General features: G+C 37.1%; 2 protein-coding genes across 7 annotated transcripts; one reads left to right on the forward strand and one right to left on the reverse strand.

Annotated features, from left to right (window-relative positions):
- Window positions 1–3,345: 3,345 nt before the first annotated feature.
- Window positions 3,346–39,866, forward strand: LOC111374370 (phospholipase SGR2-like). Of its 6 annotated transcripts, none has more exons than XM_022997032.1 (22): window positions 3,347–4,006; window positions 4,758–4,858; window positions 5,042–5,236; window positions 6,254–6,409; window positions 6,750–6,821; window positions 6,908–7,060; window positions 23,379–23,447; window positions 29,254–29,424; window positions 31,137–31,286; window positions 31,838–31,903; window positions 31,991–32,530; window positions 32,605–32,659; window positions 32,776–32,888; window positions 33,370–33,442; window positions 36,647–36,749; window positions 36,835–36,928; window positions 37,009–37,071; window positions 37,194–37,242; window positions 37,394–37,491; window positions 37,608–37,654; window positions 37,779–37,910; window positions 39,513–39,866. In XM_022997032.1, exons 1-22 carry the CDS (start codon window positions 3,799–3,801, stop codon window positions 39,616–39,618), a joined length of 2,814 nt encoding a protein of 937 aa, XP_022852800.1. In that variant the 5' UTR covers window positions 3,347–3,798; the 3' UTR covers window positions 39,619–39,866. The 6 variants fall into 6 exon arrangements, with proteins under 6 accessions (XP_022852802.1, XP_022852800.1, XP_022852799.1 ...); XM_022997031.1 differs by having other exon boundaries at window positions 37,779–37,906; window positions 39,509–39,866; XM_022997033.1 differs by having other exon boundaries at window positions 23,397–23,447; window positions 37,779–37,906; window positions 39,509–39,866.
- A 4,763-nt stretch (window positions 39,867–44,629) lies between these two features.
- LOC111374338 (flowering-promoting factor 1-like) lies at window positions 44,630–44,962 on the reverse strand. The gene has a single exon (XM_022996993.1). The coding sequence runs from the start codon at window positions 44,960–44,962 to the stop codon at window positions 44,630–44,632; it is 333 nt and encodes a 110-aa protein (XP_022852761.1).
- Between the last annotated feature and the right edge of the window lie 27,127 nt (window positions 44,963–72,089).

A 72,089-nucleotide genomic window follows, 5' to 3' on the forward strand; every position in this document is an offset into this window, starting at 1 on the left:
GCTATGTAAGAAGCACAGTACCCTATCCCTCGAAGTAAGCGTCATGAAGCCTATTTCTTATCTGAGTCCCATCACAAGCTGCTTCATCGCCCGTAATCTTTAATCCCGTGATCAGAGCAAACTCGAACATAGAAAAACTGGCAATTTTACCCCCGATTGCAAAGTGGAGGGCATCGCTGTCAACTGGACTTAGCAATCGAAGTGCATCATTAATCTGACCCGAGTACTGCAGATCTCTCAAGGGGTACAAGGGCCACAAGAAGGATTGGCGCAGCATATCAGCATGTTGATCATCAAACAACTCTAACACATCTGTGAAACTATCAAAACTACTATTCCACGTAGCTTTGCCTGTCATCTGTCTCAACTCTGCGTCAAGATGATAATCCATCCCGTACAAATTCAAAATGTTAGAACATTGTACAAGTCATAATAGTAATAATAGAAAATTTAGCGAACGAAATTATAACTACAATACGCAAAACGCAGATTCATAATAATTAAAATCAACAATAATGTTAATTTTCTTATCCTATTATCAATATTGTCAATTTTTCCCAATTATCCTAATATCAAATTTTTCCCAATTATCACAAAATCAAAATAAATATTAAATTTCAAATTAAATTTTCAACAATTATTTCAAATTAAAATTAAAAATTTCCCAAAAATTATTTCAAATTATTATTTACCAAAAATGAAAAAATAAAAATAAATATTAAAACAAAAATTAAATGTAAAAATTTTATTTAAATTTAGTCGTAACAATTTTATCTAAATTCGACAAACTAAATCATTTATTCTTTATTAAAACCAAATAATACAAAAAATTTTAACATTAAATTATTATATTATTTGTGAAAAAAAAATTTGGGCAAATTTTTTTTTTAATTTTAATTTCCAACAATTATTTCAAATTACAATTAAAAATTTTCCAACAATTATTTCAAATTACAATTACAAATTTCCCAACAATTATTTCAAATTATTATTTACCAAAAATGAAAAAATCAAAATAAATATTAAAACAAAAATTAAATATAAAAATAATTTATTATTTATTTTACCAAATAATAAAAATATTTTAAAATTAAATTTCCAATAATTATTTCAAATTACAATTAAAAATTTCCCAACAATTATTTCAAATTATTATTTACCAAAAATGAAAAAATAAAAATAAATATTAAAACAAAAATTAAATGTAAAAAATTTATTTAAATTTAGTCGTAACAATTTTATCTAAATTCGATAAACTAAATAATTTATTATTTATTAAAACTAAATAATAAAAAAATTTTAAAATTAAATTATTAAATTATTTGTGAAAAATAATTATGCAAAAAAAAATATATAAAAAAATAATATTATTTATCAAAAGCTAATAATAAAAATAAAAATAAAAATTAAATTTTAAATTAAATTTCCAACAATTATTTCAAATTACAATTAAAAATTCCCCAACAATTATTTCAAATTATTATTTACCAAAAATGAAAAAATAAAAATAAATATTAAAACAAAAATTAAATGTAAAAATAATTTATTATATATTTTACCAATTAATGAAAAAAATTTAAAATTAAATTAGTAAATTATTTGTGAAAAACATATATTGGAAAAAAAATAAAAAAATAAAAAGTGGGCCGACTGTTAACAGTCGTCCCACTATTTATTGGCTGATTGTTAACAGTCGGCCCACTACTTTGGGCGACTGTTTAACAATTGGCCAAACCGACTGAAACACCGCCTGTGGGCCGACTGTTAAGCTGGCCCTGCCCGACTGTTAATCCGCTTGTTAAGAGTCGGTTCTTATTTAAAGTCACCATTTTCGGCTGTCTTCACGCTTTCTCATAGGAAAATCACAATTTTTGGCAAGGAAAGTTTCGAAATTCCACCAATCAATAATTTCTTAGACTACATAAACCCTATTTTACCAATATAAACAAATAAATATTGAAAAAATATCCAAAATCTAAATATTAAATCAACCAACCGAATCTTACCTTTACAAGATGTCGCCGGCGATAGATGAATCTTGCTCCGACCGCTTTTGTGATTTTCAGTTTTGTGTGACAGTCGGTTTTGTGAGAGTCGATTTTGTGAGGGGTATTTTGAGATTTTAAGCTTTAAATTCGATTTTTTTTAATTACAAACAGTGGTCAAGGGTCACTTTGGAAATAGCACCGATTTATTCGATCATTTCCTATAATTTCCTCAGTACTTTCCCTAGCACCAGTTGTGAGCAGGGACGGATTTGGGCTGGGGAAAGGGGGGGAGGGGGCGGGGCAGGGCAGGGCTGTAGTCCCCCGTCTCAGGCCCAACAAATTTTTTCTAAAGGTATTTTTTTTTGGTAAAAAATCAGTTTTTTTATGTGTAAATTTTTTTTCCACGTAGTAGCCCGATTTGTGAGGATCCGATCCTGGATCTGTCCCTGATTGTGAGGAGATATACAGCCTGGTTAACACGCCTTAAAGGTTAAATATCAACTGCTTGACGTCTCACAACACTGGTAGAACCAATCCTTGTTGCATCTTCTCTTGGTTTACTACCAAAAAAGGGGGAAAAAAGGCAATTTATAGTGTCGTGCTTAGAACAAAGAATCTATGGATATGACAAAGATTCATAATTCCCAAATCTCTCAAGTTAGTACAAAATTTTATCCCTTTAATTGACAATTTTCATGTAAAATAAAGTCAAACGAAAATCAAAAAACACTTTTATTTCAACATTTTTTATATGGAAAATTATACCAATCAAACACAATAATTTTCAATTCCAAGAAAAATAATTTCTAGATAATTTAATTCCATGTAATTCGTTTTCTTTTCACCTAAATTTCATTTTTGCAATCAAATGGACTCAAGTCTAAGTCAACAACTAATTTAAATAACACATTCTATATAATTTTTCAACTACACATTTCATCAATTCTTATCGAAATTGACTAAACATCTAATTTTTATCCGCACCACAAGGGGGTTTAATCTTAACTATAAATCCATTAAATTGAAATGAAATCACATTTTGAAAATTGTCCGATTTAAATTTCAACATTTCAAATGTTGAACCAGTCTATTTAAAAATGATTCAATTTAAATTTCAATTATAAATCACTTGAAATGAATTGTCCATTCGATTGCCAAGAAAATTAGCCGAATGAGGCTTTCTGTATTGCTGGTTTGAAGGCCAAACTTGGCAATTGATAACTAGAAAATAGACTTAAAGTGCTCTATAAAATAGAAAATAATAATTGTAATAGTGCTTCTTATATTTATGTTAGTAATACCGTTTTCTCAAACTTCTTCAGCTACAGATACTATCCGTATGTCTTTGTTTCGTGTTTACTTGGGTTTCGCCAGAATATTCCCTTCAATTCCTTTCTTCTAAACATTTGACTATCTTTCGATAGTTCAGAACAAAAACGTAAATTTTTCTTTCTTATCTTGCAGAAAAATCAACATGCTTATTTGCTTTTTAGTTCACTCCAAGTGTACATCTTTTCTTTTCTTTTCTTTCTTTCTTTTTTCTTTTTTCTTTTTTGGACATCAAATAGTACCCGCCTAATAATTTCTTCGGCTGTGCCCATTACAGCTTACTGGTTTCCTCAAATTTTATTGGACTGATGCAAGACATGAAATTTCGATTGTGATTATTTCTTGGTTTTTGTGAAATTCGGCTAGCAAATATATTATATTTGAGAAGAAAAAAAAAGCCCATTCCCAGATTTTGTTGATATTATTACTGAAAGTCCCGTTTTATAGTTTGATTTGATTTTAAGGTAAAAAAGAGGCAATAATGCAATTGAATACCGTAGCTAGTAATGCTGGTGAGGTTGAGCAAATCTCACCAGACCTGTTGAAGAATACAGATTCAAACATAAGGAGGTTGGCTGATGAGATTCAGCAGTCAGAGGGCAGACAGAAGTATCTTGCTCAAACCAGGAGTCCGTCAGATGGTGGTGATGTTCGGTGGTACTTCAGCAAAATTCCTTTGGGAGTAAATGGTGAGTGCCTATGAGAAACCAAAATTTTCTTCTCACTTTCAATGCGATTATGTTACAACTATTGCTTAGTTTTTTTTTTTTATTTTTTATTTTATTTTTTTTCGTCTCGTGTTTGTTTGTTGGTTTATTGGTGGCCATAAGCCTGAAATGTTAACAGGAGGAATTTGAATCTGCCCATTATAAACTTAATTGGCTTCCATCCCTTAAAAACAAATCTATACCATACCTTAGACATTTAAAAACATCTACTCAAAAAATTTATCAATACTAGTCGGGGATGGAATGTTTAAATCATTAGTTGAAATATTATTTCTCTATTTCCTGTTGAACGAGTAGTGTTCGATTGACTGCTCCAGGACCTTCCTCTTGAATTCATCTTTATGCATTATGTATAAACCTCCTTAAATGTGGCTTTTCCTGGGTTTGTAGAGTTAGCTGCATCAGTCCCTCAAACGGAAATTGTGGGAAAAAGTTAACAGGAGGAATTTGAATCTGCCCATTATAAACTTAATCTGCATCCGTCCCTTAAAAACTAATCTGTACCATATCTTAGAGATTTAAATACATCTACTCAGAAAATTTATCAATACTAGTTGGGGAAGGAATGTTTAAATCAGTAGTTGAAATATTATTTCTCTATTTCCTGTTGAATGAGTAGTGGTTGGTTGACTGCTCCAGGACCTTCCTCTTGAATTCATCTTTCTGCATAATGTATAAACCTCCTTAAATGCTGCTTTTCCTGGTTTTGTAGAGTTAGCTGCTTCAGTCCCTCAAACAGAAATTGTGGGAAAAAGTGATTATTTTCGATTTGGCATGAGAGATTCTCTTGCGGTAGAGGCAACTTTCTTGCAGGTCATGCTGTTGAACTACTTTTCCAATTCTTTACAATCAAAATATGTTTTGTTGATCAGTTTTCTTTTGTAACTGGAAAGAAAACATTGTGTGGTACAAAAATCATTCTTATTGTTTCATGAAACTCTCTCCCTTTTGATTACTACTGTAAAACTTCTGAAGCATTATTGGAACTATTCACAGAGAGAGGAAGAGTTACTTTCTAGTTGGTGGAAAGAGTTTGCAGAGTGCAGTGTAGGTCCAAGAGGGCAGCTCAGCATCGATACAAAATCAGGACTACAGACTAGAAACTCATCTCCTGAGAGTGCTTCATCGGGTGAATTATATGAAACTGAAAAAGAGAGAGTCGGTGTCCCTGTAAAGGGTGGGTTGTATGAGGTACCAATTTATTCTTCCTAGTTAATTTTTGGACTGCAGAGCGTTTGGGAGCTGACAACTCCTAGGTTTCACTGGAGTAGGAAGGGAGTTTGTAGCTGTTGTCTCTCTCTTTCTATCTCTTTTTAATTTGTTAGGGGGATGCTGTAATCAACCATAGAAAAAAATAAATACTGCTATTTCTTAGTCAAATATGAAACTAAAACATATAACTAAGCCTATGTTTAAGCCCCATTTTTGTTGAAAATGAGTTTTGTAATAGTGGATTTTTGGAGAATGTGCTGTTAAAAATTAGGAAAATTTTTTTGGATTTACGTGGAAAAATATTTTATTATGAGAATGTGTGGTTGAAATTAAGTTTAAGAAAAAAAGTTTTTAGATAATGGCGATCAAACAGGGGCAAAGTCTTTCTCAATAAATTTGGGAACTGAATCTTTCTTTGTCATCCAGTCCTATATGTTGCTAGATCTAATGGGAGATACAAAGCAACTAGATTATTGGCAATTACCACATAGTCACAGACTCATTTAATTTGTTCTATACTTTACTCTCTAGCTTTACAGATATCACATCACTCTATCAAAATCTTTGGCAACTGCCTGGCATAATTGGTTATGCTATTACAACACTGACTATATCATGAAGCTAAATCTAATTCCTAATAATCTTGAGGTTCACCGCAGGAATACTTTTCACCATTCAATTTGATGTAGAGCTCTCTTTATGAAGGTCCAAAGAAACTAAGTTCGTTATTCCTGCCTCTTGCCTGTTGCCTGTTTTCAGGATCTCATCTCCCCCATTAATTAGTGGCATCTATAGGTTTATCCATAATGGCTGGATTAATATCCATCTTATAGACCTATGTCTTTTTCGTGTAACTATATTTTTGGTAGAGGATAAACATGATTGCATTGTGTTTTTTGAACTATCAGTAGCAATTTGGATTTCTATAGTAGAAAAGAAGATATAAGGTTAAATCTGGCAGAATTCTTCGAGTAGCCAATGACATTATTGTTGCAGGTAGATTTAGTAAAGAGACATTGTTTTCCTGTTTATTGGAATGGAGAGAATCGGCGTGTACTCCGAGGTCATTGGTTTGCTCGTAAAGGTGGTCTTGATTGCCTCCCACTACGCGAGGATGTTGCAGAACAATTGGAGTATGCATATCGCAGCCAGGTGCTCTACAAAACTACCATTTGGTGCTTTCACTTAGCTGATTTAGGACAATTCTAAGGAGTTAGCGAGTTCCATGTTTCTCAGTGTTTTGCGCTTAGAAGATGTTGATTTGTTAAGAGGTGCTTGACCTTCTTTCTTTACACGAGTGTGCGCATTTTGTTCTTTCTTCTAAGGGTGGTTGATGTAGTAAACTTTTGATAAATTGGGTGCTTTTTTCTTAATGCTTTGCAAATGAGAAAAGTTGATTGGCTTGTTAAGTGGGTCTTGTCTATGTGTTACCTTAAGTTTTTGGCTGACAAGTTGAGAGATGATTGACATGGCAAGGGTGCGTACTTTTCAGGTTTGGCATCGAAGATCCTTTCAACCATCAGGACTCTTCGCAGCTCGAGTTGATTTACAAGGCTCAACCACAGTATTGCACAATTTTCTTAAACTAGACATTACACTATTGTGGTTATTGAGTTGAGCATGTAGTCATGATTCATTTTCTGATTGTAGGGACTGCATGCTCTTTTTACTGGTGAAGATGATACATGGGAAGCATGGCTTGGTGTGGATGCTTCTGGCTTTTTAAATGTTGTAGGTTTTGGAAGGAATGGCATCAAGTTAAGACGTGGATATGCTGCATCTCAATCCCCAAAACCAACAAAGGTATTCTTTTTCACTCTTAAACTGATTCTTAACTCACCTATTTCATCACATTGAATACTTCTTTCTGTCCGTCTTTTCTCTTGCATTCAAGTTGAATTTGACCTTTTCTTCTTCTTTTGCCCTGGGTTACAAAAATGAAAATATAAATGACCCAGAAGTTCATAATGCAGGGACGGTTCTAGATTCACCATACCAATATTAAGAAACCATCTGTTCATGTAATTTAATTATGTAGGCTGAAATATGAAGTTTTTGAATAATCTTTGTAAATTGATTTGGCAGAATAATTGATTTTCCACTTTATTCATAAACGGGTTACACACACATATACATACAGAGGATATTTCTTAGAAGTAAATAATCCTATCTAATCAGGAAAGCAATTCTAGACTTATGCACCTACCATATATACATCTGTCGTATATGTAAAGATTATATTTAAGTCTAAATTAATGCATATAGCTCATAAACCTCCCCCAAGCTAGAGCATAGATGTCAATCATGCCCAGCTTGTTACAAATATAGTTTATTCGATTCCCAGCCAAGGCCTTAATAAACACATCACCTAATTGATCCCCTATCCTGACATGTTTAGTTGAAATCAATCCTTGCTTTAACTTTTCACGAACAAAATGATAATCTGCCTCTATGTGCTTTGTTCTCTCATGAAATACAGGATTAGTGGCAATGTAAATAGCTGCTTCATTATCACACTACAAGCTTATAGAGTGGGACTTATCTATGCCAATCTCCCCAAGTAAGTGATGTAGCCACATAAGTTCACAAGTTACTTGTGCTATAGCCCGATATTTAGATTTTGTACTTGATCGAGGTACAACACTTTATTCTTACTTTTTCAAGAGGCTGAATTACCTCCAATGAAAACACAATACCCTATAATAAAGCGCCTATCTACAGGAGAACCTACCCCGTTAGCATTTGAGAAACCCTCAACTCTACAATGACCATGGTCCCTGTAAAGGATCCCACGTCCTAGAGCTCCTTTGAGGTACTTTAATATATGAGTTAGAGCATTCCAATGTGAAGTTCTAGAAGATGATATAAACTGACTAACAACACTTACTGGAAATGCAATATCTTTTTTTTTGAAAGATAATCAAATATTTTATTAATCAATGCATAATACACGATAAGTGTATTATTAATTTAAAGCAGAAAGGAACAACATAAAATTGGGCAGCCTATCTATATGCCTAGTAGTTGCAGCATTAAACCACATATACAATGTGAAATAAAATATTTCTCTAATTTGCTCTGCTGTTCGTGTTTGATCATCAAAGCAACGACTATTTATTTCTCTCCACATACACCTTACAATGCAACCCGGAATAAGGTCCCATGCAAGCTTGCAATCCTTGTCGCGAAATTTTCTCCTCCATGCCTTTAACACGTCTTCAATACGCCTCGGCATCACCTAATCCATGTGTTGTGATGCCAAAATATTGTGCCACAGTAAATGAGCAGCATCACAATGGAGAAACAAGTGATTAGTCGTCTCCCCATCCCTCCGACACATATAACACCACTCTGTAATATAAAAACCTCTTGTTCGTAGATTATCCATCGTTAACACCTGTCCCCTGACCACCGTCCAAAGTAAGAATGCAACCTGTGGAGGCAATTTTCATTTCCACACCGATTTCCAGGGGAATGAACTTTGCATAGGACCCAATAAAGATCTAAAATAAGTGCCGATTGAGAAAATCCCATCCCGTGTCAATCTCCGCCTACTACAGTCTGCCTCTTCTGTCCTAATGTGGACCTCGTACAAAGAAGTCAAAAACAGCGCATAATCGTCCAATTCCCAATCCTGTAATCCCCGACCAAAAACAATATTCCAACTAATCCTCCCATTATGTATATCTAAGACATACTCATCGTAGCAGACGGTGTCAACACAATGCCCCCGTTTGGCCCCCATTAATTTTCATTTCATTACATTTCATTTTTCTCTCTTGTATTTTTAATCACAGAATCTTCTATAAAATAATATTATACGTAAATCAAAATCTTTTCATTCATTTTCAACCACTCATTTTTCAAAAAAAACTATTCCACCCATTTTAATTCCCCCAAAATGGGGTCCAAACGGGGGCAATACGAGATAAAAGAGGGAAATTTCACATTCAGCAGTTGTTCTCCACACCAACAATCATCCCAAAAACTAATGATAGTACCATTCCCCACTGCAAAAGTCAATCTATCCTGAAAATCGCTCCACCCTCGCCGGATATATTGTCATAAGCTCACCTCGTAAGAATCACGATTCTCGATTGAGCACCATCCTCCCTCCATGACACCATATTTTGCCCCTATTATTTCTCTCCAAAAACTCTCCCTCTTCACATCGAATCGCCACAACCACTTGCCCAACAAGGCCTTATTGAACAGTACGATGCTCCTCAATCTAAGACCCCCTAACCTTATGGGAGAACAAACTACACTCCAATTAACCAAATGTAATTTCCTCTCCTCCCCTAAATCTCCTCAAAGAAACTCCCTTTGGATCGTCTCTAACTTTTTTGTCACTACAACAGGGATAGGACAAAATGATAAGAAATAAGTAAGGAGATTCGACAATGTGGACTTTATAAGAGTAAGACGACCGCCCTTTGAGAGATACATAAGCTTCCAACCCGCTAGCCTTCTCTCCATCTTTTCTATAATACTGTTCCAAATATGTTTACTCTTAAACCGTGCTCCCAAAGGAAGACCAAGATACGTCATAGGCGGTTCTGCAACTTTGCAACCCAAAATAGCAGCCAACTCCTCCACATTATCGACCTCTCCCACTTTGATAGCCTCAGATTTTCCCAAATTTATTTTCAATCCAGATACGGCTTCAAAGCACGAGCACACGACGTAGGTTCTTGAATTGCTGAACATCTACATCACAGAAGATCAATGTATTGTCTGCAAATAGCAAATGAGATACTTGCAGCTGATCAACCATAAAGCCCCTTAACAAACCTTCTCCCATAATCTTCTCAAGCATCCCGCTGAAAGCCTCCATTACAATGGCAAATAGTAATGGAGACAAAGGATCCCCTTGCCTCAATCCCCTGCTGCTACGAAAATAACCCTCTGGAGTGCCGTTCACCATAACTGAAAAAGAAACTGTAGATATACAAAACTGAATCCATTGACACCACTTATCCCCGAAGCCACATTGCCTAAGCTTATACAAGAGAAATCCCCAATTTACATGATCATAAGCCTCTTGAATGTCAAGCTTACATAGCATTCCTGGGACTCGCAGGCGTAATCTTGAGTCAATACATTCATTTGCTATAAGTACGGAATCTAAGATCTGGCGCCCTTTGATAAAGGCATTCTGAAACTTAGACAACACTTTCCCCAGTACCTCGTTTAATTGATTTGCCAAAATCTTCGCAATAATTTTGTACACCCCACTCACTAAGCTAATAGGACGAAAGTCCTTAATATCCGTTGCTCCCAGTTTCTTAGGAATCAGCACAATAAAAGTGGCATTGGTGCTTCTCAAGAACTTTCCGCGCTGGAAAAAATAAGTAAGAACCTCCACAATATCTGATTGCACCACTTTCCAAAAGACCTTATAGAAGGAGAAAGAGAATCCGTCTATCCTAGGGTCTTATCGTCATTCATGCTGTATACCACCTCCTTAATTTCATCCTCCCCAAATGGTCTTTCTAACCAATTGGCATTGTCCTCAGTAATAGTAGAAAAATGTAGCCCTTCCAACTTTGGTCTCCAATCAAACTGCTCCCGATAGAAATTCTGATAAAATCTTACCATCTGGGTCTCGATAGCCTGTGGATCCTCATAAGTAACCCCATCTACCTCCAACGTAGTGATAAGAGCTGTTGTGCTTGTTGGAATTAGCAACCCTATGGAAAAATTAGGTGCATTTGTCTCCCTCTTTCAACCACCTCACCTTCGATTTCTGACGCCAAGCAAACTCCTCTATCTCTACTTCCTTTGAGATAAAAAATTCCTTTACCACTTCGAAAGACCTCTATTCCTATGAAATATTTCAAAGGACCTAACTCCTGGGTCTGAAACCTTGTGCTTAGGAGAGCTTTCAGTATACTGATGCCACTGCTATCACTACCTGTAATCACAATATCATCAACATATACCACTAACAAAGTACACCCTATTTTAGACTGTTTAAAAAATAGTGAGTGATGATATGCACTTCTTTGCAAGTCAAATTCAATCACAACTTCACTAAATCTCCCAAATTAGGCACGGGGTGATTGTTTCAAACCGTACAATGACTTTTGTAGTTTGTATACATTTCCTAACCCCCCTGAGCAATAAACATCGGTGGTTTCTCCATATAAATTTCTTCTTGCAAATCACCATGGAAGAATGCACTTTTAACGTCCAGTTGGTGCATTGGCTAATGATAGGTAGTTGCAAGAGAAATGAATAACCGAACAGAAGCAAGCTTAGCAATAGGAGAGAACGTCTCAGAGTAATCCATACCATAAGTTTGAGCATACCCCGTAGCAACCAATCGAACGACAGATCCATTAGGATTCATCTTGACTTGCGAAGCACGGACACGTTGCCAGTGTCAACGTATCGGTGTCTGAACACGTATCGGACACCGGTACTTCTTCGACACGTGTCGGAGTTCCTTGCTACGTGTTGGATATGAAGAATTACAAATTTTGTACTAAAGATGGTGACTGGTGCTGTGAAGAAGACCCAGGAAAAAGAAAGAAGAAAAACGCAGAATGAAGAAGACGACTGTGAAATGAAGAGACTTAAGGGTGAATGAAACGTCGGTGGATGTAATAGATTACTTGTTGGCCCAATAACATTAAATGCAATATAAAGGGAAATAAGTAAATGAGAAGTTAGTGGATGTGAATGAATTATTTGTTGGGCCCAATAACATTAAATGCAATATAAATTTCTATATATTTAATTTATTTTTTTCCATCTTTTCGGCAAACAATGCAATAGGTAATGAATTAATTTTTTTTACCATTTTATCCTCCATTAAAAAATTAAACATACAAAAGAAGTCAAATCCCTTTCTTCCTCAATGTATATCCTAAGGAAATTGCTAGAGGAATTAAAATAAGTATTAAAAATTTATTACTTTGGATTATTAAATTAAAATAAGTAAAAAAAAAATATTTTAATCAATGTGTCGATGACTTATCGTGTCGGAACTTTTTCAAAAAATCACGTGTCAGCGTGTCCGAGACACTTGTCTCTGTGTCGGTGCTTCTTAGATCTTGACAGTAAACACCCATTTACATTCGATTGTCTTTTTATTGAGGGATAAAGGAACTAACTCCCAAGTGTGATTATGTTCCATTGCCATCATCTCTTCTTGCACTATCGCTTGCCAGCCACTATGAGACAAAGTCTCAGAAACAGATTTTAGCACTGACACACACTCTAAGGGGGCAATGAAGGACATGGAAGGTAGTGACAGCATATGTTAAGAAACAAAAAAAGAGATAGGATACGTGCATGACCATTTACCTTTTTCGGAGGACAATGGGAAGATCAAGACTAGGATTAAGAGGGGGTAACGAATCCGGATGCGAAGCAGCAGGTAGAGGTGATAAGTCATGGCCGGTAGTCGGTGCCATCGACGGTTGCTACACACAACGAGTGTAAACATTTCTTATAGAAGGATGAGAAGTTATTGGTAATGTAACAAACCCAATCCAAAAGAAACTCACAATCGTTGATGTTGACCCGCATAGAGAGCCCAATCAACCTTAGTCGACGACTGCACGTTGACCTCACTTCAGCAGATGACTGCGACTCCGCTGCACGATGTAAGCGTTGTAGAGCGAAGAAACTTACTACCTAAAGCCTCCATCACCAACCGAATATTAGAGGCGTGTGATTCACAATCAATTGAAAGGTTTCCTAATATAATTAGTTTCCTCGTTTAGATTATTTTTTCCTTTGTATAGTTAGGGTTTCCTTGTATATAATACAAAAAATCTCTATACATATATAAGAAAGACACGAGGATTTTATCGAGGTAAATTGATAAGGTATCAGAGCTCTAGAATTACTTACTTGTGCGTGTGAATTGTGGGGTGGTTCTCTGTTCTTAGTCACTGGAGGTCGTGTCTCAAGCCGTCATTTGGCAGGCTGCAAATTGTCTCTTGGTTCATAGTAACCTCCGGTCGGAGTTCGCATCTCAAGCATCGTTGATTTTCGGTTCTTCTCGTCGGCATCATCTTCGTGTTGTTATTTTAGGAGATTGTGTTTTCTGGGTTCGTGTATAAGGCATCACTGATTCTCGGTTCTTCTTGTCGGCCTCATCAGGCAGGCGCCTCGCTCAGTTCTGGTCAAAGCACATCCGTTTCCTCTCCTTTCCATCTTGCATCGTCGTTGTTTGTAGGTTGTGTGGTTGGGTTTTTCTTTTTAGGCTGTGATTAGTTTAAAAAAAAATAGTGGGCTGTGAGTGATTGGGAGTGACTTATTTGGGCTTTTGGTGCTGGGCTTTGTTTTATTGTTTTGATAGAATTGTTAATTGGGTTGTGATTGTGGGCTTATTTTTTCCTATTTGAAAAATTTATTTGGATTATGAGTAATTTTCTACATGGTATCATCATGTCAATTGAGAAGAGTGACAACATTTGCATTCGTTTTACTGAAAAAATTACTCTTCATGGGCTTTTCATTTTCAACTATTAGTTGAGGGTAAAGGCGACCTATGCGAACATATTGATGGAAGTATTCCACCTCCTGATAAAGAGAGAGAGGGAGAAATATCTTGCCTGGAAAACAAAGGATTCTCGACTTATGGCTTGGATTATTGGATCTGTTGATGCTCAAATTGTTCTTAATTTGAGGCCTTATAAGTCATCACGTGATATGTGGGAGTTCCTGAAGAAAGTATATACTCAAAGCAACAATGCTAGGAGGCTTCAGTTGGAGTTTGAATTTGCAAATTCTCAAGACTCGCGCTCCATTGAAGAATATTATTTTGCTTTTTCCAATCTTTGGATTGAATATACAGATATTATTTATGCATCGGTTTCACCTGACAGTGTGGCAGCTGTCCAAGCTGTACATGAGGTCACCAAGAGGGATTAGTTTCTCATGAAATTGTGAACTGAATTTGAATCCATCAGGTCCACTCTTATGAATCGCGAATCTATCTGATGCGGACATCCATTTATTATTTATTTTCTATTTGGACTATTAGTTATATTTTATTTGGACTATTGTTTATGTTTTCGTTATTGGACTTGTTTAGTGGGTTTGGCCCAAGCCCTTCTCTTTAGGGTTTTTGTTCTGTTATTTATTTCTGTTTTGTTTCTCATTTGAGACAGTTGATGATGAATTAGAATTGAAAGTTGGTTTTGGCTTGCAGCCGGCCGTTTCCCCCCTTGCTTCTCCCTTTTTGTCCCCTGGTCTCCCCTCATTCCCCTTGTTTCTCTCCGGTTCCTCCCCCTTTCTTACTGCTTCCGCCTTCTTCTTCTTCTTCTTCTTCTGGTTATGCTATATTCTGCCTGTTCTAACTATTTTGCAGGAATTCATTTTCATCCTGCATCAAATTGGTATCAGAGCCGAATCTTGGTAATTTCTCGTCCTCAACCGACAATTTCTTCGTATCTTCTTCCCATAAATCTGTTGGAACAGCACAAACTAAAAGTATTTTGGTAAAGGCAGCAATTTTACCCTTCAATTTTCAGGCTTAGTTTAAAAAAAAAAAAAAATTATTACTGTTCACGCCCGAAGTTCCAAATTTTAGATTTTTTTCTGCAGTCTATTACAAAAAAAAAAAAAAAGAAAAAATTTCGTATTTTATTTGTGGCTGCTGCTAGTAATATTGCTGTTCCAACAATTTCAACCTACTTACAATTTTCCGAAAAGCCCACCTCATATCCCCATTTCCCAGCCCAATTACAGTAGCCCATTGATTCATTATTCCAACTCTATTTATACTCCAAGCCCATAAGACCCAATTATCATACAAACCAATTATCTAGCCCACACCCACATTAGCCTATTACACCAATCGCCGGCCCATCTCACAATACCTGGCCCAACCCAACTCCTATCTCACTACCCAAATCAATTTCCCAACCCGAGCCCTAACTCATCCCGGCACTCCCCACGACCAGCAACTCACCCCGTCAATACCCACGATGTCCAGTCGCCCGTTCCCTCCTACCCGTCACCGTTGCCGACTTGCACCCCAGTCGGACTTCACCACTTAGTCGGCCGACCATCAATCGGCCGGCCATTGCTCATTATTCCAGAAGCCGGCCACTTCTCGCCATTTGTTAACTGCCATTGCTCATTATTTCCATAAGCCAGCGTCTACAGTTTTAGTCTTTGACATTCCACCAACGTCGAAGCACCACTCATCTTTCATTCACATATCGCCGCCGCAACAACTATCAATTTGGACATCTTTCATTTACATATCATCCTACAGCTTCAGTCATCTTTCATTCACAATAATATTCCACTATTAAGATGCTGTCTTCCCACTCCTCACAACTCACAGCAATATTACAGAGTCCACCATCCACAACACCCACGCCGGCTTCATTTTCTTTCTCCTCTGACCCTGCTGACAGCAGCATCATCGCGAGTGACCCACCACTGGCCCAATTGTTCAACAACTTTCTTCGAGGATTGCAGCCAGCCACTGACTTCATTGATCAAGCAGTTTACTGTCTCTACTACCAAGCAACCCATTCAGTTACACAGGTTTCTATTTCAGCATCTGTCCAATTTCAGTGAAGCCAACAATTTAGAATATGCAATGACCGTGAGTTCAGGAGCTGGAGACATTTGACACAGGCAGATCAAAGGCCCAATCGTTAGCAATTCAAGCAACTAGATTACAGGGAGTTGCTATCTCCTAATTCTCATTGGTTTATACTGCTGTTTTATTTTAAAAGTGCATCATTTAGATTCTTTGTGTTGCTGTTACTATCACAACTTTGGCCTCAAACTTCACTTGACTGGAATCACTCATTTAATTGACTTGCCATTGTTGCCCTATTTATCTCACTGAATTGACGTGCCATTGTTACCTCTTTTATCTACCTGATTGGAAATCTTGACAATACCATTTGATCTTGACAAGCATTGGACCCTTGCTTTATTATTTACAAGTATCAACACTATTAACTTGCATTTTTGGAAGGGAAGAAAAGAGAGAGAATTTCAAATTGATGTTTTAATCGTTGGTCCTTGATGCATATTGGTCTCTCTATTGCATTTCATTTAGGTAGTATTGCTTTGCGTACAATTACATAGTGGTCGTCTTGTCACTTTACTACTTTAAACATGAACCCTCACAATTTGATGCACTCACCCGACAAATAGCGGCTATCCAAACTCAGGTGATTACTACTCTTGAAGAAAGTAAGGCTTTATCTGCTAATTTGAACAACTTTAAGAAAATCCCTTATTCAACCGACGTTCATAAATCCAAAGTGTCCCATAATAGACATTATCATCATCATCATGGTGATCAAAAATGCTTTAGACACGATCGTAGGTATAGGGATCAGATTCGTGAGCGAGAACAAGATAATTTGGAAATTCTTACTCAATGGAATGCCCTTAAACAAGGAAATCAACTAGTAACTGAGTATATCGCACAATTGAGGAATTTCGAATCAAATGTCATTTAATTGAGGACGAGACTACGACTTTGAGTAGGTTTAGCCAAGGTATGAGAGATGATCTTAGGCGTGAGCTTTTTCTTCGAGGTGTCACTACTCTTGATCACGCTTACTCGTTAACTCGAGATTATGAGTTGATTATTAGTACTCCATATGAAAGGCGTGGTCATCGTCGTTCACCCATCCCATTAGCGTCGCCTCGTCATAAGTCTATCATAAAGTCTTCTCCGTCTAATGTTCCTCCTATTTGGAAAAATAATTGTAAATGTCGTGATAGTCTAAGATCTTCTTCTCCATGTAGAAAACATATTGACAAACATCCTTCGATTTCATTGGCTCCACCTCCTCCCGTTAAGTCCCTTCTAAAACCTTCCCCGTCTAATCTTTATACAATCTTGGAAAATAAGGGTACAATTTTTGAAACTTCAAGGACTTCTTCTCACTTGTTGTGCGTCAGCTGTAAGGACTTTGGCCACATTTCTTCCAAATGTACTAATCGAACCTTAGTCATGGAAGAACGAAAGAATGTAATAGATATGCCATTAGAAGATCTAGTCTATGAACCTAAACTTGAAGATTTTGATGACTTGGATGATAGTGAGGACACTTCTTTAGGTGGACTCCAGACTCTTCCCGAGACTTTAGATAGTATACCCCTTGTTTCTGACAACTCTCGGTCATATGTTATGTGTCATACCCTTACACAACTCAAAGAGCTTGATGATTTCACTGGTCACCCTTGGAGAATCTAGTCGCCTGTGGTTAGCATTAAATCAACATTCCCCACTACTGACCAACTTCAAACTGATGGTTAAAATGAAGTTGTTAACCAAAGTCCTGGCAATTTATTCAAGTCTCTAGTCCAGAAAAAATCTTAGAAATTGGGACTTGATTCCCCCAACTGTTGAAATTGCGTATAACAATTCTGTAAATCGGTCTCTAGGTTTGAATCCATTTGAAGCTGTTCATAGTTATGAGTTTTGGCGACCGTTAGACCTTATTTCCATGTCCCCACATGCTAGTGTGTCGATATCAGTTGACGCATTTGTGCATCATCTTCATGACTTGCATATTAAGATCAATAACCAACTTCACGCAAGTAATGCATTATATAAATTTCAAACTGATTTGCATAAACAATATTTTCAATTTCATATTGGGGATTATGTTATATTACAAGCCGGTAGTGCTGGTCCTTTTAAAGTTTTAAAGCATGTTGCTCCATACGCACATGTCATTAATTTTTCATCACATTTTGACCACCACTCTACTTTACATATTGAAGACTTAGTTACTTACAAAGGCCTTTTTAATTTCCTTGATGATCATTTTCTACTTCCTTATGTGGATCCCCAACCTAAATATATTACCATTTTCACTCCAATAACACATGTCACAGCACACAAAAATGTAGTTGATGCTATTTTAGATAAACAGGTTGTGTTGACCAATGAGGAAGATTTTGGAGATGAGTGGCATGAATTTTTACTATTGGGAGTTCAGTATCGGTATGTGATTACAAAGAAAGATCGTCCTCCTTGGTTGGATCATATCCTTGAGGATAAGCTACAACTATCCTTGTTATTATTTGTGGAGTTTCGGTATTTGGTCATCGAGAAAGATCGTCCCCCGTGGCATGACTTGGAGCCTTTCACATCAGACTTAGTGCAACATTCTGCTTTATCTACTCGACGGGGTCGAGTATTTCTCCCACCCCGGGAGAGTTGATGCGGACATCCATTTATTATTTTCTATTTGGACTATTAGTTATATTTTATTTGGACTATTGTTTATGTTTTCATTATTGGGCTTGTTTAGTGGGTTTGGCCCAAGCCCTTCTCTTTAGGGTTTGTGTTTTGCTATTTATTTCTGTTTTGTTTCTCATTTGAGACAGTTGATGATGAATTAGAATTGAAAGTTGGTTTTGGCTTGCAGTCGGCCGTTTTCCCCCTTGCTTCTCCCTTTCTGTCCCCTGGTCTCCCCTCGTTCCCCCTTGTTTCTCTCCGGTTCCTCCCCCTTTCTTACTGCTTCCGTCTTCTTCTTCATCTTCTGGTTATGCTATATTCTGCCTGTTCTAACTACTTTGCAGGAATTCATTTTCATCCTGCATCACTATCCCAACGCTGGATGGATGTTTGAGTGAGTTGTTGAGAGAGGAGCAGTGTCTTATCACTCATACCTCTTTGGAACAGCAACAAAATCAAATAGCACCGGTTTCAGTTGCATATGTGGCTCAAGGGAGATCTAAATCTCGGGATATGTCTAGTGTGCAGTGTTACAGTTGTAAAGGGTTTGGTTACATAGCTCTTCAGTGTCCTAAAAAATGTGCAATTATTGCAAGAAGTCTGGACTTGTTATTTAAGGAGTGTCCTATTCGTCCTCCTTATAAGACTGGAGCAGGTTATGTTGCTATCGCTACCTTAGCCTCCAATTCTGCTACGCCAGTTGCATCCTCTCAAGTTTCAGCCTCTCCCAGTTCTTCCCAAAATACCATCACTCCTGAAATGATCCAACAAATGGTTATCTCTGCTTTGTCGATCTTAGGGGTCTCAGGTAATTCATCAACAACCTCTTCGTCTTTGTTATTAGACTCAGGTGCTTCTAACCATATGACCCATAATTCTCGATTGCTTAATAATCTTAGACCATATATTGGACCTCTCCATTTACGTACAGCCGATGGTAATTCACTTCCTATCTTGGTCATGGGTGATATATCTCCAAATTTGTCAAATGTCTCAGTATCTCCTAGTCTATCAACTAACCTTATATGTATTGGTCAACTTGTTGATAACAATTGCATCGTGTCTTTTTCTTCTTCAAGCTGTCTTGTACAGGATCAGGTGTTCGGGAGGACGATCATGAGGGGGCCTAAGGAGGGACGTCTCTTTCCTATTTCACCAAAACCTGTTTCGCATTTTCCCATTGTTTGCAATTCCGCTACTTTTAATATCTTTGATTGGCATAAGAAATTGGGACATCCCAATAATAATGTATTGCAACATTTGTTAAACTCTGGTTTGGTTGGTAATAAAACTTCTGCTTCAGTTTCTTCTATTTCACTTGATTGTGCTTCATGTAAACTTGCTAAGAGTAAAATTTTACCGTTTCCTTCTCATGGTTCCCATGCTTCACAAATTCACTTTTATTGATGACTATAGTCGTTTTACATGGGTTTATTTTCTTCGTGCGAAGAGTGAGGTTTTCTCGATATTTCAGGGTTTTCTTGCCCTCATTTACAATCAATTTTCCTTAATCAAAGTCCTACGCTCTGATTCGGGAGATGAATATATGTCTAATGCGTTTCAATCTTTCTTACATACCAAAGGTATTATTTCTCAACGAACTTGTCTTTCTACTCCTCGACAAAATGGGGTGGCAAAACGCAAGAGTCGTCATCTTCTTGACATGGTTAGAGCTCTTTTGATTGAATCTTCTGTTTTTTCTCGTTTTTGGTATGAAGCCTTGTCTACAGCTATTCACCTCATACATCGATTGCCTTCTTCCACCCTTGGTAATACTTCTCCATTTTATAAACTCTTTGGCCATTATCCCACATATTCTCATCTTCGTCCCTTTGGTTGTGTTTGTTTTGTTCATTTACCACCTCAATCTGCAAAGTGTGTTTTTTTGGGATGTGGTGGGAATCATAAGGGATATGTTTGGTAAGATCCCACGACACATTGCATTAGGATATCTCGTAATGTTGTATTCTTTGAAAAGCAATCTTTCTTCACCTCTGAGGTTGTTCTTTCTCCTCCCGTGTTCTCTATCTTGTCTGATTTTCCTACAGGTTCATCTCGATACAAGTCGGGTCTAGTTTACACTCGTAGGCATGTTACACTGGTCACAATTGATGAGTCTTCTTCTCAGACAGTTGACCCTCTAGAATCCCCTGATCCTCCGCTTACGATATTAGATTCTTCACCAGATGATCTTCCTCCTCTTGTCGCCCTTCCCGTGTTTTTCGGCCTCCAGATAGGTACGGTTACTCTTCTCATAGCTCTATATTTACTACCCTTAACTTTATTTCCATTCCCTCCTCCTATAGACAGGCTGTGGAACAAGAGTGTTGGCAATAGGCGATAAATGCAGAGCTTGGGGCTCTTCAGGCAAATCAAACCTGGGAGGTTGTGCCATGTCCCCAAATGTGAAGCCCATTGGGAGTAAATGAGTATATTCAGTAAAATTTCGATCTGATGGTTCTCTTGAGCGCTATAAGGCACGATTGGTTGCCTTGGGAAATCGTCAAGAGTATGGAATTGATTACGATGAGACATTTGCTCTTGTAGCAAAGATGATCACAGTTCGTCTCTTGTTATCAGTTGCCGCTTCCAAGTCTCGGTCTTTACATCAAATGGATGCGAAGAATGCATTCTTACATGGGGACCTCAAGGAAGACATTTATATGAAACTTCCATTTAGTATGCCTCTTCCCTTAGCTGACTCTATTTGTAAGCTAAAGCGCTCTTTGTATGGTCTTAAGCAGGTACTAAGAGCACGGTTTGACAAGTTTCGCCGCATTCTCTTGGATTTCTCATTTACTCAGAGTCAGTTTGATTCATCTCTGTTTCTTCATCAGAGTACTGCTCGCATCGTTTTCTTGTTGGTATATGTAGATGATATTATTTTTTCTGGATCGGATCACACTCTTATTCAAAAGCTTCAACAGCATCTTCACTCGACTTTTTCATATGAAATACCTTGGTCATCTCACTTACTTCTTAGGCTTAGAGGTTCATACTAACACCGCATGGTAATTTCTTGAATCAACATAAGTATATTCGAGATTTGATTATGTTGGTTGAGTTATCTGATGCCTCTTCCGTTGATACTCCGTTAGAGCTTAATGTTAAATATCGAAAAGACGAGGGTGATATTCTTCCGTCTCCTACTCTATATCGGAAATTGGTGGGTAGTCTCATTTATCTCACTATCAGACGTCCGGATATTTCCTTTGCAGTACATACTATCAGTAGATTTATGGATGCTCCTCGTCATCTTCATTTGGTAGCGGTTCGTTGCATTATTCGTTATCTTATTGGGACTCCTCATCGTGGTCTTTCTACCCTCGGGGAACACCTCTTGAGGTCACAGCTTATAGTGATACTGACTGGGCTGGTTGTCCTGACTCTCGTCGATCTACTACTGGGTGGTGTATTTTTTTGGGTGATGCTCCCATTTCTTGAAAATGTAAGAAACATAATTGTGCTTCTAAGTCCTCCACTAAGGCTGAATATCGCGCTATGTCCGTTGCTTGTTCTGAGATTGTGTGGCTGCGTGGTCTTCTTGCAGAACTTGGTATTTTCCAATCGCAACCGACTCCTCTACATAGTGACAATACTAGTGCTATTCAAATTGTAGCTAATCCGGTATACCATGAACGCACCAAATATATTCAAGTAGATTGTCATTATATGCGGGACGCCTATGACTCCAAGGTCATCGATCTACCACATGTTTCCACTAGTCAACAAATGGCGGGCATCTTAACAAAATCTCTAACTCGCCTTCGCCATAGTTTCTTTGTCAACAAATTGATGCTTGTGGACTCACCATCATCAATTTGACCCGGGGGGGGGGGGATTAGAGGCGTGTGATTTACAATGAATTGAAAGGTTTCCTTATATAATTAGTTTTCTTTTTTAGATTATTTTTTCCTTTGTATAGTTAAGGTTTCCTTGTATATAATACAAAAAATTTCTATATATATAAAAGAAAGACACGAAGAGGATTTTATCGAGGTAAATTGATACCGAAGACTCAAAGGGTTGGAGACCGTCGACACCAACCGGATGTCACAGCTGCACCTCGCCAAACGAAAAATCAGGTTAGAGGCATGTGATTTACAATAAATTGAAAGGTTTCCTTATATAATTAGTTTTCTTTTTTAGATTATTTTTTCCTTTGTATAGTTAAGGTTTCATTGTATATAATACAAAAAATTTCTATATATATAAAAGAAAGACACGAAGAGGATTTTATCGAGGTAAATTGATACCGAAGACTCAAAGGGTTGGAGACCGTCGACACCAACCGGATGTCACAGCTGCACCTCGCCAAACGAAAAATCAGGGAGCTTGACCCCCAGACAAAGAAAAAAAATTTAAGAGGTTTGCTCTGATACCATGTAAATTGATTTAGGAGAATAATTGATTTTTTCACTTTATTCATAAACGGGTTATGCATATATATACATACAGAGGATATTTTTGATGAGGAAATAATCCTATCTAATTAGGAAAACAATTCTAAACTTATGCACCTGTCATATATACATCTGTTGTATATGTAAAGATTGTATTTAAGCTTAAATTAATGCATATAGCTCATAACAATCTTGAAGCACCAAGTGTGTACAAATATTTGTAGATGCATAAAAATCATCATACGTACCTCTACTTTCATTGTTTACAAAGTGGAAACTGAAAGGATATGAGCAAAGGAATGGTGATCCTTCTCACAAGCATGATTAGGTTTTAGGGAAACTAGTTAGCGTTAGTGGACATCTATTCCTTTTATTCTTTGACTGCTTCAGAACTTGTATCATGTTCCAGTCTCCAAAACCAAGGTTTCTTTGTTCTTATAATTTCTTCAAGTAAACAATGGAATAGTACAGCTTTCCTGAACTATCTTGTTCTTCATTGTTGAACATGGATAACATGACTGCTTAGTGTCTTTCTATTTATCAGGAAGAATTACGTCAGCAGAAAGAGGAAGAAATGGATGATTATTGTTCACAGGTATGCCAAGTAACATCTTGAGTGTGGTCACATATTCTGATAATACATCATCAGTTAAAGTTTACGATACACTTTTATGATAAAACTTAAATGATAGTTGTATGTACAAAGATGGGATATTTTTCATAAGTGCTCAGCTGTCTGGAGTATGCATGCGAGATCGAAGAAATAACCCTGTTTTTGTATCCTGTTATAGCTCTCTTACTCCCAAAATTTCTTGTCTGTTTGATCACTGATTAGAATGCAACCCAATCATCTGTGTTCAATTAAATATAGATATTTATTATTTAAGTCATAAAATATATAGCCCCTGTTTGATAGGAATTAAAATCTAGATTTCAATTTAAGTCAAAGTCAACAATTAATTTTAATAACATTGCATGGACCCTGAACTTTTCAACCACAAATTTCATTAACTTTTAATAAAATATACTAAAAATCTGATTTTAATCCCCATCAAACAGGAGCATAGTGAATGAGGAAAGGGCCGAGCAAAGACTGATAAAGTGGATCTCAGACTTCTTTGGGATCGTACGAGTGTGACAAATATGAAAGCCAAAACTTGCTTCTCTTGGGGAAGTTAATGAGCAATGGGCAAAGGGTGCTATCTGTTTGTCGAGATTTTAGATTTTCTACAATTTATCCATTTGGGTTTAATTACTGAATGTTGGCCAGGAGATAGAAATAATGAAATTGCTACGTGAAAGTTATTAACTATGTTGTTAGAGATAAGGTTAAGTACCGAACAGTCGAAGAAGTGAGCAAGCAAGGGCTAACTTATGTCGGAGTTACAACAAATATGCAAGCCTCAACGAAATGCTGATTAGCGGGTACTGTTGCATGAGGAAAGGGAGATTAAGGATAGGAGTTACCCACGCGAGCAAATCTCGGAATATGCTAGCCCCGTGTATAGAGTTGATATGAGAGCTCGCATCTTGGCACTAAAAGGTGAACTCATGGAATTAATTAAGTTGATGGATAGCGAGTACGAAGTGGGCCTCAGGAAGATTTACTGTCACAAGTGTGGGGTGGACATGAATGAATGCCCGTCAAATGGTAAGAAGGTTGTATACTTGGATTCCAAGGAGTTGACATCGAACTGGACCGAGAATAAAGAGTTGCTGGTTGAGCCAAGTGGTGAATCTCTGAGACGAACTAGAGCGGTGGAAGTGGAACATTTGGCTGAGGAAGGGGAGCTGGATACATTAAATCAGGGGCTTATGGTACTGGATGCAACAAATGATAAGGGTCCCATTTACAACGATGCAGTGAACAAGAGGCCAATAGAGGGATTTGACTCAGTGATGGAGCAAGAGACTAGAGTTGTATTGGCAGAAAGCCCAGCTACAGGAGTTGAAGAACAGCAAGGGGCGACAGGATCAGCAGCTATGGTTGTGAACACTCACTGTAGGAAACATTCAAAGTCTATGAAAGAGAGGGACTTGGGGAATAATAAACCTTTGGTGGTATGGGTTGATGGTGTTGAAAAGGAAGATATGGATAGCGATGTAGTACTGGTGGAGGATGACCCTCTCCATGTCGGGGAGATAGTGGAAGTTAGCGCTGTTGACATTAGTCCCCCGCCATCTAGCTAGGTTATCCAAAAAATTCTGGATTTCAGCAAGATGATGGGTGTATCCTGTGAAGGATATGAAACTAGGCTAATGAAATTATTTGAGGAATTGGAGGCTAGTAGGGGACAAGGGATGGGCACACCAGGTGGGAAGACAAGAAGAAAAGGTGATAGTGAACTTAAGCGGCTCGAATGCTTAGTCAATTATGACGTTAAGGGTGGCGATTCAAGGAGAGGTTTGATGGGGAGGGATGGCAGAGTGTTAAGATGATCCCAAAAATAATCAGCTGGAATGTGAGGGGGCTGAACGAAGCTGGAAAAAGATTAGTATTCGAAATCTATTAAGAGGTTGGAGCGCTGTCCTTGTATGCTTTCAAGAAACAAAGTTGGAGGTTGTGTCAAGGGCTATTGTGAGCAGTCTATTGGGGGACAGCATGTCGGATATCAATATGTCCGGTCATCGGGGGTTTCAGGAGGTTTGTTAGTCATGTGGGATACGAGTGTTTTGGTTTGTTAGTCATGTGGGATACGAGTGTTTTTAATATGGAAGAGGTCAGTGAGGGGCTATTTCCTCTCTCTTTTTTGTTCAGAAATATTGGGGATAGTTTTCATTGGTTGTTTATAGGAGTTTATGGGCCTAATACTGATGAGAGTAGGTGTGGTTTGTGGGATGAGTTGGCTGGTATGATGTCTTGGTGGGACCTTCCAACGTGTATTGGGGGAGATTTCAATGTGGTTCGATTTCCTACTGAGAGGTCTAGTGATGGGAGATTAACAGGAGCTATGGAGTATTTCTCAGATTTTGTTAGGGATAATACGCTAGTAGACATTCCTTTGATTGGAGGAGACTTCACTTGTTCATCCAACCGAGATCATCCTGTCTCATCTCGATTAGATCGATTTCTGATTAGTGGGGAGTGGGAGGCCAAATATCCAGAGGTCACTCAGAGGAGATTGGGGAAGGTTTATTCTGATCATTTCCCTATTTTGTTATCGGGGAATGTGAGGTGTAGTGGAAGAATGCCTTTTAGATTTGAGAAGATGTGGCTTAAAGTAGATGGCTTTACGGAGCGAGTAGGGGATTGGTGGGCATCTTATGAATTCAGGAGGTCTTCCAGTTATGTGTTGGACCAGAAATTAAAAGCCTTGAAGAGGGATCTGAAGAAGTGGAATGAAAAGGTGGTGGGTGATGTTAATTAGCGTAAAAATCAATGTATTCTAGAATTAGAAGAATTGGATAGGCGAGAGGAGGGTCGAGGATTGGATGGGGTGGAGAGGGAGAGACGTGGAATGTTGAGGGGAGAGTTGAAGAGACTGGTGGAGATGGAGGAGATTGCCTGGCACCAGAAATCTAGGGTTACATGGTTGAAAGAGGGGGACAAATGCACTAAATTTTTCATAGGGTCGCCAATTCAAATAGGTGCAAGAAACTCTATCACCGTGTTGGAGGTTGATGGGATTACTTATGAGGATTCGCAGGATATTGGAAATTAGATGTTGAGATTCTATCAAAATCTATATCGAGAACAGTTTGATTGGAGACCAAAGGTTGATGGACTGGACTTTTCAACTATCACGGAGGAGGATGCTAGTTGGTTAGAGAGATCATTTGTAGAAGATGAAATCAAGGACGTGGTTTTCACTATGAATGATGATAAGACACCTAGACTAGATGGTTTCTCGTTCGCATTTTATAAGGCTTTTGGGAGGTGGTGGGACCGGACATTATAGATGTTCTTACTTATTTTTTTAAGTACGGCATGTTCCTGAGAAGTTCTAATGTTACATTTATTGTGCTGATTCCAAAGAAACCGGGAGCAGTTGACATTAAGGTTTCCGCCCTATTAGCTTAGTTAGTGGGGTATATAAGATTATCGCGAAGATCCTGTTGAACAAATTGAAGGAGGCACTTGGGAAAGTGGTAACTAAGAGTCAAAAATGCTTTTGTGAAAGGAAGTCAAAATTTGGATTCTGTGCTTATAGCGAATGAATGCGTTGACTCTAGATTGCGTTTGGGGGTGCCAGGAATGTTATGTAAACTCGATATTCAGAAGGCTTATGATCATGTGAAATGAGAGTTCCTTTTGTACATGCTCAGGCGATGTGGTTTTGGAAAAAAGTGGTATAAGTGGATTCAATTCTGTATCTCTACCGTTTCATTCTCAGTTTTGGTCAACGTCAACCCGGAGGGTTATTTTCGAAGCAGTAGAGGTTTGAGGCAAGGGGATCCCTTGTCTCTATTGCTGTTTGTGATCGTTATGGAGGCAATTAGTAGGATGCTTGAGAAAGCTGTGGAAGAAGGATTGATAAGGGGGTCTACGGTTGGACACTTATAGGTTTTCCATTTGCTATTTGCAGATGATACACTGAACCTTTGCGATGCTGATAATGAGCAATTAAGGAACTTGCGTTGGCTACTTCTATGCTTTGAAGTGGTGTCAGGATTGAAGATTAATTTAAGGAAATCCGAGGCCATTCCAGTTGCCTATGTCATATCTTGGGCTCCCGTTAGGGACAAGGTTTAAAAGTAAACATATTTGGAATGGAATAATCAAAAGCGTGGAGAAGAGGTTAGCGGGGTGGAAGCGTATGTACCTTTCGAAAGGAGGCCGCCTTACTCTCATTAAATCTACTCTATCTAATCTCCCAACTTATTTCTTGTTACTGTTTCCTATTCCTGTTACAGTGGCAAACAGATTAGAGAGGATTCAAAGGAAATTTCTTTGGGTAGGGTTAGGGGAAGAGAGGAAATTCCATTTGGTTAGTTGGGGTGTGGTTTGTTCTCCTGTAAAGACAGGGGCCTTGGATTGCGGAGCCTTGTTCTATTTAAAATGCTTTATTAGGCAAGTGGTTGTGGCGATTTGGAGTGGAGAAGGGGAGTTTTTGGAAACAAATCATCGGAGCGAAGAATGGCGTGATGAAGGGGGTTGGTGCTCGATCGATGGTCGTGAATCTTATGTGGTGAGTTTGTGGAAGTATATCTGACGAGGTTGGAATGACTTTCGTGAGAAATTAACTTATGTGGTGGGGAATGGCATTAGTATCAGATTTTGGGATGATTGTTGGTGTGGAGACTACCCGCTAAAGGCACGGTTTCCTTCTTTATATCGCATTGCTTTGGAGCCTTTCGTTATGGTGAATGATGTACTAGCCACATATTATCGAAGTTACAGTTGGAATATTGTATTTGAGAGGGGTTTGCAAGATTGGGAATCGGATGATTGTGCACTGTTTTTAACCTCCTTGCACGAGGCCCATATTTAGGTAGGAGAGGATGATCGGAGTATGTGGAATTTGGCACGGGATGGTATCTTTTCAATTGCACTTATTTTAGATCCATATTGGAACCGGCTGAGAGTTCATTTCCCTGAAAGATGGTGTGGCGATGTAAACTGCCTCCACGGGTGGCTTTCTTGTTGTGGACGGTTGTGAGGGGGTAGGCGTTAACGGTGGATATTTTCGAAGAAAAGGTTTTTATGTGACCAAATGGTGTTATATGTGCAAGAGAGATGGGAAGACGATTGACCATTTGTTCCTCCATTGTGACGGTGTTCGGTGGTGGTGGAACAATCTTTTAGCTTCTCAACATTTGGATTGGGTGTTCCCTAGGTGCATAGAAGACGTAGTGAGAGCATGAAGGAGAAAATTTCAAGATAAGGATAATATGTTTGCATGAAATCTCATTCCAGGATGCATTGTATTGTGTGTATGGATAGAAAAGAACAGCCGCTGTTTCGAAGACCAAACAAGAATAATAGAGCAAATTAGATAATTGTTCTATATGATTTTGTATACTTGGTTTAATGCTGCGGCCACCAATTACATAAAAGGGCTGTCAAATTTTATGTCGTTTCTTTCTTGTTTAACTTGATAATACACCTCCCATGTATTATCCATTGATTAATAAAATTATTTGATTACTTATCAAAATTTTTTTTTTTTTTTTAAATGGCCGTTTGAACCTAAAAAGACTAGGATTTAAAGCTTGGACTTGTTTATGTGTCCTGAGATATTTTATCATATTTTCATGAGCTTGTTCTGCTATTTGCATGCAGACTGTAGCAATCATGCCTTGTATTCAGGTTCAAATTCTAATATGTAGCAGTGCAGTAATCCTATGTCGTATTCACAGTTTCATTATACTATTTCTTCTACGTTTGTTTCATTAGTGAACTTTCATGAAGTAGAAGTTACTCTAAATTGCAAGTGATATATTGCTAATTTCTGGTGTAGGTTCCTGTACGGCATTTAGTATTCATGGTTCATGGTATTGGTCAAAGATTGGCGAATTCTAATTTGGTGGATGATGTTGCAAATTTTCGCCATGTAACAGCAAGTCTTGCTGAACGACACCTTACTTTGCACCAGCTTGGCACCCAAAGAGTTCTCTTCATTCCATGTCAGGTACAGTGCAGTTCCATAATTCATTAGCATTGTTATTCTCCATTTGCTATTTTTTATATAGTGCACTTTGGATTATGGAGTTCCTTGATGATGCTTATACGACTAGAATTACCCATGTGGTTCCTCCCGTTTTTTATGTTGTAAATGGATTTTGGTACTACTTTTAGCTGTATACTCTGTTACAAGGGTCATCACAAAATTTGGTTCCCATAGGCAAGGATGCTGAGAGGATGATCATTATAGACACACAATTGACCAACTTTACAATTAATAATAACATTTTATTATTATTCTAAACTGCAATCATTACTTGGTGAGATTTAGAGGAGCGACATCAGTATATGTATGTACATACAAGATTAACAAGGAGAAAAAGATCTTCTTTGTTTTATGTATGCTCTTTCTCCATCTCTCTCATCACTTTTCTTAAGTGAGAGGGGCTTTATGCATGGTGTGTCCAACCATTTAGTTCTGCAGCAGCATTAGCGATCTGGCAGGAACCAACACAGATTATGAAGCAAAGGTAGAAAATGTAAAATTGTATTGCTAAATGAAGATGAATTATAAAATGTTGAACTTTCGAGGGGTTCAACTCTCTCCTCTCCCTAGTTTCCCATTTTCTGAATATCCTCCTCCTATTTATATAATGTTGCCTTCCTATACTATTTATTCTCCTAAATCCCCATGATGCCCCAGTGCAAATGGCAATTGAACTAACTATTAATATGGGGTTCTATCACAATCCAGTGTCATTTGGGATTCAACTGGCACTTCAATAAAGTCATTCTGCCAACACCACCATATTTTGGATAGGCTGAGACGAGATTAGTTTTCAGCCATGGTGCAATGGGTTCTGATAGATAATAAGTCATTCTGCCTACATCACCATCTTTCAGGATTCCTGTACATAGCTTTTGTAGATACATATGTAGTAGTCCTTGATCATTTTGTCCAAGAAATGGATTTCCATCATTTCTGTGAAATTTTCTAGAATAGTCATTGCTTGAATATTATTCCTAAATGTTGGTAGCTTCTTTAGGAAGACTGCATTTTAGTTTAGATCCGGGCCATGTATTTTGCATGTGAAATGGCTTACGAAGTCTCACAGTTGTCCAAATTAATGGTTGAAAATAACTCCATAGAAATAATGGGATGCTTTTCTGTAAATTCTTTCACTGGGTTTGACTGAGTCATTGTATTCATCCTCTAGAAGGTCAGATCAAATGTCCATTTCAAATGTAATCTTTTCATCATTTTTATGAAAAATGTACCCTTGTGCTTATCATTAACCCTTCCGAAGTTGTTCCATCCAGACCCTTTATAGGTTTTATGATCTTTTGACATCAGTAAACTTTCTACATGTTAATTATCCATGCACAATGTGGAGATTCTTGCTAATCATTTAAACTATAGAGGAACTCTCCAATTGAATAACTATTTACTAATCAAAATATGAATGCTGTGATATGGAAAGGAAGGGGCTGCTCAAAAATTTATTGACTATGAATTTTGGTTGCTGAAGCTTTACTCATATTAGATTTTTACCTCTTATGACAAGTGTATCTCATCAGTGATATCAGATTGCTCTATAAGTAGCACTGGATTTGCTTTTAGATTTGTATATATGGGAAATATTATGTTCCCATTTCTGATTCTGTGATGATAGACGTCATGTTTCTAATTTTACTTGAATCTTTTTTTGGTTTATCCAGTGGAGGAAGGGTTTGATGCTTAGCGGTGAAGCTGCAGTTGAAAAAATCACTTTAGATGGTGTCCGAGGGCTGCGTACTACATTGAGTGCAACGGTTCATGATATCTTATACTATATGAGCCCCATATATTGCCAGGACATCATTGACTCGGTACTGGTTTAATCTTTTTTCTTCATATGTCTTCTACTCTTTTTGATCATTTTTGACATTCCCATTCATGTTTTTCTTCTGATCCTTCTCTCATAATTGTGCCTGCTTATCAGGGCTCTTTTAGCTGTAAATTTTGATGTAGAAGAGGCTCTTCAGTTTCCTCTGGTCTTGATTATGTAATTTATCATTTATAACTTATATAAAAGTTACTGGAGCATCTTAAAACACTAAATTGCTTATAGGTGTTAGTGCACTTCTCATGTAGAATAAGGATTATAATACAGGTGCCCAATCATGAATAGGAAGAAAGAAGCATAACAATATAGGAAAGAATATGGAAAATTCTTGTTTTCTTATAAATGGTTATAGAAAATACAGGATAGAATATGAAATTTTGTGTTCTCCATAGATTTGTCCTTTAATTCCCTTTAGTTTTGATTCTTATTTCTAGTGAAACTCTGAATAACTTCAATTCAATTCCTTTTTCATAAATGTTAATTAACTAGTCAGGAGTTTTTATGAAGTTTGGATTGAATTCATGTCTTTGTCAGGTGTCCAACCAACTTAATAGATTATATTTGAAGTTTCTTAAGAGGAATCCTGGTTATGAAGGAAAGGTACGTGGGAAACATGGATATATAATTTGAATAGTTGAACGTATTCTTTATGTGACCAAGTCATGCAATTGTTTTCTATTTTTATAGGTTTCCTTGTTTGGACACTCTCTAGGAAGTGTTCTATCTTATGATATACTTTGTCATCAAGAGACTTTGTCTTCCCCTTTCCCGATGGAGTGGATGTACAAAACTCACAGTAGAAGTGAGACGTCTTATCTTCACAGCAATGAGTTGACATCTATCTTAAATTTGGGAGACGAGAACTCTGTAGATATTAAATGTAAAAGCATGTTAGGTCCTGAAGAGAAAGAGAACACACAGGGAGAGGCACAGTATCAGGACTTTGTGGAAGAACCTCGGGAGGGATCTTATGATCCAGTGATTTCTCCAGCATCATCAGAGTCAGATGAATTGACTACAACAGATGGTGGTCCCCAGCAGACAAATGATGCCTCATCATCAGATAAAAATGTAGATGAACCTTCTGTTGATTGGAAACCCATTGCATCCTATAAATGTGAAATGATGAATGACCCAAATAGCATTAAGAGTTCACTATACAATAAAAATGATGACGCGCCATTCGACAGTAACAACGCTGAAACGATCAAATCATTGAGGGAAGAGGTGATATGTAATTAATCTCTGTCTTATTTCCTGATATTTTAATCTCTCTTTTTAGTGATGCACTTAAGTTTCAGATTGTTTTGCTGAAAGCCAAAGTCAAAGAATTTGAATCTGGATGTGCCAACAGTGGTATGGATTGGGATCAGTTAAAGTGTTGTTAGACTATATTTTTGTTTGGTATCTAAAATTGATAGTGTTCATAAATTGAGTGCCTGGTACTTAATGCTACATGCTACATATGAAAGGGGAGAAGACAACTGGAGTAAATCAACCTGATCCAGAGAGGGTTCTACCTAAGCCAAGTGATTCCTTGAAGACCAATACCCTTCAAATAAGATACACAAAATTAGAATTCAAGGTAATTTTCTTCCAGGATAATACCTTTAGGACTATCGCTTGGTTCATTCTAAGCATGAGAAGCATATCTTATGATGCTGGTTAGAATACGAGTACCTATTATTCATAAATAAGACTAAGCCTCCATTTGCAAAGATTTTATCAACGGTTTTACTACTCCAGGATCTATTGTAATATGTGATTCAAAATGAAGTTTGACAATTTATAAGTTGATTTATAAAGTTTGCCAACCTGTTACTAAATATATTGTTTGTACTCGCTCCATTCCTCCTTTTGATCCTTGCTGAACTCTCTTTATTCATTTTCTTTGAACTTCAGGTTTCCATTTGAACACATGACAACTTCTAGTCTAGACAAATTTGTATTTGTTAATACCTGCATACCTGCATACATGACTTCTCTTAATTCTCCCACCATTCTCTTTGCCCTGTGTTCCATGCTAAAGTTGGTATTCGTTTAATTCAGACGGTTCTTGATGTTAGGTTGACACATTCTTTGCTGTTGGATCTCCTCTTGGAGTGTTTCTCGCTCTTCGCAATGTTCGTATTGGGATAGGTAATGGTTAATTATTATTACTTTTATACATCTTTGTTCTTATCTTCTTTGTTTCTCCGATTCTGGAAGTGGTTTCCGGGATTCTTTAAGTTTGCTTTTTGAAGAAAATTATATTAAATCATGTCTTCACATTTTCATTTTTCCTTTTGACGCATTTCCTGCTTCGAGTAGCATTGATTTTCACTCCCCTCGCCTAATCAAGTTTTTGTGTAAATTGAAGTCAAATATGTCAACTGAAGCTTATATGACCTCAAGGCATATATATATTTTTTTGATCGGTAAATGTAAAATTTCATAGATCAAAATTCATTTACAAGTACGCCTGGCATACCCAGGAAATCAAAAGTGAAGTAACCAATACATATATACTGGGCATACCCAGGAAGTCAAAGGCAAAATAACCAAACATGTACACCGAGAATACCCGGGTAGATCAAAAGAAAAGATTGACCAACAACGAACTAAAGGGCCACTACTAAAGATTCAAAATGAATTAAAACATAATGATACAAAGTAAATATAACTTTGTATACATGTGCTTTAATCCGTCTAACAATAATGTCAACTTGCGGCTTAATACCTTAAAAAATACTTCTATTCCTTGCCATCCAAATGTAGTACACGGTGGTTGCAAGTGCAATAAGTTTTGCTCTACTTTGCCAACTCTTACCTCAAGCTTCCTTTTTCATCCATTTGACTGAGCTCAACAAGGTAGACATTCTTCGCTTAATACCCAACCAATCCTGAATATGGTCCCAAACATCCTTACAAATCGAGCATAAGAAGAAGAGATGTTGGGAAGTTTCCTCCGTAAGTCCACAAAAGGGGCAGTGTCGGTCCATTTCAAGGTGCTGCAATCTGTCTTTAGTTTGCTATTTTTCCCGAACAGCTAGCCACAGAATGAAGGCATGTTTAGGAGTAGTAGAACCATCCCAAACAGAGGTAGCCCAGGCGGCTTTCCTTCCTTTCGGTCTGAAGAAATCGTAAGCAGATTTGGTGCTGAATCTGCCAGCTTCTGTCAATTCAATTAATCTGTCCATTCCCAGCTTGGATTTCATGTTGTGGTTTCATGATGTTGTCCCGAATTTCCAACAACTTTTTTAGTAGTGGGGAATCATCTTTCTTCACTCTATACTTCCAAAAGTCCGTCCCTCGAAGGTGAACCTCATTTATCCATTTAATCCATAGACTATCCTTCTTACTGTGAATGTTCCAAAGTGTTTTGGAAGGGAGTGCAGCGTTCCAACTTTTAATGTCTGTAAATCCAAGCCCACCTTCATGCTTTGGTAGGCAAATTTGATTCCAAGCAACCAATGGTTTCTGGGATCCCCATAAGAAGCTTCGACAAAGACTAATGATTTTAGAAATTACCGTAGCCGGGATGGGAAAAATGGATAGCCAAAAACATTCCACTCATTGTAGAACGGCTCCCACAAATTCCGCTCTACCTGCATATGACAATGAAGAAGTCGATCATGCACCAATATATGCAGAAATTTTATTGGTAAAAGAATCATATGAGCTTACTTTCAATTTTTCAGCCGCAAGTGGGATGCCTAAATAGCGAAATGGCATGGTACCTTTTGGAAGATTTGTAAGTGCAAGGATATCCTCGAAGTCTTGACCATGAATACTCGCAGTGTAAAGACAAGATTTCCCAACATCTATATTGAGACCCGACATGGCACCAAAGTTGAAAGACACTTCATTAAAATATCCACCGATATCACATCCCCTTTAGCAAAAAGCATCAAGTCATCCGCAAAAGCCAAGTGTGTAATCTTTAGGTGTGCACATTTAGGATGAAAATTGAAATGACTATCATTTGTAGCCTCCTTTACCATTCTAGAGAAGTATTCAAGGCATAGAATAAATAAGGAAGGAGATAAAGGATCACCTTGACAAAGGCCTTTCTTCCCTTTGAAAAACCCATGCAGAGTGCCATTAAGAGTTATGGAATGAGATGGAGTTGTCACACACTCTATAACCCAATCAACAAATGTAGTGGGGAAACCCAATCCCTAAAAGACTTTCACAAGAAAATCCTAATTCACCGAGTCATAGGCCTTCCTTAGGTCAATTTTAAGAAGGCATCTAGGAGCGATCCTCTTGCGGTTGTATTGCCTCAATAGCTCTTGGGCCAAGTGGATATTCTCAATCATGCTCCTTCCCTTCACAAATGCGGCTTGTGCTTGATCAATAATGGAATCAAGCATAGGCTTCAACCGAGAAGCAAGAGTCTTTGTAATGATTTTATAAAAAACATTACAACAAGCAATGGGCCTATAGTCCCCAACCGACGTAGAATGATTTCCCTTTGGTACCAAAGCAATGCTTGTGTGATTGGTTTGCTTGAGTAGAGACCTCGATTAAAAAAATTCCTCAATTGCCTCCACAAAATCATTGCCAACAATATCCCATGATTTTTTGAAAAAACAAGATGTGTATCCATCTGGACCCGGTGATTTGTCGTCCCCAATACTAAAAAGGGCATCTTTGATCTCTTGTCTCGTGATGTCCCGGACAAGCAACATAGCATTTTCCTCCGATAAAGTAGGTCCGCTCCTTAAAATTTCAGCATTTACATGCTGTCCAAAACTGTTTTGTCCCAACAATTCACTATAAAAGTGAACAGATTCTGTCGCCACCTCTTCTTGGGAGGTAGAATAATTACCATCCCTCATGATTACAGCTGGAATGAAGTTCCTTTTGGCATTCCTCTTGACCAAAGAGTGGAAATACTTGGTGCATTTATCACTATTCTTCAAGTGCACACACTTTGCTTTTCTCGTGATGTTCCGGACAATCTCAGTGCATATTTTGTTACTGCTGATGCTTGCTAACTGTTACAAGTTCACTCTGATGAAGCTTTCTAGTCTAACATTTGACTGAATTGCACAGTCAAGAGAATATCCTCCTGTTCTTTTAATTTATTTCCATCTTGTACAAATTCTGTAAGACTTGAAAGCTTGATACAGTCTTAGTTTGCTTAGTTTTCCAAGTAGGGCGGGAATCATTTCATATTTGGTTTTGTCAATTCAAGTTCAGAACTTGAAATCTTGTTTAGGTTTTCCCATGATTATCCCACATGTTTAAGATGAGGATTTGATCAGTTGAGCAGGTCCTACATGTAAGACTTGTTACATTCAATTGTCTCCTGTTATATGTTGAACAAATTATTTTTCTTCTATTTTGGGTTGCTAGGGAAAGCAAAAGAATATTGGGAAGCAGAAAATATAAATGAAGAGATGCCAACATGTCAACAAATGTTTAACATCTTTCATCCTTTTGATCCTGTGGCATATAGGTCTGTCTTTACAATTTCTATCACAATTCTTTTGAACCATTTTGGTTTCTGACCTCATATGAAGTAGTATTTGTTTTCCTCACAGAATAGAGCCTCTTATCTGTAAAGAATTTATAGACCAACGTCCGATCATTATTCCTTATCACAGAGGTGGGAAACGGCTGTATATAGGATTTCAGGTAATGACAATATAATGTTAGATGATGCCTATGCTACTGTGCTTGCTCCTTTTATATTGTGTGCTCATCCTCTTGCACAGGAATTTAAGGAAGGGTTATCTTCAGGCTCTCAGGCTTTGATGAATCACTTAAACACAGCAAGGGTGGGTGCCTCAGTCGTTTTACTTTATTTTTTATTTTTCAATTTTATCAAATATTGGTCATTGTCACGCTCATCTATTGCAGTTTGATTAACAATGACTCTTGTTTTATGCTATTTAATTAGGTAAAAGTTCTCACATTCTGTGAATCAGGAGGCAAAAATGACTGTGATGGTAAGCGCTCTTCTTATGCTTTTTGTTTGCCTTACTTCCTATTATTTTGTGTCTCGTTTCTGACTGTATTCGTCTATTTTGGTACCAGGTCTCTTTGGTTGAGTCACACAATATTTTCTGTTTGTTGAAGTTATTGTCGTATTTCTTGCAGAGGAACTAGAAAATCCCAAAGAAGAGAGATCATATGGCTCAATTATGATGGAGAGACTGACTGGAAGTGAAGATGGGCGAATTGATCACATTTTACAAGTACGTACTTTTACCATCTTGGCTTCTTTCTCATCTGCTTGATATTATTCAACTGCATGCCAGCTATTCAAATCCGATGTTCCATTGGTTTTGACCTTCGGGTTTTACTAATGCAGGATAAGACTTTTCGCCATCCGTACTTATCAGTCCTTTCATCACATACGTAAGTGTCAATTTTCTCGTGAATATGCTGGTCTTGTTTTCTCTATCTTGAAAGGTTTTGTACCTTTTATATGTATTGTGGCAAAAAATAGAAGTCCTTTTGATGATCGTATATATCTTTACAGAAACTACTGGAGAGATCACGATACCGCTCTTTTTATATTAAAACACTTGTATCGAGATATACCGGAGGAACCCCTCTCACCAAGTGAGCATCTAGAAGGCAGCTCAAGAGATGGAAACAATTTTGAAGGCTGGTCCAATCCGAGTAACATTTGACTGAATTGCACAGTCAAGAGAATATCCTCCTGTTCTTTTAATTTATTTCCATCTTGTACAAATTCTGTAAGACTTGAAAGCTTGATACAGTCTTAGTTTGCTTAGTTTTCCAAGTAGGGCGGGAATCATTTCATATTTGGTTTTGTCAATTCAAGTTCAGAACTTGAAATCTTGTTTAGGTTTTCCCATGATTATCCCACATGTTTAAGATGAGGATTTGATCAGTTGAGCAGGTCCTACATGTAAGACTTGTTACATTCAATTGTCTCCTGTTATATGTTGAACAAATTATTTTTCTTCTATTTTGGGTTGCTAGGGAAAGCAAAAGAATATTGGGAAGCAGAAAATATAAATGAAGAGATGCCAACATGTCAACAAATGTTTAACATCTTTCATCCTTTTGATCCTGTGGCATATAGGTCTGTCTTTACAATTTCTATCACAATTCTTTTGAACCATTTTGGTTTCTGACCTCATATGAAGTAGTATTTGTTTTCCTCACAGAATAGAGCCTCTTATCTGTAAAGAATTTATAGACCAACGTCCGATCATTATTCCTTATCACAGAGGTGGGAAACGGCTGTATATAGGATTTCAGGTAATGACAATATAATGTTAGATGATGCCTATGCTACTGTGCTTGCTCCTTTTATATTGTGTGCTCATCCTCTTGCACAGGAATTTAAGGAAGGGTTATCTTCAGGCTCTCAGGCTTTGATGAATCACTTAAACACAGCAAGGGTGGGTGCCTCAGTCGTTTTACTTTATTTTTTATTTTTCAATTTTATCAAATATTGGTCATTGTCACGCTCATCTATTGCAGTTTGATTAACAATGACTCTTGTTTTATGCTATTTAATTAGGTAAAAGTTCTCACATTCTGTGAATCAGGAGGCAAAAATGACTGTGATGGTAAGCGCTCTTCTTATGCTTTTTGTTTGCCTTACTTCCTATTATTTTGTGTCTCGTTTCTGACTGTATTCGTCTATTTTGGTACCAGGTCTCTTTGGTTGAGTCACACAATATTTTCTGTTTGTTGAAGTTATTGTCGTATTTCTTGCAGAGGAACTAGAAAATCCCAAAGAAGAGAGATCATATGGCTCAATTATGATGGAGAGACTGACTGGAAGTGAAGATGGGCGAATTGATCACATTTTACAAGTACGTACTTTTACCATCTTGGCTTCTTTCTCATCTGCTTGATATTATTCAACTGCATGCCAGCTATTCAAATCCGATGTTCCATTGGTTTTGACCTTCGGGTTTTACTAATGCAGGATAAGACTTTTCGCCATCCGTACTTATCAGTCCTTTCATCACATACGTAAGTGTCAATTTTCTCGTGAATATGCTGGTCTTGTTTTCTCTATCTTGAAAGGTTTTGTACCTTTTATATGTATTGTGGCAAAAAATAGAAGTCCTTTTGATGATCGTATATATCTTTACAGAAACTACTGGAGAGATCACGATACCGCTCTTTTTATATTAAAACACTTGTATCGAGATATACCGGAGGAACCCCTCTCACCAAGTGAGCATCTAGAAGGCAGCTCAAGAGATGGAAACAATTTTGAAGGCTGGTCCAATCCGAGGGAATTGGCCGATGATGAACTCCCTTTGACATTTGCTGACAGCATCTTTATAAAAAGAATCTCCAGCAGGTTGAAGAAATCCATGAAACACTGAATGAGATGGCCTGTTTAGACGGGTCGGGTCTTTATAGTTACTTAATAGATGAAGTATTTGAGCAGCTAGCTAGGGTAAATTGTTTTGTACATAGAAAGCAAACTGGAATTGTATTTGTTTGGATATAGGTACAAAGAGGAGCATAGGTAGCATGAAAGCCTTTTCTGTTTTTTTCTCCCCTTGAAATATGTAATGACTATTTTGATATTCGTCTTTTAATTAATGCTCATGGATCATTCGCAATTCAAGAGACTAGCAAGAGGCATGTTTCGTATAATACAATGTTATATCCTCGAAGCCAGCTCAACATTAAGCGAGTTAGGCAGTTATTTAAGGCTCCCGGTTTTGCACGAGTCTCAATGTTTAAAATTTAATGTTTTAAACTTTATTTCTTCTTAAGAAGAATTTATTCATCAGTAATAATATTAAATAAATAAAAAAAGGTTATGAGATGTATTTTTAGTTAAATACTAATCGGAAATTCGAAAGTTCGATGATTTATTTATGGGAGAATTTTACGCAAATTATTGGGACTTTTGGGACTTCTTGGAGAGTACTATAAATATCGACTCTCAACACATAATTAGGGTTGAAGAATTGATTGTAAAAGGAGGTGAAAAGCACATCAAGTTTAAATTTCAAGAACTTCAAGATTGAATTCAAGAATTTCAGGGTGATGAACAACTTTTATTTACTTATTTTTTCTTTATAACACATTAGTCTAGAGTACTTTGTGCTATGAGAACGATGAATCTTTTAGCCCTTGTTTTAGTCACATTATTTTGGAAAAAAATGCATTTTTAAATAGTGTATTGATGAGAAATATGTAGTTAAAAAATAAGATTTTTTTTTTGAATTTGGGTGTAATATTATTTTTTAGAAAAATGTGGTCGAAATGATGTCAAAAAATCAATGTTTAAAAATATATATTTTTCCAAATAATGTGGATCTAACAGGGCCTTAGTATAAGTTTTTAATTTTACATATTTGTCTTCAAAAACACGTTTTTGGATATAGAATGGTTTACATGATTATCCTTTCTCTACAATTATTGTGCACGGTAGTTGTATGAATTTTGTGGCTTATTTTATGTATTCGAAAAAGGAAAAATATGTTCGACATGGTATAAATTATCATATGGTCCGATAGAGGATAAAAATATATCGCTATACTCTATGTGAATCTTTAATTGTTGTTGATAAACAGGTTCGATGAAAACTTTTTCAGAGAAGAAGTTAATTCATTTTCGTCTCATATTCTTCCATAATATAGAAATACAAAGAGCATACACATAGAAAGATAGTACAAATATGGAAGCAAAATAAACCTAATTTCATTCTTGCCTAAATTAAATTATTGTAACTTATTTATTTTCCTAATGACACTAACTGCATAGGAAATAATTGGTCATGTGGTAGTAAGATAATTCAATTTTTCAACCAAACGATGAATTTTTTTTTTTTTTTTGGTTCTCCAAACAGTTCTCTTTCATCCTTCAAAAACTTCACATTAGGATCTATGAGAGTATTAATTGGACGAGTTTCAAGAAAACTTATCTAATCTAACATGTTAGCTATATATTTTCTTTGAAATAAATTGATACCTACTCGTGATCTAGCAATTTCAATACCCAAGAAATATTAGAGCTTGCCTAGATCTTTGGTCTAAAAATATTTTTGTAGAAATTGTTTCAATCGAGCAATCTCATCTGCATTATCACCAGTGATTATAATAACATCTACATAAACTGTAAAGATAACATAACTTGCACCAGTTCGTAGATGAAATACTGAATAATTTGTTTGACACCTCTGAAGACCAAATTTCCAAACAATTTCATAAAGCTTCCCAAACCATGCCCTTGATGATTGCTTTAACCTATATAAAACATTTTTTTAATTTATAAACATAGTCATGATACTTCTTCTGAGCAACAAACCCAAGTAGTTGCTCCATATAAATCTCTTCGTGCAAGTCAGCATGGAGGAATACATTTTTAATATTCAATTGAAATAGAGGCCAACCGAGATTAGTAGCGATATAGATCAAAACATGAATAGAAGAGATTTTAGCAACTGGAGAGAATGTTTCATTATAATCAATGCCATAGGTCTATGTGTAATCTTTAGCAACCTGTCAGGCTTTCAATCAATCAACAATTCCATTAGGATTAAACTTCGGAACAAAGACCCCTTTGTTACCAACATGAAGTATTCCAGTTTGTGAAGGAAACATACTTTTGGAAGAAGAAGAGACTGCAAAAATTACCAAACCCTAGTGATGTTGCTCTAGCCCCTGTCTAATCTTTATTCTTTCAAGAATACATTTTTTCAAAATTCATTTTTAACCACACATTCTTCTATAAAATAATTATACACGTATTTCAAATTTTTTTCCATACTTTCTAACCACACATTCTTTAAAAAAACACTATTTCATAATGCATTTTATTCAAAAAATGGGAATCAAATAGGGGCCTAATACCATGTTGATAAACATGTTTTTCGTGAAAACTTTAGTATTGATAAAGTTAATTAATCTTTCTCTCATTTTCTTCCATTATATAGAGGTACAAACAGTATACACATAGAAAGATAGTAAAATATGGAAACGATATAAACCTAATTGCATTCTTACCTAAACGAAATTATTGTAACCTATTTATTTCCTTAACAAATGTTCATAAAAAGTTTACATACTCTTGTATGTTTGCATTCGTCATAAAAACATAGTCTGGTCATATATGAAAGTATGTTTGACACTATTCGAGAGAGATTGTTGAATAAAATAAGAATATTGATTCTTCAAAATTCAATCGTGTTGTCAAGTGTAGAACTAAGGTTAAAAAATTATTACATGGGAATTCCAATTATTTTGGTTATAATTTTGTTACAACTTGCATTTAGCTTGATTAATTTACTCATAATTTCATAAGTAAATTATTTTTGGTTATAATTTTGTCATAAACAAACACATCACATTATTATTATTTCGTTGAGGCTTAGTTTATTTGAATTTAAACCAATGCAATATTTGTGGGTACGATATTTGGACTCAAAATCCATTTTACTACTTATTAACGAACCATGCACCTATGGTATTTCAAAAAAACAATATTTTTGTCGACATTCTTCATCTAGGTCATTTCTTGGATGACACTTTTGACTTTTTTTTTTTTTATCTTTGCTGCAACTGTTTGTTGTGATAAAAGTGAAGAAAATGTTGTTCATTCAGAGATTCTTATAGGGAGGTTGATAGTGGAGCCATTGGTTTGTAGCCAGATTTTTGACCGGAAGGAATAATCGTCAAGCATATAGGGAAGGAGGGAGTGGTGGTTGCGAGGTATGCAGGAAGCGGCGGGGGATAGATTTTGGTGGGGGCAGGAAGGGAAGAAGATGAACATTTTTTCCTTTTTATTTGTTAAATTTGTTTTTATTTAGTTTTTAATTATTTTATTGGATAAATATAAAATTACAAATTTTCTCTTTTAACTTTAATCAAATTAAATTTTTTTTTTTGGGTTGACTAACTGTCAAACGAATTTTTTTCCATCCATATATCATACAACTGCAATCGACATAAAATGTTTGGGATTCTAGGTGTAAAAATAAAATATTTGAATATAGTCTGCAGTAATTTAAAATGTTTGGGATCGCAACTACAGTACAATATCGTTAATTACCTATATGATTTTGGAATAATGCTTATTGGGATCAATGACAAGGATGAAGGAGACAGGGTGGTGTGGTAGATAGTGATTGGATGTTTTGTGTGTGTGTGTGTGTGTTTTTTTTTTCAAACTGTCTAATAATATATTGACACATGTCCACTCTGTCTTTGAGTCTGATACCGTAGCAAGATTGATGATTTTGTGTATTCATAAGGACAAGGCACTGAATGAGTTTCGATTCGCGGGTTACGTATGTATGAAATATAATTGGTCCGGCTCTCTCACAATATTGGAACAAAGCGACTGTTATGTACATATATGAGATGCGAACAAGGCATGCACATGAAAACATGCCCCCGTGAAAAGCTTAATTTAACAACACACAAATACATGCATGTGACACCCATGCCCCTATTACAACCTTTGTTGAATGTCCAAACATCAAAATCTTTGTTATGATTGGATCCATCCTATACCAACTTGTTGGAAATTTCATTCCATAATCATTTTCAGAAATTATATACATGCATGTCTCTTTCAATGCAGAATTATTATCTTTGTATCCAAGGTGAAGATCAGTGCTTGCCAATTTGACATTATCTTTTCGTGGAACAATTGCAATCATCCAATGTTCTTTCATTTTTAGCTCCAAACATCTTGTAGGGGGAATTTACGTTTTTTCAACTTGTGATCATTAATGTCTCCATTAGTCAATATCAGCTAATTTAATAACAATCTTCAACAAGAATTTCACTTGTTTGTTAGTGTGCTTAAAGGTTGACGTTTTAAGATGAAACTTCAAGTTTCAATATGATGATATAGCTCACCAAGTTCAAACGAACAAATCAATCAATTTAAAATTCAAACAAGCTACTAAATTTTAAAATTAAGTTTCTCAATGAGTCATTATCTTGTGGAACATAATAAGTCAAATAAGAAAACCATGTATAATCAAAACTGAATGAAACAAAAGACTGAAACTGCACTCGAGATTCACCCTAAACAACAAATTTCTAGTCATTTTCCCCAAGACGGCTCCTGGACACGAAAAATTTTCGTGAACACCTGTCACCTGGCATATGAACGTAGACCATCTAGCATATATAAATATCTCCAGTGCACAAGTTAATTACATATCACTATATATATATATATCTTGTCTAGCTTATTTATTGTAGGTGAGAAGTGGACAATGGAGACCAAAATAGCGAAAACCTATCCAGTGCACAAGTTAATTACATGTCACGATATATATATATATCTTGTCTAGCTTATTTATTGTAGGTGAGAAGTGGACAATGGAGACCAAAATAGCGAAAACCTATCCAGTGCACAAGTTAATTACATGTCACGAGCATGGAAGACATTGGGATTCTTGACTACAATATCATACATGTAAATGGAATTGAACTTGGAAAAGTCCCTAGGTAAAGAAATGAGATCAATAGAAGAGTGCTTGTGGAGTTGGAACAGCTGTGGGTCACCACCAGAATACCTGTCCCAACTTAAATCCCCCAGAACCTGCTCTAGACAATTGTAAGATGACACCACTTGGCCTGTTGGCAAGTGCACCAACATCTTTTTCGACTGCCTTCCGTCACCCTGCTGCTCGGCCGCTGGATTCTCGACTAGCCTTATCATGCAATTATTCTTGAATACCCAAACACCTGACATTTTACTAATATTGTTAGCGAGGAATAGAATTTTATATATAAGCTTGTGCTTCTCAAGTAATGTTGGTATAGGGGTGACGATGGAGGGAGTGGAGTGGGAAGGGTATATATACGTGTCATTGGCGGAAAAAGAACAAGGGAGAAATAAATTTGAGGTAGGATATTGAAAAAGTGGGAAATGATGGGCTTGTTTAACTTTTGCAGAAACTTGTTATTGTGGGATCCATTGGGGTGTGATTTAGGTTACACAAATCATGGGGCGTCTAAAGAGAGACGTAAACTAGATTCTCGTTCAAGTAGTCACGATTAGTGAAAGATATAACAAACCAAATGCAATTAACCTAACTAAGTGAATTAGCTAACAAAGTAGCACCATGAGGAGTTCCGGGTCACCTTATTTTCATTCTAGTGATTGATATGAGGTATTTCTTCTTTATAATACCTATCTACCTTCAAAGGAGAATCTTCAGCGGCCATGACATAATGAACAATTTTTCTATTTGGTTGACACTTGAGATTGGCTTAAACTTCATTTTCAATACACAATTGAAATTGAAGAAGATAAATGTATGGCATGTACTAGATGAAGAGTAGGGGAATTAACAAGCTTTAGTTATAGAAATGAATGCTCTAGCTAGACCCCAGAGTATGACATCTTATTCTGCACTAGCTCTTGGAAATTTAGCAACATGATCAGTGCAACTTGTATTGACAAAAGGAAATTTCATTAGGCGAACTAATTTATAATATTCAGCGCATATGTTTTGACATACATTATTGCCACTACTTTGTCTAGAAGTTATGGTTCATGACGAAAGTGCAATCCATCCTATATTACTTAGAATCAAGCTTGGAAGTCCACTCCCTTAGGGGTCACCCCGTTAGAAATAGGGGCAGAGCCATTCATGGTCCAGTGCGGGCATTTTTTATCATTTTGGCCCAGACCCAGACTCAATCCAATTTTTATCAATATATATTTTATTTTTTTTGGTTGAGTTTTTCATTTATTTATAGTCCGGCCCATACACTAATTTACCCCAACTCCAAGTGCACGTTGACATTTTTTGACTCTTTTCCATTATCAAGAAATTAAAAATTTTCTTTTAATTTGCTCTCGTTTTGAAATATTTTCAAAGTTCATTTCTTTCCTAAAACCCACTTTTCCTTGAGCCCTCAAATTTGCAGCAAAAACTTTCTTGTTCATGTGATTTTTCTGTTTAATATTGGATATTTTTCTATTTAATATTTGAGATTTTGATTATGTGAATGTTGAATATTGATAATATTTGTGATGGATTCTTGAAATCTTGATTTCTGTCAATTAATTAAACAATCAGTGATGATTTTCTAGTGTTTTACCAATTTGTAAAAATTAGTAGTTATTTTCTTATCAATTAGTATTTAATTGTCACTTGTGATTTATTTTAGTATGAAGTGCTAGTGGAGAGATTTTTTAGAATGAAATTATTTAATAGAAAATGTTGATGAGGAGATATCGAATAAAATGGATTTTGATGTTGCACAACTTGCTATAGATCCTAGAATAAGAAAGAAGATGATCATCTTATTTGTAATCCATAATTGATAAGTTCGAGCTTGATTAAATTTTGCCCGCACTGGATAAAATTTCGGACTCCATCCCTGGTTAGAAACATGCTCCTACATCATATACAACTCAACAAAAATGCTCTAGCATCAAACAAATGACCTCAAGTTCTGATGCCAACTAATGTTTGGTATTTTTGCCACTTCGTTCAAAAGTTATAACTCATAACGGAAGGGTGACCCAACCTAAATCACCGGAAATCAATCCAAGGAATCCATTATAAATATACTCCCTTTAGGTCGACTCCCATTTCACGCATGTCAAGTTTGGCAATATCTGGAGAACATGTAAAAATTTGTGGGTGTGCATACATCCAATTTTACCTGTTGCTAGCATATTCCATGAGATGGATAATCCCAGAGGACCTAGACCACAGGATCATGATAAGAAGATATATGAAATTGATTTGAACCTAAAATGAAGTATGCTATACACTAGTGTAGTGTAGTATCTCCACAGGACCACCCAATGTTATAGCTAATACGTAGCTTAAGGTACTTATGACTCCTTTATCAACAAAATCTCGGCACATGTTGGAGCTTGGTCTCAGATATCTTTATCTTATGCAGGTAGAGCGAAACTAGTGAGATCCATTCTACAAGGCGTGGAATGCTTTTGGCTTTCTATTCTACCAATTCCGACTACGGTTGCATCAAAGATTGTTAGTGTTTGCCATAATTTTCCACGGGGTTTAAAAAGCCACTGGTTGCTTGGAGTAGTATTTGTTTACCAAAACACGAGGGAGGCCTTAGATTTAGGGATATAAAATGTTGGAACTTAGTACTTCTTGCTAAAACTCTTTGGAACATTCATAGCAAGAAAGACACACTTTGGATTAAATGGGTAAATCAGATTTTCCTTTGTGGGACTGATATTTGGGAGTACAAAGCTAGAAAACAAGACTCTCCACTAATTAAAAATGATGCGAACCCCGTAGCAATGGAAACTACGAAACCCACAACGAGATTGATGCAGAACCCAAGAATGCCAATACTAACCCGGCTTTGGATCTTGAACCTCAAGAATTGAACCAAGAAACCCTAGATTATCGAAGAACCTAAAACCCCTTGATTACAATTGAAAGAACCCACAATCCGATTGATAGAACGCCACAAGAAGTTGAATCTTGATAAGTTCCAAGATTGTTCAAGAAGAACAATTAAATTGAAAGAATAATTCTCTCTCTATAATATTAAGCAATGTCAAAAGTTCAAAGGTTTTTACAATGAAAAGATATTCTCCTATTTATACTAATGAATAAAAATGTCCAAAACCATCAAATTATGGTAATAATTTGATTCCATAAGAATTCTATCGAAACTAGGAAATTCGGCCAAAAATAGAAAAATCGCCATTTTTTTGGCCCATGCGGCCGCATGGTATAAATCCATTCGGTCGTATGGTTTAGCTTGAGTTGGAGTTTTTATTTTCGGGAACCATGTGTGCGGCCACACGTAAATTTGCCTGTGCGGCCGCATGGTCTTGATTTCTGCCTCTGCTTTCGTCGCTTGATAACAAATTGATCCAAGTCGATTCGGTCTTCGACCCGAACATGAAAGTTGCTCCATTTTGAGTCCCGAACATGGTTCCATCCATGGTTTCTTGAAGGAGCAATCCCATCGCTTGTTTCACTTGCTTTGCCCTTGATCGCGTCATTGGTCTGCCATCAACTATCAACGGGTCTCGTCTCGCACTTGCCTTCGTCGGGTTCGACTCCTGGATCATATCATCTCCTCCCTCTTCAAAAGGATTCGTCCTAGAATCTGAACCTACATCAAACAGAGAGAGATCAGATACATTAAAAGTAGCCAAAATATTGTACTCACCAGGTAAGTCCACTTTGTATGCATTGTCATTGATCTTCTCGATGACTTGAAACGGTCCATCGCCTCGTGGTTGCAATTTTGACTTCCTCTATTCTGGAAAACGCTCTTTTCTGAAATGCACCCAGACCCAATCTCCAGGCTCAAATGTAATGCGTCTTCTTCCTCTATTTGCTGTTGATGCAATCAGCTTTCCTTTCTCTTCGATCTGCATCCTGACCTTTTCATGGAGTGTTTTCACCATCTCGACTTTTCGTTTCCCATCCAAGCTACCTCGTTCATGCACAGGCAAAGGCATTAAATCCATAGGTGTTAGTGGATTAAAACCATAAACAATTTCAAAAGGAGAAAACGAAGTAGTAGAATGTGTAGCTCGATTATATGTAAATTCTATAAACGGTAAACACTCTTCCCATGATTTCAGATTTTTATTGAACTTTAGACTTAGCCTTTTTACAAGTTATGCACTTCCCACATATTTGTTCTACGTCATGTCGCATTTTAGGCCAATAAAAACGTTCCCCTAACATGTCTAAAGTCTTTTGAACCCCGAAGTGTCCCATTAAATCACCCCCATGTGCTTCCCTTACCAATAATTCACGCAAAGAACAATTAGGAATGCACAACTTATTTTCCCTAAACAAATATCCTTCATGCCTATAGAATTTATCAAATGCACCTTTGTCACATGAAGCATAAATACTAGAAAAATCACAATCAGATTCATACATGCCCTTAATATGCTCGAAACCAAGTAATTTAGTACTTAATGAATTTAAAAGCACGTACCTTCGAGACAACGCATCAGCAACTATATTTTCGTTACCTTGTTTGCACTTGATGACGTAGGGAAATGGCTCGATAAACTCCACCCATCTCACATGTCTTTTGTTCAACTTACCTTGACCTCGCAAATGCTTTAAAGATTCATGATCGGTGTGTATCACGAATTCCTTTGGCCATAAGTAGTGCTGCCAAGTCTCCAGTGCTCGAACAAGTGAATACAACTCCTCGTCATATGTCGGATAATTCAATGCTGCCCCACTCAACTTTTCGCTAAAGTAAGCAATAGGTCTCCGTTCCTGCATTAACACTGCTCCAATACCTATTCCTGATGCATCACACTCAACCTCGAATGTTTTATCAAAATTTGGTAATGCCAAAACATGTGCGTTACATAGCTTATCCTTATCGTGTTAAATGTAATTTCTTGAGATTCTCCCCAATGAAAACTTGCACTTTTCTTTACTATTTCAGTCAACAGTGTGGTGATGGTGCTAAAATCTTTTACAAATCACCTATAAAAACTAGCCAATCCATGAAAACTCCTAACTTCAGTTATAGTCTTAGGTGTTGGCCATTCTTTAATAGCTTTTATCTTTTCTTCATCGACTTCCACCCCGTTAGCACTGACCACAAATCCTAGGAAAACAACTCTATCCATGCAAAATGTGCACTTTTTGAAATTAGCATACAGTTGTTCCTTTCGCAACACAACAAGCACACAATTTAAATGTTCTAAATGCTCATCTAGGTTTTTGCTATAGATTAAGATGTCACCAAAATAAACTACAACAAATTTCCCAATAAAAAAGCACGCAAAACATGGTTCATTAAACGCATAAAAGTGCTCTGTGCATTGGTGAGTCCAAATGGCATAACTAACCATTCATACAATCCATACTTAGTCTTAAACGCCGTTTTCCATTCATCACCCTCCCGCATGCGAATTTGATGATACCCACTCTTAAGATCAATCTTACTAAAAATGCAAGCACCATGCAACTCATCAAGCATATCATCTAGCCTAGATATTGGGTGACGATACTTTATCGTGATATTGTTGATAGCTCGACAATCCATGCACATTCTCCAAGTCCCGTCCTTCTTAGGCACCAGCAAAACAGGTACAGTACATGGACTTATGCTCTCCCTGACATAACCTTTGCTCATCAACTCCTCCACTTGCTTTTGAAGCTCCTTCGTCTCCTCGAGATTGCTTCTGTAAGCTGGTCGATTCGGTATGACAGCTCCGGGTACAAAGTCAATCTGGTGCTCGATGCCTCTGATTGGTGGCAATCCACTTGGCATCTCCTCAGGAAACACATCGTCGAACTCCTACAATAAAGACTTAACCAAACTAGGGAGGGATGTGTTAGAATCCTCAAAATTGAGGAGGGACTCCTTGTACACTAACAATATCATTTGCCTATTATCGCTGATAGCCCTTTTTAACTCACTCTCTTTTGCATAGAAGTTGACCTTTGGCTTTTCTCTCCGCTCAGCTGACTCTTTTTCTCTCCTCTCAACTGACTCTTTTTCTCTCCGCTCATGTGGCTTCTCTCTCTTTTCTCCACTCTCAGCCACCTCACTATTTTCTCTCTTAGTGATGGTTTCACTATTGCCTCTCCTTTTTCTTGACTCTCTTATTCTCTCGTCTTCCTCACTTTTCAGCTTGATTTGATCTCCATACACTTGTGCCAGTGTTAATGGTGCAAGAGTAATAGTCTTGCCATCCTTGACAAAGCTATAACGATTCCTATAACCATCACGTGTGACCCTTCTATCATATTGCCATGGTCTTCCTAACAAGATACGACCCACATGCATAGGCACCACATCACATACTACTTTGTCACTATAACTCCCAATTGAGAAATTAATTAAAACTCTTTTATTTACCCTAACTTCCCCACTTTCATTCAATCATTGCAACTTATAAGGCCTAGGGTGTCTTAACAATGCTAGTCCTAATTTCTCAACTAAAGTTGTACTAGCTACATTCGCGCAACTCCCACCATCAATAATCATACTACATACCTTATCGTTGATGTAACAACGTGTGTGGAATATATTTTCTCGCTGCTGCTCCGAATCATTTACTTTGACTTGAGTGTTAAGAGCTCTCCTTGACACCAACGATTCCCCAACAACAAACTCCAATTTTTCTTCTTCCTCAACGTCCTCCAATGCAGGCATGTCCTCAAACTCTCATTCACTTTCACTCACCACTTCTCCATTATCCAACAAAACCATTACCCGTTTATTTGGGCATTGAGAAGCAATGTGCCCTGACCCCAAGCATCTAAAACACTTGACGTTTTGATTCCTTGATGGCTGTAAATCTGTTTTGGGTGCTGTTTTGCTAGCACTTTCTTCTTTCCCTTTCTGCCACTCATTCCTACCTTTAGGTACAGCTTTATCACCTTTGTTGTTGTTGTTCCACCCTGGCTTCCAAGATGGATTAACAATCGAAGTTCCTAACGGCTGCCTAGTTGCCCCTTTCCTCTTCAGCTGTCTCTCCACCTTCATACCCACATGCAACATGTCTTCTAACTCCACATAATGTTGCAACTCTACTATATTGGCAATTTCCCTGTTCAACCCATTCAAGAATCATGCCATGGTAGCCTCCCGATCCTCCACCACATTGGCCCTAATCATGAGTATTTCCATCTCCTTATGATAGTCCTCTACAGTTTTCGACCCTTGATATAGACCTTGCAATTTTTGATGGATCTCTCGATAATAGTGGCTAGGAACAAACCTCTTTCTCATCAATGACTTCAATTCCTCCCAAGTGCTGATTGGTCTTCCCCCACTCCTACGTTGTGAAGTAATCACTTGATCCCACCATGAAATTGCATAGTCACTGAACTCCATCACTGCTAACTTCACCTTTTTCTCCTCCGAATAGTTATAACAATCGAAGATCATTTCAACCTTCCTTTCCCACTCCAGGTATGCCTCGGGATCACTTCTTCCTTTGAATAAAGGAACTATCATTTTTATATTTCCCAAGTTTCCATCCAATTCCTCCTCGCGATCATTCTGACCCCGCCTGTCGAACCTATCACCTCTATTCCTCATCCTTCCCATCTCAATACCGTGAAATTCATCTTCGCCCATGTCACTCCCATATCCATACTCCTCTCGCCTTTCCCTCCTAGGCTCCCATTTATCTGGTCCTCTGGCATTGGATACATCCACTCGATGCCCCTGACTAAGATTAGCCATCGATGTATCTAATCTATTCATCCAAGCCTCCTGCTTCTCCAACCTATCTCTCACATCTCTAAACGCCCTTTCAAACCTTTGCACTAAATCCTCCGTTGCATTGCTATGATTACCTTGTCGGCTTGAGTTTGATTCTGCCCTTTCTGACATCCTAACACTAAAATTTTATTTTACTGCCTCACCAAAAGTTACTCGAAAACACACACAAGGCTTTTACCCTCTATTAAGCTCACCTCTCTGCCTTTTACCACTCAATTCTTTCAACAATTGCTTCTAAGAACAATCAATGAACTCAATCAATCAATCAATTTGTGTAGAATTCCCCAAACCGGATGTGACTCATTAATTGTAACAAAGGACTCAAAAAAAACTTTTAAAACTTGATTTGAATGAAGGAATGGAATGATTCAATGTGTCCAAGTAATTTAGAAACGATAATGAATAATAATAGTTGGTATTTGATGGATCAATAATTATTTAACAATTTTTTTGGTCTGTACGGATGAACAGTAAATTTTTTTTTAAGATCCGAAAATCAATAACAAAACCAACAAAGAAATTGAAAACTGATTTGGGCGAAAATTGAGCCCAAAAATGGAATTTGAAGATTTTTGATGAAATTCTTTGGATCAAAGATCAAGAAAATCTTCTGGACACAAGAATACAAGGAATTGAAAAAAATTAGAAAAACAAGGATATAACTTGATTAAATTGGAGCCAAAACTCTGATACCAACTGATGCGAACCCCATAGCAATGGAAACTACGAAACCCACAACGAGATTGATGCGGAACCCAAGAACGCCAATACTAACCCGGTTTTGGATCTTGAACCCCAAGAATTGAACCAAGAAATCCTAGATTAGCGAAGAACCTAAAACCCCTTGATTACAATTGAAAGAACCCACAATCCAATTGATAGAACGCCACAAGAAGTTGAATCTTGATAAGTTCCAAGATTGTTCAAGAAGAACAATTAAATTGAAAGAATAATTCTCTCTCTATAATATTAAGCAATGTCAAAAGTTCAAAGGTTTTTACAATGAAAAGATATTCTCCTATTTATATTAATGAATAAAAGCATCCAAAACCATCAAATTATGGTAATAATTTGATTCCATAAGAATTCTATCGAAACTAGAAAATTCGGCCAAAAATAGAAAAATCGCCATTTTTTTGGCCCATGCGGTCGCATGGTTTAGCTTGAGTTGGAGTTTTTATTTTCGGGAACCATGTGTGCGGCCGCACATAAATTTGCCTGTGCGGCCGCATGGTCTTGATTTCTGCCTCCGCTTTCGTCGCTTGATAACAAATTGATCCAAATCGATTCGGCCTTCGACCTGAACATGAAAGTTGCTCCATTTTGAGTCCCGAACATGGTTCCATCCATGGTTTCTTGAACGAGCAATCCCATCACTTGTTTCATTTGCTTTGCCCTTGATCGTGTCATTGGTCCGCCATCAACTATCAACGGGTCTCGTCTTGCACTTGCCTTCGTCGGGCTCGACTCCTGGATCATATCAAAAAAGTTGCTGGAAGTCCATGATCGAATTATACGGCCTCAACGTACTATTTAGGCTGCAAGGGATGTGCTATCCAATTGGACAGCTTCAAGTAGGTTTTACGTTTCAACTGCATATGAGTTTTTTAGGCCGAAAGGGCCACAGACATCCTAGATAACAACTTCTTGGAATGACATTTGAACTATCTACCTTATCAATTTGCAAAAGTTTGGTAGAATTTATTCGTTGGTGCCTCTTGCATGTTATTAAATTTCAATATATAATAATTATGTCGAATGCTTATCATGTCTATCTTGAAATTTCAAGTATTAGTGAAAATTTGAGATTCATCGTGTCGCATGGGAATATTTTATGCACGTAGTTGATGAATGAAGTGGTGAGGAAACAAAATCATTTCAATTGTAGCTCCAAGTAATACTTCTAAAGCAGGACTCGTTTTACGATTAATGGAGAAACTTCGAATTCCTAATCCATGCACTGAAATCCTATTAAAATTCAAAGTCCCGAACTTGAATACATCGTCAGTCAAAATACATGAAGGCAAAGATTTGAATTAGCACATATCCATTCATAAGGAAATAGCTCTTTGTGTAAGTTTTCTTGAAATTGAGAATCCAACCGTCCACACAGTGAAGAATATCGATTCTCAAGAGCATTTGCTTGTCGTGGAGGAAGGTTATGAAAACTTACAACATCATGAGGTCGAATAAATAAAAAACATAACAAATGAGATTGCTCTTGAAATCGTAAACTATAATATCGTGGTGATCCCCGTACATGAGAACTTGAATAACCCGTTACATGGTCTAGAGGATAGAAAAGTTTTAATATTCTATATTTAATATAGCATTATGTAAATTATTTTCAAAGACTTGTTCATTTCGTAGTTGAGCATTGATCAACATAATTAATGCTTCATCAAGGATATTTTCTAATCATACCTATTAAATGCGATCTCAATAGTTGTGAATTGTTGAGATAGACGGTTTAAATGTTAACTCAATATCATATTTTATATTGACAATGTAGAGTAATTCATTTTCATTACTCGATAATATATTTTATTACGGTATTGGCAGTAGTATCATTTGTCATCTCACATTTTAGATTTGATTCCAAAGAAATTTTATACAAAAAATGATAGTGAGAATGTGTCCTCTGCTGACATACTATCTAGAATATCTCCATCTCTGGAACTTCTGTTTGACCCCTTCTCTTGATCTCATTGGTATCTGAAAGATGTCACCAAAGTGTTGCCATACCAGAAAAGAGATGCTATTGCCAGTGAAGATATGATTGATGGTCTCAATCTCAGATTAGCACTGACAATGAGAAGCTAAGTGACACCCAATCCTCCTCTGAATGACTACATCTACCGGAATGAGATCCTGCCATAGTCTGCAGTAGAAGAATGAGACAGTGGTAGGCAAGATGGAGCTTCATAGTAATCGATACGAGTCCTGAGATTAGAAGGTCAAGCAAACAGCTGCCATGCTAATTTGGTAACAAATCTACCTTTCGATGTGGCCCCCCAAACAATGCAATCAGGGACATTAGCACGTAAATGTATCGTATCTATCTGCTCTGCCATGTGAGGGGAAAGAGCCTGTAATAATTGTCCAAAGTCCTACCTAGCGTCATCAAAAAATTCTTGTACCCTCGTAGATGTGTGCTGCCTATGTGGGAATATGGATGCCAGCGTGAACTCGCCCTTCCAACAATCATGCCAGAAGAAAATTTGACCTGCTCCAAGGTGCCAAGCAATGTGTGTTTCTCTCTCTGGCCCTACTAATTTCATTCTCTTTCAGGAAGGAGAGGCTGATCGGGAAACTGCTGCAAATGAAGGGTGTGCACCCTCATCAGTAAGAATATAAATCTCCTTCCAACTCCTCCAATGCAAATGTCGCGCCTGATCCTTAGAATCCCATAGGAATATGGCAAAGATTCTCTCAAGTTTCTTCAGGACAGCCTTAAGAGGCTACATGATTTGAAGAAGATGCATTGGTATAGAAGAAAGTACCGACTTCAGCAGAGTAATACAACCCCCCGTGTGATAGTAATCGTGAGACCCAGCTTGAGATCCTATCCCTGTTCTTCATGATAAGGTCATCATAAATGAAACTGCTCTTGGTCCTTTAAATAAAAGGACCCCTAGATAAGTGAAAGGCTGTCCCTGGTGTTGAAATTTAGTCGAAATCTCCAAGCATCTGATCTGAGTAGTAGATGCTCATCTAGGTAGTATAAGTCCACTCTTGTTCTTATTTACCAGCTGACCAGAAACTTCATCATAATGCTTCAGGCAATCAAGAACCTTCCTGGTAGATTGTTTCTGACCGTTGGCGAATGTTATCATATCATCAGCAAATGAAAGAAGTGAGACAAGAATACTGTCTCCATGCTGATAACACATACTAGAAAACTCCTGAAACCTCTGAGTGAGCAGGCGAGAGAAGTGATCGACAGCAATAATGAATAGTGATGGTGAAACTAGATCACCCTGTTTGAGCTCCCGTGAAGAGGGAAAAAAACCACATGGTCGACCATTTATGAGCACAGAGAAATGACATTCCGAAATGTAATGCTTGATCCTGTCAATCCAGATATTTTAGGGTTTAGGGTTTAAGGTCTAGGGTCTAGGGTTTAGGATTTAGGGGTTTAAGGGTTTTTTTAGTGGAAGGAGGGTGGTACCTCCGTTAGTTTTACAATATGCCCTCACTTGTGGCGGAGGAATACCATGGTTACATGTGGAAAAAGAAGAAGCAATAAATGGGGAAGTACTACTTCCCTTACAAAGAAAGCAAATGATAAAAGACAAATGTAAAGTCAGAAATAAGGAAGTACAACTTCCCTTACAATAAGAAATAGTGCAACTAAAGAATAAAAAAATTAAATTCTAATGCTGGGTAGTCCATGTCTGTCAATCTGTACAAGTGCCCTAATATGTCGAGGTAGGTCAACTGGTCCATATACCTGGTAACGTCGATGATCCTAGCCCTCTGTGACAAGTGCATCTGCAACCTGATTCTCCTCTCTGTAGATGTACGAAACTGTATCTCTGTTAAAGGATATAATGTTCGTGATTTATCTGAGTATGCCCTAAATTTCCCATGGTCCTCCACCTCTGGTGATGCAGTGGATGGCCATAGTAGAGTTTGACTCTATCCAAATGCCTAATAGTCCAAGTCCTCTGGCTAATAGAATCCCATCCAGTACAGCTTTGATCTCAACCTCCAGAATCAAACATGGGCCGTAGGATGCTGAGAATGCCCTGATACAGCATCCAGTGTGATATCTAATGATACCTCCACCACTCCCAAATCTATCCTTGACGCATCCATCGGTGTTGATCTTGTACGATCCCACCGATGGAGTGTGCCAAACAACAATTGTAGGTGGTGGTGGTGGAGAAGGAAGAGTCATAGAAATGCCAAAGAGTGATGCAAGTATGTAGTCCCCTCGCCAGTGCATAGCTTTAAAATGTCCTCCCATATGCAGAAAAGAAATAGTACAGTAGACCCTCCAAATGATACGTCTGGCCACCATACGGATCCCTCTGTGTTTCACATCATTCTTGTCGATCTATAAAAACTAGAATATCAGTAGAGGAATGATAGTGCGAATGTGTCCTCTGCTAACATACTATCCAGAATACCTCCATCTCAGGAACCTCTGTTTGACCCCCTCTCCTGATCTCATAGATATTTGAAAGATGTCACCAAAGTGCTGCCATACCTAAAAGGAGATGCTGCTGCTAATGAAGATATGACTGATGGTCTTGATCTTAGAGCAGCACTGACAACGAGAAGCTAAGTGACACCCGATCCTCTGAATAACCATATCTACCGGAGTGAGATCCTGCCATAGTCTCTAGCAGAAGAATGAGACAGTGGTAGGCAAGATGGAGCTCCACAGCAATTGATACGAGTTCTAAGAGTGAACTAACTGCTATGCTGATTTGGTAACCAACGTCCCACCCAGTGTCATCAAAAAAGTCTTGTACCCTCGCAGATGTATGCTACTTGTGTGGGGATAGGGATGCCAGCATGAACTCGCCCATCCAACAATCATGCCAGAAGAAAATCTTTCCGGCACGAAGGTGCCAAGCAATATGTGGCTCTATCCATGGCCCTTCTAATTTTAGCCTCTTCTAGGTGGGAGAGGCTGAATTTGAAACTGCTGCAAGTCAAAGGTGTGCCCCTATGCAGTACTTACCCAATAAGAACTGGGCCCAAAGCAATCTTTAAGAGTGGAACATCCACCAGAGTTTCATGGAGAAAGTATCCACTACATCCTGTAATCTCCTGAAGCCTAGACCACCCTCATCAGTAGGAAGGCAAATCTCCTTCCAACTCCTCCAATGCAACCGACGCGCCTGATCCTTAGAATCCCACAGGAATCTTGCAAAGATGCTCTCAAGTTTCTTTAGCACAGCCTTAGGAGGCTGCATGATCTGAAGAAGGTGTAGCGGTATAGTAGAAAGTATCGACTTCAGTAGAGTAATGCGGTCCCTGGGGGATAGTAGTCGTGAGGCCCAGCCTAAAATCCTGTCCCTGATCTTCTGGACTAGGTCGATTTAGGGCTTAGTGTTTAGTGTTCAGGCACACGTGGTAGCACGGTGTGCAGGCCATGTCAGGGATACAGGCACACGAAGGCATATTTTCATGCACACGAAGGTAGCACGGGATGCGGGCACATGTAGGCAGCACGTAGTGTGTACCGAGGCCCATTGTAGGCGTACCAAGCACGCTAAGGGACATCTCATGCACCCAAATTCAGCACAACAACTAATGGTCGTCGCATGCACATGGGGGGAGCAACTCAGGCACAATGCAGGAACATGGGCGCAAATCACAAGCACACAAAAGCACATCGTAGTCACACCAAGGTGGCAGATCAGGCACACAAATCGTGCACACATTAATTCTTTGACTTGCGCACACAATGTTGCAACTCGTGTTCCTATATTCTTCGACTCAAGAATTTTTCAACAACAAAGCATGAAGTGCATAAACTCAGGAGCATTACGACACCCAAAACTTAACATCACATATTTTATATCCACTGCATCAACTTTAGTATAGAGGCTCGTAACATCTTCGATGCTACGCGTTACTGTGAATGGGTTTTTGTCCCTCCACACTTAGGCATTGAAAAGTAATAACAAGGACCATGGGCTTTCTAGCCTCAAAGCATTCTTGGATAAAGGAAATCTTGATTGGGAGGAGCAGAAGAGGGGGGACGAATCGGAGCGACGAAGGGCTGAATCTCAGCGAATCGTGGCAGCAAGGCCACTCTACCGTTTACAGCACCCCGTCGTGTATTTAAGTCGTCTGCAAAGGATTCTACTTGCCGCTCAATGTATCAAACAACGCAAAAAATCAGTGAACAAATAGCAAAGTTCAATCGGTAAAAACCTTGCTGCATGTACACTATGGTGTACACTTTAGTTTACACTTTGCCACTTGACATTACCCAATTCAACAGTTTAAATTTCAAATAGTTTTCCCTTCCAATTGACACTTAACAACAATGCAAGTGTGAAACGTGTCAAAAATTAATGTACAAATAGCAATGTTCAATCGGTAAGAACCTTGCTACATGTACACTATGGTGTATAATTTAGTTTACACTTTGCCACGTGACATTATCTTGTTGGACAGTTTAAATTTCAAATAGTTTTCCCATCCAATTGATACTTGACAACAATGCAAGTGTCAAACAACGGGTCAAAAATTAGTGTATAAATAGCAAAGTTCAATCGGTAAGAACTTTACGACATGTACACTACAGGGTATACTTTAGTTTACAATTTACATGTGACATTACCCTGTTGGACAGTTTAAATTTCAAATAATTTTCCCATCCAATCGACACTTGACAACAATACAAGTGTCAAACAACGTGTCAAAAATCAGTTTACAAAATAGCAATGTTCAATCGGTAAGAACCTTGCTACATGTACACCATGAAGTACACTTCAGTTTACATTTTGCAACATGACATTACCTGTTGGATAGTTTAACTTTCAAATAGTTTTTCCATCCAATTGACACATGACAACAATGCAAGTGTCAAACAATGTGTTGAAAATCAGTGTTCAAATAGCAATGTCTAATCGGTAAGAACCCTGCAACATGTACACTATGGTGTACACACTTTAGTTTACACTTTGTCACATGACATTACCCTGCTGGACAGTTTAAATTTCAAACAGTTAGTCTATCCAATTGACACTTGACAACAATGCAAGTGTAAATCAACGTGTTAAAAATCTATGTACAAATAGCAAAGTTCAATCGTAAAAACCTTGCGACAAGTAACTATGGTGTATATTTTAGTTTACACTTTGCCACGTGACATTACCCTATTGGACAATTGAAATTTCAAACAGTTTTCCCATCCAATTGACACTTGACAACAATGTAATTGTCAAACAATGTGTCAAAAATTAGTGTACAAATAGTAATGTTCAAATTGTAAGAACCTTGCTACATGTACATTATGGTGTACACACTTTAGTTTATACTTTGCTACGTGACATTATCCTGTTGGACAGTTTAAATTTCAAGCAGTTTTTCCATCCAATTGATACTTGACAACAATGTGAGTGTTAAACAACGTGTCAGAAATCAGTTTACAAATAGCAATGTTCAATTGGTAGGAACTTTGCTACATGTACACTATGGTGTACACTTTAGTTTACACTTTGCCACATGACATTACCCTATTAGACAGTATAATTTTCAAACAGCTTTCCCATCCAATTGACACATGACAACAATGCAAGTGTCCAACAACGTGTCAAAAATCAGTGTACAAATGGCAAAGTTCAATCGGTAAGAACCTCGCTACATGTACACTATGGTGTACACTTTTAGTTTACACTTTGCCACGTGACATTTCCCTGCTGGACGATCTAAATTTCAAACAGTTTTCCATCCAATTGACTCTTAAAAACAATGCAAGTGTTAAACAACGTGTCAAAAATCAGTGTACAAATAGCAAAGTTCAATCGGTAAGGACCTTGCGGCATGTACACTATGGTGTCACGTGGCAAATTGTAAACTAAAGGGTACACCATAGTGTACATGTAGCAATGTTCTTACCATTGAACTTTGCTATTTGTAAACAGATTTTTGACACGTTGTTTGACACTTGCACTGTTGTCACGTGTCAATGGGATGGAAAAACTGTTTGAATTTTAAACTGTCCTATAGGATAATGTCACGTGGTAAAGTATAAATTAAAGTGTACACCATAGTGTACATGTAGCAAGGTCCTTACAGATTGAACTTTGCTATTTGTACACTGATTTTAGACACATTGTTTGACACTTGAATTGTTGTCAAGTGTCAATTGGATGGAAAAACTGTTTGAAATTTATAGTGTCTAACCGGGTAATGTCACGCGGCAAAGTGCAAACTAAAGTGTACACCATAGTGTACGTGTTGCAGGATTCTTACCGATTGAACTTTTCTATTTGTACACTGATTTTTGACACGTTGTTCGACACTTGCATTGTTGTCAAGTGTCAATTGGATGGAAAAACTGTTTGAAATTTATACTGTCTAGTCGGGTAATGTCATGTGGCAAAGTGTAAACTAAAGTGTACACCATAGTGTACATGTGATAGGGTCCATACCAATTGAACATTGCTAGTTGTACACAGATTTTTGACAAGTTGTTTGACACTTGCATTGCTGTCAAGTGTCAATTGGATGGGAAAATAGTTTGAAATTTAAATTGTCCAACAGGGTAATATAACGTGGCAAAGTGTAATCTAAAGTGTACACCATAGTTTACATGTAGCAAGGTTCTTACTGATGAAACAATGCTATTTTTACCCAATGTTTGACACTTGCATTGTTGTCAAGTGTCAATTGGATGTGAAAACTATTACAAATTTGGACTGTCCAACAGGGTAATGTCACGTGGCAAATTGTGAACTAAAGTGTACACCATAGTGTATATGCAGCAAGGTTCTTACCCACTGAACTTTGCTATTTGTACACAGATTTTTGACACGTTGTTTGGCACTTGCATTGTTGTCAAGTGTCAATTGGATGGAAAAGTAGTTTGAAATTTAAACTGTTCAACAGGATAATGTCACGTGGTAAAGTGTAAACTAAAGTGTACACCGTAGTGTACATGTAGTAAGGTCCTTACAAATTGAACTTTACCATTTGTACACTGATTTTTGACACGTTGTTTGACACTTGAATTGTTGTCGAGTGTCAATTGGATGGAAAAACTGTTTGAAATTTATAGAGGCTAACCGGGTAATGTCACGTGGCAAAGTATAAGCTAAAGTGTACACCATAATGTACATGTGGCAGGGTCCTTATCGATTGAACATTGCTATTTGTACACTGATTTTTGACAAGTTTTTTGACACAAGCATTGTTGTCAAGTGTCAATTGGATAGGAAAATAGTGTGAAATTTAAACTATCCAATAGGGTAATGTCACGTGGCAAAGTGTAAACTAAAGTATACACCATAATGTACATGTAGCAAGGTTCTTATCGATTGAACATTGCTATTTGTACACTGATTTTCGACACGTTGTTTGATACTTGCATTGTTGTCAAGTGTCAATTGGAAGGGAAAACTGTTTGAAATTTATTCTGTCTAACAGGGAAATGTCGCGTGGTAAAGTGTAAACAAATGTGTACACCATAGTGTACATGTAGCAAAGTTCTTACGAATTGAACTTTGCTATTTGTACACTAATTTTTGACACGTTGTCTAACACTTGCATTGTAGTCAAGTGTCAATTGGATGGGAAAACTAATTGAAATTTAAACTATCAGACAGGATAATGTCACGTGAGAAAGTGTAAACTAAAGTGTACACCATAGTGTACATGTAGCAAGGTTCTTACCGATTGAACTTTGCTATTTGTACAATGATTTTTGACACGTTGTTTGACACTTGCGTTGTTGTCTAGTGTCAATTGGATGGGAAAACTGTTTGAAATTGATTCTGTCTAACAGGGAAATGTCGCGTGGCAAAGTGTAAACAAAAGTGTACACCATAGTGTACATGTAGCAAGGTCCTTACACATTGAATTTTACTATCTGTACACTGATTTTTGACACGTTGTTTAACACTTGTATTGTTGTCAAGTGTCAATTGGATGGAAAAACTGCTTGAAATTTAAACTTTCCAACAGGATAATGTCACGTGGCAAAGTGTAAACTAAATTGTGCATCATAGTGCACATGTAGCAATGTTCTTACCGATTGAACTTAGCCAGTTGTACACTGATTTTTGACATGTTGTTTGACACTTGTATTGTTTTCAAGTGTCAATTGGATGGGAAAACTAATTGAAATTTATGCTGTCTAACTAGGTAATGTCACATGGCAAAGTGTAAACTAAAGTGTACACTATAGTGTACATCTAGCAAGGTCCTTACTGATTAAACATTGTTATTTGTACAATGATTTTTGACACGTTGTTTCACACTTACATTGTTGTCAAGAGTCAATTGGATGGGAAAATAGCTTGAAATTTAAACTGTCCAATAGGGTAATGTCACGTGGCAAAGTGTAAACTAAATTGTTCACCATAGTGTACATGTAGCAAGGTTCTTACCAATTGAACATTGCTATTTGTACATTAATTTTTAACACGTAGTTTGATACTTTCATTGTTGTCAACTGTCAATTGGATGTGAGAACTGTTTGAAATTTAAATTGTCCGACAGGGTAGTGTCACGTGGTAATGTGTAAACTAAAGTGTACACCATAGTGTACATGTGGCAAGGTTCTTACCGATTGAACTTTACTATTTGTACACTGATTTCTGACATGTTGTTTGACTCTTGCACTTTTCTCGAGTATTAATTGAATGGCAAAATTGTTTGAAATTTTTACTGTCTAAATAGGTACTGTCAAGTGGCAAAGTGTAAATTAAAGTGTACACCATAGTGTACATGTAGCAAGGTTTTTACCGATTGAACTTTGCTATTTGCATCCTGATTCTTGACGCATTGTTTAACCCTTGCATTGTTATTAAGTGTCAATTGGATGGGAAAACTTGTTGAAATTTAAACTATCCAATAGGATAATATCATACGGTAAAGAGTAAACTAAAGTGTATACCATAGTGTACCTGTAACAAGGTTCTTACCGATTGAACTTTTCTATTTGTACACCGATTTTTGACACGTTGTTTGACACTTGTATTGTCGTCAAGTGTCAATTGGATGTGAAAACTACTATTTGCACACTGATTTTTGACACTTGCTTTGTTGTCAAGTGTCAATTGGATGGGAAATTTGTTTGAAATTTAAACTGTCCAGTTGGGTAATGCCGCATGGCAAAGTGTAAACTAAAGTGTGTATACCATAGTGTACATGTAGCAAGGTTCTTACCAATTGAACTTTGCTATTTGTGCACTAATTTTTGACATGTTGTTTGACACTTGCATTGTAGTCAAGTGTCAATTGGGTGGGAAAACTGTGTGAAATTTAAATTGTCAAACAGTGTAATGTCACATGGCAAAGTGTAAACTAAAGTGTACATCATAGTGTACATGTAGTACGGTTCATACCGATTGAACTTTTCTATTTGTACACTGATTTTTGACACGTTGTTTGACACTTGCATTGTTGTCAAGTGTCAATTGGATAGGAAAACTGTTTGAAATTTAAACTGTCCAACAGGGTAATGCCACGTGGTGGTAAAGTGTAAACTAAAGTGTACATATAGCAAGGTCCCTGCCGATTGAACGTTGCTATTTGTACACTGATTTTTGACATATTGTTTGACACTTACATTGTTGTTAAGTGTCAATTGGATGGGAAAACTACTTGTAATTTGAACTGTCCAACAGTGTAATGTCACGAGGTAAAGTGTAAACTAAAGTGTACACCATAGTGTACATGCAGCAAGGTTCTTACCGATTGAACTTTGCTATTTGTACAATGATTTTTGACACGTTGTTTGACACTTGCGTTGTTGTCTAGTGTCAATTGGATGGGAAAACTTTTTGATATTGATTCTGCCTAACAGGGAAATGTCGCGTAGCAAAGTGTAAACAAAAGTGTACACCATAGTGTACATGTAGCAAGGTCCTTACACATTGAATTTTGCTATTTGTACACTAATTTTTGACACGTTGTGTAACACTTGTATTGTTGTCAAGTGTCAATTGGATGGAAAAACTGCTTGAAATTTAAACTTTCCAATAGGATAATGTCACGTGGCAAAGTGTAAACTAAATTGTGCATCATAGTGTACATGTAGTAATGTTCTTACCGATTGAACTTAGCCAGTTGTACACTAATTTTTGACATGTTGTTTGACACTTGCATTGTTGTCAACTGTCAATTGGATGGGAGAACTGTTTGAAATTTAAATTGTCCGACAGGGTAGTGTCACGTAGTAATGTGTAAACTAAAGCGTACACCATAGTGTACATGTCGCAAGGTTCTTACCGATTGAACTTTACTATTTGTACACTAATTTTTGACATGTTGTTTGACTCTTGCATTTTTGTCGAGTATTAATTGGATGGCGAAATTGTTTGAAATATTTACTGTCTAAATAGGTACTGTCAAGTGGCAAAGTGTAAACTAAAGTGTACATGTAGCAAGGTTCTTACCGATTGAAATTTGCCATCTGTACCCTGATTTTTGATGCGTTGTTTAACCCTTGCATTGTTATCAAGTGTCAATTGGATGGAAAAACTTGCTGAAATTTAAACTATCCAGCAGGGTAATATCACGCGGCAAAGAGTAAATTGAAGTGTACAACATAGTGTACATGTAGCAAGGTTCTTACCGATTGAACTTTGATATTTGTACACCGATTGTTGACACGTTGTTTGACACTTGTATTGTCGTCAAGTGTCAATTGGATGTGAAAACTGCCATTTGCACACTAATTTTTGACACATTGTTTGACACTTGCTTTGTTGTCAAGTGTCAATTGGATGGAAAATTTATTTGAAATTTAAACTGTCCAGCTGGGTAATGTCGCGGGCCAAGTGTAAACTAAAGTGTGTATACCATAGTGTACATGTAGCAAGGTTCTTACAGATTAAACTTTGCTATTTGCACACTAATTTTTGAGAAGTTGTTTGACACTTGTATTGTAGTCAAGTGTCAATTGGATAAGAAAACTGCGTGAAATTTAAATTGTCCAACAGTGTAATGTCACGTGGCAAATTGTAAACTAAAGTGTACATCATAGTGTACATGTAGTACGGTTCATACCGATTGAACTTTTCTATATGTACACTAATTTTTGACACGTTGTTTGACACTTGCATTATTGTCAAGTGTCCATTGGATGGGAAAACTGTTTGAAATTTAAACTGTCCAACAGGGTAATGTCATGTGGTAAAGTGTAAACTAAAGTGTACATATATAGCAAGGTCCCTGCCGATTGAACGTTGCTATTTGTATACTGATTTTTGACATGTTGTTTGACACTTGCATTGTTGTTAAGTGTCAATTGGATGGAAAAACTATTTGTAATTTAAACTGTCAAATAGCGTAATGTCACGTGGCAAAGTGTAAACTAAAGTGTACACCATAGTGTACATGTAGCAAGGTTCTTACCGATTGAACTTTGCTATTTGTACACTGATTTTTGACACGTTGTTTCACACTTGCATTGTTGGCAAGTGTCAATCGAAAGGGAAAATAGTTTGAAATTCAAACTATCCAACAGGGTAATGTCACGTGACAAAGTGTAAACTAAAGTGTACACCATAGTGTACATGTTGCAAGGTTCTTACCGATTGAAATTTTCAACTTGTACACTAATTTTGGACATGTTGTTTGACACTTGCATTGTTGTTAAATGTCAATTGGATGGGAAGACTGTTTGTAATTTAAACTGTCCAACAGGGTAATGTCATGAGGCAAAGTGTAAACTAAATTGTACACCATAGTGTATGTGTAGCAAGATCGTTATCGATTGAACTTTGCCATCCATACACTGATTTTTGACACGTTGTTCGATACTTGCATTGTTGTCAAGTGCCAATTAGATGGGAAAACTATTTGAAATTTAAACTATCCAACAGGGTAATTTCACGTGGCAAAGTGCAAACTAAAGTGTACACCATAGTGTACATGTCGCAAGGTTCTAACCGATTAAATTTTGCTACTTGTACACTAATTTGTGACACGTTGTTTGACTTTGCATTGTTTTCAAGTGTCAATTGGATGGGAAAATTGCTATTTGTACACTGATTTTTGACACGTTGTTTGACACGTGCATTGTTGTCTAGTGTCAATTGGAAGGGAAAATAGTTTGAAATTTAAAGTATCCAACAGGGTAATGTCATGTGACAAAGTGTAAACTAAAGTATACACCATAGTGTACATGTTGCAAGGTTCTTACCGATTGAACTTTGCTATTTGTACACTGATTTTTGACACGTTGTTTGACACTTGCATTGTTGTTAAGTGTCAATTGGATGGGAAGACTGTTTGTAATTTAAACTATCCAACAGGATAATGTCACGAGGCAAAGTGTAAACTAAAGTATACACCATGGTGTACATGTAGCAAGATCGTTACCGATTGAACTATGCTATTTGTACACATATTTCTGATATGTTGTTTGACACTTGCATTGTTTTCAAGTTCCAATTGGATGGGAAAACTATTTGAAATTCAAACTGTCCAACAGGATAATATCATGTGGCAAAGTGTAAACTAAAGTGTACACCATAGTGTACATGTCGAAAGCTTCTTACGGATTGAACTCTGCTATTTGTACACTAATTTGTGACACGTTGTTTGATGCTTGTATTGTTTTCAATTGTCAAATTGATGGTAAAATTGCTATTTGTACACTAATTTTTGATACGTTGTTTGACACTTGCATTGTTGTCAAGTGTCAATTGGATGGGCAAACTGTTTGAAATTTAAAATGTCCAGCAGGGTAATGTCACGTGGTAAAGTGTAAACTAAAGTGTGTACACCATAGTGCACATGTAGTGAGGTTGTTACCGATTGAACTTTCCTGTTTGTACACTGATTTTTGACACGTTGTTTGACACTTGTATTGTTGTCAAGTTTTAAATGGGTGTGAAACCTGTTTGAAATTTAAACTGTCCAACAGGGTAATGTCACGTGGAAAAATGTAAACTAAAGTGTGTACACCATAGTGTACATGTAGCAAGGTTCTTACCGATTGAACTTTGCTATTTGTACACTGATTTGTGACATATTGTTTGACACTTGCATTGTTGTCAAGTGTCAATTGGATGGGAAAACTACTATTTGTACATTGATTTTTGACACGTTGTTTGACACTTACATTGTTGTCAAGTATCAATTGGATGGAAAAACCGTTTGAAATTTAAACTGTCCAACAAGTTAATGTCACTTGGCAAAGTGTAAACTAAAATGTACACCATAGTGTATATGTAGCACGATTCTTACCAATTGAACTTTGCTATTTGTACACTGATTTTTGATACGTTGTTTGACACTTGCATTGTTGTCAAGTGTCAATTGGATGGGCAAATTGTTTGAAATTTATACTGTCCAGCAGGGTAGTGTCACGGGGCAAAGTGTAAACAAAAGTGTACACCATTTTGTACATGTAGCAAGGTTCATATTAATTGAACTTCGTTATTTGTACACTGATTTTTGACACGTTATTTGACACTTGCATTGTTTTCAAGTGTCAATTGGATGGAAAAACTATTTGAAATTTAAACTGTCAAGCAGGATAATGTCACGTGGCAAAGTGTAAACTAAAGTGTACACCATAGTGTACATGTAGCAAGGTTCTTACCGATTGAACTTTGCTATTTGTACACTATTTTTTGACACGTTGTTTGACACTTGCTTTGTTGTCAAGTGTCAATTGGATAGAAAAACTATTATTTGTACATTGATTTTTGACACGTTGTTTGACACTTGCATTGTTGTCAAGTATCAATTGAATGAGAAAATTGTTTGAAATTTAAACTGTCCAATAGGGTAATGTCATGTTGCAAAGCGTAAATTAAAGTGTACACCATAGTGTACATGTAGCAAGGTTCTTACTGATTGAACTTTGCTATTTTTACACTAATTTTTGACATGTTGATTGACGCTTACATTGTTGTCAAGTGTCAATTGGATTGGAAAACTTTTTGTAATTTAAAAGGTCTAACAGGGTAATGTCACGTGTTAAAGTCTAAACTAAAGTGTACACCAGAGTGTACATGTAGCAAAGTCCCTACCGATTGAACTTTTCTATTTGTATACTGATTTTTTTACACGTTGTTTGACATTTACATTGTTGTCAAGTGCCAATTGGATGGGAAAACTGTTTCAAATTTATACTTTCAAACAGGTTAATGTCACGTGACAAAGTATAAACTAAAGTGTACACCATAGTGTACATGTAACAAGGATTTTACCGATTGAAATTTGCAATTTGTACACTGATTTTTGACACGTTATTTGACACTTGCATTGTTGTCAAGTGCCAATTGGATGGAAAAATTGGTTGAAATTTAAGTTGTCCAACAGGGTAATATCACATGGTAAAGTGTAAACTAAAGTGTTCACCGTAGTGTACATGTAGCATGGTTCATACAGATTGAACTTTGCCATTTGTACACTTATTTTTGACTTGCACTGTTGTTAAGTGTCAATTGGATGGGAAAACTGTTTGTAATTTAAACTGTCCACCATGGTAATGTCATGTGGCAATGTGCAAACTAAAGTGTACACCATAGTATACATGTAGCAAGATTCTTACCGATTGAAATTTGCTCTTTGTAGACTGATTTTTAACACCTTGTTTGACACTTGCATTGTTATCAAGTGTCAATTGGATGGGAAAACTGTTTGAAATTTGTACTGTCTAACGGGGTAATGTCATGTGGCAAAGTGTAAACAAAAGTGTACACCATAATGTACATGTAGCAAGGTTCTTACCGATTGAACTTTGTAATTTGTACACTGATTTTTGACACGTTGTTTGACACTTGCATTGTTGTCAAGTATCAATTGGATGGCAAAATTGTTTGAAATTTATACTGCCTAATAGGGTAATGTCACTGACAAAGTGTAACTAAAGTGTACACCATATTGTACATATAGTAAGGTCCTTATCGATTGAACATTGCTATTTTCACACTGATTTTTGACACGATGTTTGACACTTGCATTGTTGTCAAGTGTCAATTGGATGAAAAAACTGTTTGAAATTTAAACTGTGGAATAGGGCAATGTCTCGTGGCAATGTGTAAACTAAAATGAACACCATAGTGTACATGTAGCAAGGTTGTTACCAATTGAACTTTGCTATTTGTACACCGATGTTTGACACGTTTTTTGACACTTGCATTGTTTTCAAGTGTCAATTGGATGGGAAAACTGTTTGAAATTTAAACTGTCCAACAGGGTAATGTCACGTGACAAAGTGTAAACTAAAGTGTACACCATTGTGTACATGTAGCAAGGTCCTTACCGTTTGAACTTTGCTATTTGTACACAGATTTTTGACACGTTGTTTGACACTTGAATTGTAGTTAAGTGTCAATTGGATGGGATAACTGTTTGAAATTTAAACGGTCCAATGGGGTAATGTCACGTGGCAAAGTGTAAACTAAAGTGTACACCATAGTGTACATGTAGCAAGGTCCTTATCGATTGTACTTTGCTATTTGTACACTGATTTTGACCCATTGTTTAACACTTGTATTGTTGTCAAGTGTTAATTGGATGGAAAAACTATTTGAATTTTGAACTGTCCAATCGGGTAATGTTACGTGGCAAAGTGTAAATTAAAGTATACACCAGAGTGTACATGTAGCAAGGTTCTTATGGATTGAACTTTGCTATTTGTACACTGATTTTTGACACGTTGTTTGACACTTGTATTGTTTTCAAGTGTCAATTGGATGGGAGAATTTCTATTTGTACACTGATTTTTGACACATTGTTTTAGACTTGAATTGTTGTCAAATGTCAATTGAATGGGAAAATTATTTGAAATTTAAATTGTCCAACAGGGTAATGTCACGTGAAAAACTGTAAGCTAAAGTGTACACCATGGTATACCTGTAGCAAGGTTCTTATGGATTGAACTTTGCTATTTGTACACAGATTTTTGACACGTTATTTGACACTTGTATTGTTGTTAAGTGTCAATTCGATGTGAAAACTTCTATTTGTACACTAATTTTTTGACACGTTGTTTGACATTTGCATTGTTGTCAAGTGTCAATTGGATAGGAAAATTGTTTGAAATTTAAACTGTCTAACTGGGTAATGTCAAGCGGCAAAGTGTAAACTAAAGTGTACACCCTAGTGTACATGTAGCAAGGTCCTTACTGATTGAAATTTGCTATTTGTAAACCAATTTTTGACACGTTGTTCGACACTTGCATTGTTGTCAAGTATCAATTTGATGGGAAAATCGTTTGAAATTTAAACTGTCCAACAGGGTAATATCACGTGGCAAAGTGTAAACTAAAGCGTACACCATAGTGTACATGTAGCAAGGTTCTTACGGATTGAACTTCGCTATTTATATACCGCTTTTTGACACGTTGTTTGACACTTACATTGTTGTTAAGTGTCAATTGGACGGGAAAACTGTTTGAAATTTAAACTGTCCAGCAGGGTAATGTCACGTGGTAAAGTGTGAACTAAAGTGTACATGTAGCAATGTTCTTACCGATTGAACTTTGCAATTTGTACATTGATTTTTGACATGTTGTTTGATGCTTGCATTGTTGTCAAGTGTCAATTGGATGGGAAAACTGTTTGAAATTTAAACTGTCTAACTGGCTAATGTCACGTGGCAAAGTGTAAACTAAAGTGTAGACCATAGTGTACATGTAGTAAGGTTCTTATTGATTGAACTTTGCTATCTGCACACTAATTTTACACACGTTGTTTGACACTTGTATTGTTGTCAAGTGTCAATTGGAAGGGAAAACTATTTGAAATTTAATTGTCCAACAGGGTAATGTCACATGGTAAAGTGTAAACTAAAGTATACACCATACTGAACATGTTGTAAGGTTCTGACCAATTGAACTTTGTAATTTGTACACAGATTTTTGACACGTTGTTTGACACGAGCATGATTTTCTAGTGTCAATTGGATGGAAAATCTGTTTGAAATTTAAACTGTTCGACGGGGTAGTGTCACGTAGCAACGTGTAAACTATAGTATACAC

This window comes from Olea europaea, unplaced genomic scaffold (assembly GCF_002742605.1).
Source record: "Olea europaea var. sylvestris unplaced genomic scaffold, O_europaea_v1 scaffold124, whole genome shotgun sequence".
Lineage (NCBI taxonomy): Eukaryota > Viridiplantae > Streptophyta > Magnoliopsida > Lamiales > Oleaceae > Olea > Olea europaea.

Excerpts from the sequence above, each read along its gene's own strand:
- LOC111374370 (XM_022997032.1), top strand. The coding sequence starts at position 3,799 with ATGCAATTGAATACCGTAGCTAGTAATGCTGGTGAGGTTGAGCAAATC. Across the intron at positions 32,660-32,775 it reads ATCTGGATGTGCCAACAGTG|GGGAGAAGACAACTGGAGTA; the intron begins GTATGGATTGGG and ends TACATATGAAAG. Across the intron at positions 36,750-36,834 it reads TTTGATCCTGTGGCATATAG|AATAGAGCCTCTTATCTGTA; the intron begins GTCTGTCTTTAC and ends TTTTCCTCACAG.
- LOC111374338 (XM_022996993.1), bottom strand. The coding sequence starts at position 44,962 with ATGTCAGGTGTTTGGGTATTCAAGAATAATTGCATGATAAGGCTAGTC.